This window comes from Pleurodeles waltl, chromosome 4_1, assembly GCF_031143425.1.
Source record: "Pleurodeles waltl isolate 20211129_DDA chromosome 4_1, aPleWal1.hap1.20221129, whole genome shotgun sequence".
Taxonomy (NCBI): Eukaryota; Metazoa; Chordata; class Amphibia; order Caudata; family Salamandridae; genus Pleurodeles; species Pleurodeles waltl.
In genome coordinates this window covers 492540258-492612346 of record NC_090442.1, presented here as the reverse complement: position 1 = coordinate 492612346, position 72089 = coordinate 492540258, and positions in this window count along the sequence as shown.

The window sequence follows — 72089 nt, the reverse complement described above, 5'->3', positions numbered from 1 at the left end:
TGACCTGGGTCTGGAAGTGATGATGGCTACAGATTCTGGGGAAAGGGCCCTTGCCTTCACTTCAGAGGAGTTGGAGAAGTTAGTGGATGGGGTCCTCCCCCAGTACACGCTACTCTACGGTCCTCCAGACAAACAGGTGAGTACACTGTGAGCATGCTGCATGGGCAATGCCTGTTTGGAGTGGTGTGGATGGTAGATACATGGGGGGACTGACACCTGCATGAGCGCACGGTGAGTGTATGTGTGTCAGGGCAAGGGACGGAACGTGGGCCAATGAGTATGATGCTCCAGACAGGTAAAGATTATCCTTTTCCCCTGTACTATTCCTCTAGGTCAGCGCCCACCAGAAGAAGGATATTTGGCGTGCCATCGCCAAGGACGTCCGGCCCCTGGGGGTCCACCACAGACGGAGCACCCACTGCCGGAAAAGATGGGAGGACATTCGCCGCTGGAGCAAGAAGACGGCGGAGGCCCGGCTGGGAATGGTCTCCCAACGTGAGAGGGGTGCCCGTCGCACTCTGACCCCCCTGATGTTCCGGATCCTGGTGGTGGCGTATCCAGAGTTGGATGGGCACTTGAGGGCATCACAGCAGCCACAAGGGTGTGAGTACAGTCACAATCATCTGACTCTGCGCGCATTACGAGGTATCTGGGTAGGGGAGGTGGGCAGTGGGTTCCCCTAGGCCAGGGCGAGCTTGGTAGGCAAGGTCCCTTGTGAGGAAGGCTCAGTGGCACCCCAACCCCACTAGTGGTTAGTGCCATCTACACCTAGTCAGGCTCCTGTGACTTCCATGTGCGCAGCAAATCAGGCATAGGCCTTGTACCCCATGGCCCTATGAATAATCTAGGAACTATAAGTGCATGGTGTAGTGCAGAGGTCTGCTGTGTCTGTAGTGTCCGCCAACGGTAGTGGTGTTGCATGCACTGAACATGTCTTTCTTCTGACTCCCCCCCCTTTTTGTGGTCTCTCTGTCCTTGTGTGCAATAGCATCATCAGGTGGAGGAGCAGTGGCACCGGAGCAGTAGGGAGCTGCATCCCACTTGGCCCTGGAGGGCGAAACCACTAGTGGGATGGAGGGCGAGGGGAGCTCCAAGGCGGGGACAGGAGCAGAGACCAGCGACAGTGCCTCCTCCTCTGATGGGAGCTCCCTTGCGGTGGCTGGCCCCGCTGTTCCCCCCGCATCAACAGGTACAGCCACTACCCCCCATACCAGCACCACCCTCCCAGCAGCCCCTCAGCGTGTATCCCGTGCCCGCTCACCCAAGAGGGTGGGCAACTCCTTAGCCCCAGGCACCTCAGGCACTGTCTCAGTCAGCCGTGATGCCCTCAGTGAGGAGGCTATTGACCTCCTGAGATCCCTCACTGTTGGGCAGTCTACCATTGTGAATGCCATCCAGGGTGTTGAGAGGCATTGGAAACAAACAAATGCATACCTGGAGGGCATCCATTCTGGCCAGGCAGCCCAACAGAGAGCATTTCAGGCTCTGGCCTCAGCACTGATGGCAGCCATTGTCCCTGTGTCCAGCCTCCCCCCTCCAACTTCCTCCACCCAGACCCAATCCCCTGTACCTCAGCCTATCCCAAGCACACCATCAGACCAGCATGCACACACATCACCACACAAGGGTGGCTCAGGCAAACATGAGCACCACATATCCCACAGGCACTCACACAAGCATCATACCCATGAAGACATACCAACATCCACTGCCTCCACTGTGTCCCCCTCCTCCACATCTTCCTCCTCCCTCCCAGTCTCGTCTACACTCACACCTGCATGCACTACATCCTCAACCACTACCTCCATCACCAGCACGCCCGTCACCACACACTGCTCACGTGCACTCACCACCCCCACTACCATTCACACATCCCCTGTGTCCTCTACCAATGTGTCTTTGAGCCCTCCTCCCAAACTACAGAAATGCAGGCATACACCCACCCAACAGCCATCCACCTCACAACAGCCTCCAGCCCATGCATCTTCACCCAAATGCGCCAGACGTACACCTCCTACAACCACTACCTCTTCCTCCACTCCCAAACCCCCTCCATCTTCCCGTCCCAGTGTGTCTGAAAAACTTTTCCTGGCTAATATTGACCTCTTCCCTACAAACCCCCCCATCCGTCCCCTAGGGCCAGGCTTTCCAGGTCCCAACCCAGCACCTCAGCCACCACATCCCCAGACACAGGGGTGCCAGCAACTGCGGGCTATTGGAGTGCGCCAACCATCAGGGCTGCCAGTGTGCCACGGAGCAAGGACATTCCGCCACCTGCAAAACTAAAAACGTTGCCCACATCCCTGAGGGAGAAGCAGAAAACACCTTCCACCAAGGGCTCAGGGAAAACGAAAAGTGATGGTGGCAAGACAGCTGTGCCACCATCCAGGGTGGGGAAGGGCCAGAAACTGAAGGGCAGGTTAGGAGAGGGCATGGTGGCACCGACTGAGGGACCAGTGTCACACCTTCTGTCCACGTCAACGGCAATCTGTACGGCGGAGAAGACCGCCACCTGCACTGCCACAGAGCCCGCCGCCAGCACCGCTGTCACTGAGCCCGCCACCAGCACCGCCGCCACAGAGCCCGCCGCCAGCACCACTGTCATTGAGCCCGCCACCAGCACCACCGCCACAGAGCTGCCCGCCAGCACCACTGTTATTGAGCCCGCCTCCAGCACCATCGCCACAGAGCCCGCCGCCAGCACCGCCACCGCAGAGCCCGCCGCCAGCACCGCCGCCACAGAGCCCGCAGCCAGCACCGCCGCCACAGAGCCCGCAGCCAGCACCGCTGCCACAGAGCCCGCAGCTAGCACCGCTGCCACAGAGCCCACAGCCACCACCACACAGCCCGCCGCAGACATGGCTGCCATCCCCAGTGGTCATTCGTCCGATGAAGCACTCTGGGCACAAAGCCCCCTCCAGAAGCAGTGGAGAAAGGCATCCACTACCTCAGTCCTTGACAGGATGAAGCACTCTGGGCACAAAGCCCACTCCAGAACCAGTGGAGAAAGGCATCCACTACCTCAGTCCTTGGCAGGATGAAGAACTCTGGTCACCAAGCCCCCTCAAGAACCAGTGGAGAAAGGCATCCACTACCTCAATCCTTGGTAGGATGAAGCACTCTGGGCACAAAGCCCCCTCCAGAACCAGTGGAGAGATACATCCACTACCTCAGTCCTTGGCAGGATGAAGCACTCTGGGCACAAAACCCCCTCCGGAACCAGTGGAGAAAGGCATCCACTTGTGATACTGTGGGTTGGCACTCCCCAGGATAAAGCAGTGGGCAACCCACCCACTTGAGACACTTGAGGGACTTTGGCTTAGCACTCCCCAGGATAATATTAATAATATAAATGAAGCATTAGCAGTCAGATTAATGTAGTAAAAATGTGCATAGGCGGTGAGTTATATTTACTACAAATAACTCTAACTGCTGAATTTCAGAAATTCAGAACCCAACTATAACGTCCCTGTATTCTTTGTTTTTTTCAATGAATTTATATATATATATATATATATCGCCAACTCTCTGTCCCTAGTAGGCAGTTATAGTGAGGCCCATGTATACTTAGGAAAAGCATGTTTTGACTAGCCTATATCTTTGGCACCGTTTGATGAATCTTCAAAAAGAATTTCAAACAAAATATTCAAGTGATTCTTGTTTCACATAGAAAGTTTTGGGGTGATCCGTCAACCGGCGTCTGAGAAAAAGGGGGTTTCAAAAAAGTTGTGTTTCCCATGTTTATTCCCTTAGGACCTTTGAACAAGACTATAGCCTCATCCACTAGTTTTTGAGAAATTGAAAGGAAATTACATTTATATATCACTGATCGCGGTGGCTTTGTGCGCAGGGAAAATGGAGAACACTGATTGGCAACTTCAACCAGGAAGTGTGGGCTTCATCCAAGTCCCAACAAAAAAAACAAAGAAAATAGAGGGGACAGGGTAGAGACACCCTGACCCCTTAGCTCTTTTTCTGGGTTCTCAGAGGGATCCCACCAGATCAAAAAGCCACTTTTTTACGTACATTATTACCGTAAATTCATGGTAATAACGCAAACTCACTGTAATCATTTTTTTTTAAACACAAGTCTCCTGCACTTGTTATTTATTAAGCCCCCGGGTGGGTCAGGTCCCAGGGGCATGGGAAATATGAGGATTGGGGCTCAGAGGCCTCCATTTAGGGCTTATATTTGCCTCGGGGACCGCCACATCTCGGGGAATTAGAACATAGTGCATGCGGTAGGGCCTCACAAACCCCCTGCACCCTGGGCACCATCACCTCCCTGAGGCAAAATGCCTTAACTAATATATGGGGGGGTCTTGTCTACCCCATGGGCCCATCAACTGCCACATCCCTGGGGCTTTTTTGAGTTTATGTGATCCGCAGCCCCGGGTACTACCACCTCTCCAGGGTTTTATTGTAATTCAGTGCGGGGCTGTGTGGTCCCCACAGACCCAGGGAACAGCACCTACCCAGGGCAAAATGCCTTAACTAATGTATGGGGGTATTGCATACCCTTGGGCCTTGGGGACTGCCACATCCCTGGGGCTTTTTTTTTTAGTATATGTGGTCCACAGCCCCAGGGACTGCCACCTCCCCAGAGCTTGATTGTAACTCAGTGTGGATGGCCACGCAGCACCTTAGCAGCCCCATGGATTGCCTCCTCCTCAGGGCCTTAATGTCATTTGATGGGCGCCCATGTCAGCACTTTGCAGCCCTGGGGACCGCCACCTCCCTGGGGCTTCAATTAAAAAATGAGGTTTGCCCATTTCAGACCCCCAGGGAATCACCACCTCGCCAGGGCTAGATTACATTGGAGGAGGCATTGATGGCCCTGGGGACCACCACCCCACAGGGTCAGCTCCTTCTATGTCCTGAGGTGCCCACCCATGGGTCATAGCTGTTTGCTTTTGAATGGTGGGAGCTTTCACAATTCCCACCAAGCAAAAACAAACAAAGTCCACTTTGTCCACTTTCTGAAAGCAGGAGCTGTTTGACAGCTTCCTCTGGTAAAAAGCTGATTTTTCATCTGTTTCCCTGTATGCAAATATGAGTGCAGGGAAACAGATAAAAACATTGCTTCCAGAAGTAGCTCTCTGCTTATGGGAGCAATGCTGGCTCCCGCAGGGCATGGGGATCTGGCTAGGACCGTGGGGACCTGCAGGCTCCTCCCACTGGTCTGTCTCTCTCTCTCTCTATCTCTCTCTATCTCTCTCTCTCTCTCTCTCTCTCTCTTTCTCTCTCCATCCCATAATGAGATGGAAGAGAGAGAGACTTTCATAGCAATGTTCTCTCCATGAGATGACTTCACACAGTTAGAGTAGCAAAATGTTTCTTATGAATGTCATAGTTATATTTGGGTGCAGATCATAACATTGTCACTTCTGGCCTAATTGTCAGGGTCTTGTGCTATCACTCAGTAGGCTGAAGGTTCAAATCCTAGTATCGCTTAACAGTGTGTTTGTTTATTTATTAGTGTTTTGACTGTTAAACCTTGCCATTGATGGAACATTCACGTTTATTTCCAACCACATGCGTGGGTTGACTGTCATAGGTATGTCCATAAGCATAATAGTAAGGAGTCACCTATGGCCTAAGGGTAAAGTTTCACACTGAAAGTTGAGGATTCTACTCCAGGTATGCCTGCTGTCATTTTCCTTCTTTAATTTCTTTTCAACTTCAAATGTTTAAGGTTCACACTGAAAGGTAATCACACTCATTTTAATTGACAAATACATTTTTCTTTTCAATTTGTCCAGAAATATCTCATTCTAAGTATATCATCCATCAAAGCCTAATAAATGCTCTACCTTTTTTTCCTCTCACTCTCTTTCTCTCTCTCTTTCAATCTCTTTCTCCCACTTGAGCACCCACTCTCATGCCTACTCAGACACTCACTCACCCACTCACAGACCCACTCAGAATCTTGTGCACCCACTCATGGCCAAAGTCAGACCCTCATACACACACTCAGACTCTCACACACCCACTCACAGACCCACTGAAACCCTCATGCATCCACTCACAAACCTACACAGACACTAAACCACCAACTCACAGACCCACTAGGATGCTTCTGCACCCACTATAACACCCAGACACTATCACAACCACTCTCATACCCAGATACACCCTGTCACACCTATTCTCCCACCCAGAGAGACAGGCTATGGCCAACTCCCGCTGTGCAAAGCCAAAGCAAAGGGCTTCATCATTTCACTATATCTACTTCTTGAAGAAGTACGATAAGTAAGAGTTTTCATCTACATTTTGATTCTGTTTCAAATGAAGGTGAACAATTCTATTTTGTTCTTGAGCATAGTGCCTGTTGATTGGTGGTATGCATGCAAGGTGTAAATGTAGCTCAGCAAGCAACAAATCATAATGCAGAACGGTAATGCTACATAATTTACAGTCATTTATATTTGAGCCCCTGTGCTGACATTTAAAAGGTAGCTATTGAAAGTGCAAGAAAGCATAGCTTAACTCATAAACACAGAGCTCACAAGATACTCTTTGACATTCCACTGAAAGGCAGCCGCTGTGATTGATTAGGTCCGCCAAAAACAGAAGCTTAAATTGTTTTCCATAATTTCTTCTTTAAATTGAACATCCAATCATTCTATGAAAAACTGTACTGAATGTTCCAACCTTTAGTTGTTGTAGTAATGAGTTGTGCACGGTGTAATGAAAGGCTACTTTGCTATTTTGACTTTGAATGATCAGAAAATCTATTAACAAGAAGAGATTTGGATGTAATGAGGAATTAAAAACCTCTGCTGCACATCAGGGAATTTAGCAGGTTTTGCCAGGATTTGTACTGTCTGTAAAATGCAGTAGGCTAGGAAAGAAAATTCAGTTAGTTATGAAGCTGACAAAGGCCATCAACTGTCTCTGCGTTTAACTTTATGCGCATTATTTGATGCTTGCATTGCAAACCAACCGGCCTTCTGTGAATGGAATAAGAAAGGCCTGTGAAACAATAGATGTTATATGCTTTAGCATGTTCTAAGCATTGAGCCCCTAAAACATTATTCTATAATTAAGCCCAAAACAACCTGCTGTGAACTTACATGTTAAAGATGCATAGTCGAAAAGGAAATAGGTAAACTCTTCTACAGCTGGCAAAATAGTACATACTCTTGACAGATAACAAATATCTGAAACTTCAGAATCACAACCTAAATAACAGAGCTCATGTACTATTTGAGGGGTGTCTGGATAAATAGTGTGAAAGAAGTCTTTCTTTACTAGGGCATGAAAAAAAGGGAACTCCGAACAACAGCAGTGTTGTGGCCATCTTGACATGGTGATGTGGGAAAGTGTGAGAAGTATTTGAAAGTAAGTGCATATACAAATATACAAAGGCAAGTACATTAATTAAGCTAATCAGATTACAGATTAAAAAATACCAGTAAAATCAGTGTTGAATAAATATATTTATGTTAATTATTGTATTAAAATACAAAATTCTGTTTCTGGATCTTCACTCAGCTTTTTGTTTCAGTCAAGTATTAATGGGCTGTTTGCAAAGAATATTAGGTATGTTTTTATGCATATTTAATTATTATTTTCTTTACTCACAAGAAAATGTTTTTTTTTTTTAATGTTCATGACTCTCCTTTTGATGAATTGTGAGGGCTGGGCAAATTTTAGGCTGCTTACAGAAAGCCCTGTGCTTGTTCTGGCGTCCTTTAAGGGGGCATGTGTTTCAAACCAGGCAAAACAGCAAGTGCGAAGAAGCAACAGCAAACGTGGACTACATGCCAGCACTCATTTTCCAAGGTATCGCCATCATCTCCTATGCCGATCACACCTAACTCATCCTCTCCCTGAAGGAAAAGACTACCACCACAAGAACCAACTTCTCCAACTGCATGAACATGGTAGTGGATTGGATGAGAACCTACTGCTTGAAGTTCAGTTATAACAAGCTGGAAATACTGGTCTTCAGAAACAAGGCCTCCCTCTGGGACTCCACCTAGTGCGCATCAGAGCTAGGACCAACAACCACTGTCTACACAAGTACTCTGGGGATCATCCTAGATGACAACCTTATGACGGCACAAGTCAACACATTGAGCACCTCCGGTTTCCATATCCTATGTATGCTGCAAAAGATATTCAAGTGGCTGGCACAGAACACAAGAAGGACTGTTATGCAAGCACTCATCAGAAGCAGGCTCCACTGCAGCAACACACTCTATTCTAGAATCTCCAAGCAACTCCTACAAAGACTCCATAACATCCAGAACCCCTCAGAAAGACTAATACTCAACCTCCCGCTGACTTCCAATTCAAAAGCACAGCCAATTCAAACTTCTCACACAAACATGCAAAGCCTTAAACAACACTAGACCAGCATACCTGAACAGTCGAATACACTTTCACGAACCTGTCAGACACCTACATTCTGCCTCACTCTCACCTGTCCACGACCCTAGCATTCACAAAAGCAGAGCAGAAAGTCACCTGTTCTACAGTGTGACCAAAACATGGTATGAGTTCCCTCAACACATCAGGGCCTCAGTGGCAGCCAGTAATTTTAGGAGGGAAGGGGGTGGATGTAACACACATGGATACATACACACCCACACCCATGTTTTCACATAGGCGAACAAACACACATCCATTCACAAAACTCACTCCCAAATATTCATTCATACACACAAACATACACACACCAAACATTTAAAAACAATTACATTTATCTACCGCAGCTCTGATTCGCGGTCTTAGGAAGGTTGGGACGGCTGTCTCTTTTCATTTTCTGACCTTAAGTCAGGCAAAGATAATAGGCAGCAGTTCCTCACTCATCACAGAGTTGGGATGGGGTCATTGAGAGGTGCTGATCCCACCCTACTCTCTGACTAGGTGCCATTGATTGACATTTGGCCCTGGGCACTCCAGGGCTTAAGACTGAAGGGCCAGGGTCTGAGGCAATCAGTGACAGTCTGCCTCATCATGGAGGGAAGGCCCACCAAGCACTTTTGCTGACAGACTGAGGAGGCCATGCTCACAGGAGGATCTTCAGCCTGGTAAAGTTCAACTCAGGTGGCCAGGAGCCTGCATATTTATCACATGTCTCTCCTTGCTGCCTTACATGAAAATAAATAGTGTCTGTGAGTCTAACTTTTGCTCTATTTTGGATAGGCAAAAGGTGAGTGGGCATGGCCCCACCACCCATTAGGGTGGGCCATGGCTGCAGTGCCTCCTCCTCACTTCTTGAGTTGTGTAAGAAGCTGAAGACCTGGCTCTTCGAATAACTCCTCAGGGGCCACACTCCCACACACCTGCTCATTTTATTTAACATCTCGCAGAATGTAATTTCACCCTTGATTAAATACCTACACACTTTTTTTATAATACAGTTGCTTTTAAAATGAGTTCTCTATGTTTTGTATAAATGTGTTTTTCAGACCTTTCCTATCTATGCCTCAATTTAAGCATCAAATCCATGTTTTTCAAAATGCATGTTACCCTTTTCTTTCTCCTTTACATTTCACTGTTTGATATTTCTGCATTACGCAGTCAAGCAGAATTATATTTGTTTATTTCCATTGTCATTCTTTATGATGTTCTTCATGAATCTTCCCTGGCTCAGTCACAAAACTGCAGCTATTACTTCAATGTCTTTCTGATTGCTAACTGTACCCTGTTCATTCATATTTTTATTATTGTTCAGGTTTCTGCAGTGTTCTACTATCATTGAATGGCATTAGCATAGAGTGAGGAGAATATTTATTCATGTGTGTGATAGTGCTTAGATGTTAAGGCATAATGACATTTAACGCTCTAATTCCCTCAGAAAGTAGCATATTTGATTATACCATGAAGATTCAGCAGTATTACTAATTACATATGCAGAAATAATTTGTGCAGGGAGCCAGAGCTTTCCAGAGAATTTCCTATGATACTAGGGATGCTTTCCATTTCTCTCTTGATTTTTCTGCCCACTAGGGATTTTGTGAGGCATTTTCTATGAACCTTTGTAATGAATCCCTTGAACTATTCTGCAGATCTTGAACTCAGTTATAAAGTGGACCCTTTTGCTCAATTGACTGTGCCCATACAGTGATGTCTAAAAAAAGTAATCTGGAAGCTAACAACTAAGAATATGATTGATAGGATACAGCCTGTCTTAACATTTGAAAACAAATCAGGTTTAGGCAAGCAGGACAGGGGACACAACTGTACATCATGAAGGGGAAATTTGTGTTTCTACATAATAGGATTCCACTAATCACATTGCAGTTAATGCAGTTAGAATTGTCCATAAGTAGTATTATTGATTTGACAGTTTTTCAGTGGGAAAACAAGTCTTCTTCTGTTACCCCCATCAGAAAACAAGATGTTATGTCGGTGGCAAGGACCCATCAAGGTGATAGAAGTGGTATCTCTTGGTACGTAGCAGGGAAAAAAAGAAACCCAAATCTATCACATAAACATGCTAACAAAATGGGAAGGCCCTCTTCCCGTGTTAACCACTACAACAACAGAGCAACTCCTCCCTACACGGACCTGTCTTGATCCTGACTTAGACTTCGTCCAAAAACTGGAATTGGAAAAGGAATTGAAAACCCTATCTAGGTATCTTTTCCACTATGCCTAGGAGGACTGATATAATAAAACACGCCATCCACCCTAACCCAGCAGAAAAAGTAAGGCTGAAACCCTAGGTGGTTCCCCAAGCCCGACAAACTGCTATTGAAAATGAGGTACAAAATATGTTGCACATAGGAGTCATAGAACCGTCACAAAGTGAATCAAACTACCCTATCGTCTTGATCAGAAAACCCATTTTGTATTGACTTTAGGTAGGTGAATAAAATATCCAAATTTGACTCCTATCCCATCCTAAGGATTGACGATATGATCGGAAAATTTGGAGGTGCACAATGCATGAGTACCCTTGATTTATTCTAGGGATACTGGCAGGCTACTCTCAAGCCCCAGGATAAAGATAAGACTGTCTTTTCTACCTGGCGGTTTAAACCAACTTACAGTCCTTACCTTTGGTTTGCATGGGGCCCTGGCCACCTTCGAACACATGATGAATATAGTGCTAAAACTACATAAACTTATTCAGCTGCCTATATTGATGACATTATCATATACAGCCCCACATGGGAGAGCAATATCCGGCAGGTATGTACATTCCTGAAATCCCCAGAGTCTGTTGGTCTCAAGGTAAACCCAGAAAAGAGTGACCTAGCTGCCAGGAAGGTAAAAAACCTAGGGTATTTGCTAGGGAAAGGAGATACAACCCCATAAGGAGAAAATAGAAGCCATTCTCAGGGTCCCCTTTCCCAGAACAAATATACACCTTAGGACATCTTGGGGTTGGAAGACTATTTGTTCTGTGCGAGCCACTCACCAGAATCCTAGGTGTTCGTAGGGGGTGATGACAATTCCCCAATCCCAGTGAGGAATAATGTGACCGCGATAAAGAGTACATTGCCCTCTTGTAAGTCCTCAAGGGGAAGGGGGCTTTGGGAAAAGAAAAAGAGAAGAATACCAGCTTCTGTTTTGTGAACTGCAGAACCAGAGTGCTATAACCTGGACTGTGTGTTGTGTTGGTAGTCAGGACTTATGATTTCCCAAAATATTGGGTTCTTTGGTTTTAGGAGTTTGGCCTGCAAAAGAATTACTTCATTAATACATTGAACTTACATAAACTATAGAAAAATTATAAATTGTTGACACATTGTGCATACATTTCTAAATGGCTGAGCAAGTCTCTTTTTGCAATGCTTTCAGAGTCTCTGAAGCAATGTCCAAACTCAAAAACAATCAAATTGACTCAAGGGCTTCTTTATGTTATGGTGTTATCTCTTGCCAGTAATAGTTTTGATAAAGTTGCTCTATTTCCAATCTCCTAATACTCAGGGGAGTGCTTGTTACAGGAAATACGTCTTTCCTTCATGTCTTTTTAGCAGTATCTTGGATTCCTACCCAAATGATAAATCACGTAGGGCCAGATGTAGCAAAAGAAAATTTTGCGAGTTGCAAATTGCGAGTCAGACCGACTCGCAATTTGCAACTCACAAAATTGTATGCAGAAAGGTGTCTCAGACACCTTCTGCAACTCGCTATGGGGTCGCAAAGACCCACCTCATGAATATTAATGAGGTGGGTCGCATTTTGCGACCCCATAGCGAGTCCATGCATTTACAGGGATGGTGGCCTGCTGAAGACAGCAGACCTTCATGTCTGTGACTGCTTTTTTTAATAAAGCAGTTTTTTATTTTTTTTGAAATGCAGCCCGTTTTCCTTAAAGGAAAACGAGTTGCAATACAAAAAAATAATGAAACCATTTGGTTTCATTTTTTCAGAGTAGGCAGTGGTCCATTGGACCACTGCCTGCTCTGAAAAATTATTTTTAGCGACATTCACAAACGGGAAGGGGTCCCCTGGGGACCCCTTCCCGTTTGAGAATGAGTTACCACCCACTTCAAGTGGGTGTTAACTGCGAATTGCTTTGCAACCGCTTTCGCGGTCACAAAGCAATTCTGCATCGCGGTGCGAGTCGCAAATAGGAAGGGAACACCCCTTCCTATTTGCGAGTCAGATTCACATTTTGTGAGTCGGTACCGACTCGCAAAATGTAAATCAGCATTGCGATGGCCGTTTTGCATGGCGCAAACTGCGTTTTTCGCAGTTTGCGACATGCAAACTGGTTCCTACATCTGGCCCGTAGTTCTTTTTGTCATAAATAAAGCTCTGTTTTATTTTATTTGAGCGATTAATCTTTCTTTACCTTGAAATGATGTTACTTGCTTGAAAATCTCAGAAGAACCCAAACTGGGTTTTTTCACCTTTCTTATTTTCTCTCTTTTACAGGAAATACAAGATCTTCGACAGAAGATGGAAGAGGAGAGCCAGAACTCCTCAGGAAACCAATCGGAGGGCGAGACTTGCTGGAACTCAACTGGAGGCTGTCCAGAGGATGATGAACACTGGAACTCGACTGGAGGCAGGCTTGAGAACAAGGAACTTGACATGCGCTGGAACTTGCCTGGAGGCAGGCTGGGTGACAAGGAACTTGATTTGACTGGAAACAGGTGAGCAGAGCAATAGGTATGAAGCCAAGCAGGGCCTCAGACTCACAAGCATCCGTGAATTATAAAATGTGCACATGAGCCTTTTGGCAGTTGATTGCTTGTTAAGGAAATGAGCAATTATCCTCCTGATTGTGGCAATACAGATCACATTGTGAAGAGCACGTGTTTTGGCAGTTACAGTTAGAACCGGTGGAAAGGCAGTTGGTTTCTTGTTAAGGAAATGAGCAATTGTCCTTCAAATTATGGCACATGTTCAATACAGATCACATTGTGAAGATCAGATTTTTTGGCAGTTACAGTTAGAGCACATGGCATACAATGTGCATAATCAAGAAGCATTGGCTATACTAAATGTGACATTTATCAAGCATTAATTATTGCAAACATTATATATGAAAGGTTGTAATTAATATACCCAAATAAGTCTGAATGTTGCAAGCAACAGCATCTTACTGTAATCAAGCTCTTGGATGTGCTGGTGTACCTACGAAATGTGGGGACTCACTGCCGTGGCCACAGCTCTCTTGAGCAGTGGCTTGATTCACCAGCATCTCTGGCGTAGCCCAGCACTCTGCCTTAAACCACTCCTCTCTGGGTTCTTCAGTCACAACGGGGTCCCTTTTATCAGTGTCCTGTACTCTGGTGTCTTTGTCTACCTCCTTTTTGACGTCTTCCTACTCCTTTCTGGAGCCTTCTTTCTCCTGCTGCTCTCCGATGTTCTCTTCCAGCTCTCTCTCCTTCTCTTCTCCCACTTTGTCACCCTTCCCGGTTGTCTTTCCTTCCTTTTTATGTTGTTCTTCTGAGCTTCTGGTTATTGGTGCTTCTACTTCCGGGTTGCGTGTTTCTTCCTTCTCTGTCATCCCCCTGATTGCTTTTCCAGGTAGGTTGCCACCACATTTTTCTCCCTGTTAAGACACAACCTTAGTTATTGTGGTTATTTCTGTGTGTCAAGATCTAATCTCCTTGTTTCCGTCCTGCAGGAGCTGTTGCTTACCCCTGGATGGCGGACACCACTTCCCTGATTCAGGTAAGGAGTCAGGTAGGGTGAGTATATTTTCATACTCCTGTTCTGAAGTCTCAGGGTCATCAAAGACTTCACCAAAGAGAAGAAAAACCAGTGAGTTGGAAAATCAACGCAATGCCTTCAAAATTTGATGCAGCGCCTGCCGGATTGAGGCAGCGCCTACCGCGTTGCTGAAGAAATGCCTCATCGCATGCAGGATCGATGTAGCACCTGTAGCCTCTTCACAGAGCCTTCTTTATTTTCCATGCGTTGTCTCTGGGTGGCAAAATATTCCTGCACCGCAGTGATGAACCAAGGATACAATCCCAGGAATCTCCTTGCCCCGTTCAAAAAAACAACGCATCACCTTCACACCACCAATGCAGCTCGTCCTCTGCAGCCCTCTGCGTAGTTATTTTCGACACATTCCAGAAACTGTGTGTTAAAAGGATACAATCACTAATTCTTAAGGATTCAGACTCAGCTAAATCTTTAAAAAGTTAAATTTTGACTTGTGCATATTGGATTTTTTTCGTTTGGTGTTATTTAATTCAGATAAATATTATCTATTTTCCTAAACTGGTGTGAAGTACATTTTGTAGTATTTTCATGTGTTACTCCGTGAGTTATTGCACAAATACTTACACATTGCCTTCTAAGTTAAGCCTACCTGCTCTGTGCCGAGGGTAAGCACAGGATATTTTAAATTTGGTTGTGACTTACCCTGACTAGGATTGTTATCCTTACTTCAACAGGGGGCATATCTCTGTCAGCTAGAGACCCAGTTTCTAACGGGAACTAATAGGCAAACTGAAATGGGGGGCCCACATTGTCCTGTGAGGAAGAGACTTTGGCAAAGTAGCTAATCCCCAATTCATTAATCATAACCAGCTTGAAAGAAAATTGACAAATTTGGTAAACATTTGTGCTTAATTCCAACAAGAACCACTTATGGCAGATGCCATGCGCATCCAACCAGGAGGTCAAACTATTTATTGATACCTTAAAAAAGAAATTTGAGCACTGCTAGCCAATACATGGTGTGGCAAGAACTGGTCTCCTTCATGATGATAGTGTCTGTTTTTAAACTCTTCCCTATGGCCTACCTCTTTGGCCTGATAAGTAATCTAACCTGGGGTTGTCCTTGGGGCAGATAATATGGTGGTAGTGCAGGCATGAAACACGCAATCCACCTCTTGCTCTATAGGCTTCAGGCTGTAGAAAAAATTGATACCATGCTCTCTACTGGTGAACAAAGAAACCAGGGCATATCTTGAGGGTGTAAAAACAGTGTGGTTGATTCTTGTTTTCATTCCCAGATAGTTCAACTCATCAAGGAGACACCCAGCTCAGAAATTACCCTTTGCCGGTCCAGAGTTTATGAACATTGTATGCTGTATTAGGAACTCATAGGCATGGATAAAATGAAACACAAAAATAGGTAGGATCCAAGTGTATTCAATTTCACTTTGTCCACGGATGAAAGGAACTTACAACTAGTACACAGAAGTATTTCTGTAACCACAGTGAAAAAGAGAAACATTTGGGGGAGTCAAAGGAAAGGAAAATGAGTTTGCATGATTCTCACCAATTGTTTGGGTGGGGCTTTTTGTAACAGATGTGGCTCAATCATAGGATCAAATAAAAACTGAGCAAAAGGAAGAAGAGTGAAAATGTGCAAAATAACGCTGAACTAGGATGCAGACGCAAGTGACAACCAGTGGCTGAGATTAATTAAAGCATTCCATCCATCACTTTTGTGTATTCTGTAGTGTGTCGCTCTAAGTGGGTGGATTTGCCCTGCCATACGTCGTGAGCACACCCTGTCACTGGAAGTAAGCTATACCTGACTGATACACCCCAACAAGTGTGAAACCAGTCTCTGGTTGCCTGAGTTCCGGTTCAGGGAAGGCCTGGCCAAGCAGTTTGAGCTGGGTTGTTATTATACAAATCTGAAACCAAATTAAACAACAAGTCTACAGTTAAATAAATAAAATGGACTGAAAATGACAAAACTCCAACACATGTTTTAAATACAAATAGCACCAAAAAATCTTTAAATGCCAACCAGGTTAACTTATCACAATAGACATTAAGAGTGATCGGGATGGAGCACATGTGGAATACAATGACCTTGTTCGACTCGATCAGAGGTTTTACCTTGGCACTTAGGGCCTGATTTAGCTATTGACGGATGAGTTACTCCGTCACAACGGTGACGGATATCCCATCCGCTGAAATCTAAATCACATTATATCTAATGGGCTATAGAATATAGAAATAAAATAGAAGTCTAACATCTTCAGCAAGGCAAGGCAACAGGCTGTAGCTGAATAAAGGGTTACTAAGGTCAGATAGCTGTTAGATGCAGTCCGAGTGAAGCTGTTAGTTTTGGTTTGAAAGTTCAGAGCAGAAGAAAGCTGGCACACTAGCATGATAATTTCAGGCACATTTACCCAGTCAAGAATTCTTTGTTCAAACATTAGTCACTGTTTTAGAGATTTGGTTATTTCAGAGGGTTATGGCTGCAAGCTGTTGCCACAGAGGGTTCCACTAGGCTGGACACTGTATTCCCAAAGGTCAGCTGCAGAGGATCTGATGTATGCTAAAACTGTGAGTGAGGGGCACATGCACATTCAGCCAAGCAGTAATACCGCTTTGACATGGCAGGTTTGTCCTAGCCCTCTGGAGGTCTTTAGAGGCAAAATGTTTCTAAGTCCCAGGTTTTCAGAGGTGGTCAGAGAAGTCTGGACAGACACAGCCAATGGTTCCAGGACCACAATAACAGCACTTGGGGTTTGCACAACTGCAGGGTCTAGGACAGGTCCAGTTGCAGCATGTCAGTTGAGCAGCTGCAAGAAAACCTTATTGTAGCATGCTATATCCCTGGAGCTTAAACAGGAAATCATCCCTATGATCCTTGACGTCCATTCCTTGGCCTACTTCGTGGGTACAAGAGGGGGAAGGTTCAGTCTTTTAGAGCTCCTCTCAGGCCACAAGCAGCAAGTATAGTCTTCTTATGTTCCTTCACAGGTCCACATAGTGTTTTCTGAAGAGGGTGTGAGAGGTTGCAACATTTATGCCTGGCTATAGCCTGTGGGTGGGGAGTGACTCCTGGCTCCTCCTTACTCAACGAGATAAAAGTTCCCAAGTGTAAATCAATGGGATAAAAGTTCCCAAGTGCAAAGCAGACAGTGAACATTGTGACGGTGCTGGCCAGGGGAGCTCTTGCCAAGTGCATGGAGAGTGCAGGAGCCCCCCTGGGACCCCTCTGCACCCGTTCTCTGCCAGCCTCACTAGCAGAGAACAAAGTTGTAATCCCCAGGGCAGAGTTGCCCTGGTGGAGCAGAACCGCCAAAACCACATAGACGACTAATCCCGGCAGTGCTGGTGGTCTGATCGCGTCACAACCACCACGGTCATAATGTGGCATTCGGACCATCACATTTGGCGTCGGTCCGTACACCACCGTGAGTCTGGCGATCAAGAGACTACCAGACTCATAATGAGGCCCTAAGTCGGAAGATAAACTTTTGACTGAGGCCTCCCACTTGCTGTAGCCGAGCAGGGCTCCATCACGGTCCATCAGGGTGTGACCAGATGACCAGATTGGCACTTTTAGTTACTATGCGCTAGGAAACATTAATTATTTAAAAAATCATATCTACTGTTCCCCTTATCTGATCTTAAACATTTTAGTGTCAATTTAAAGATAAAAGTATACTCCATTTTTATAAAATGGTGTTGGAGTTTTATTGTGTTTTACGTATTTACTGTTTTGTGATTTTTAAATGCTTTAAACACTTGCCTCCTAAGTTAAGCCTTTGCCAAGCTACCATGGTTGAGCTGGGTTTAATTTACTGAGACCTAACTGAATCTAAGTGGAGGTTAGTGGCATATTGCTAAGTGTAGGTGCTTAGTTTTAAGTGAAATAAGTTTAAAATCCTCTAAATTAACCTAGAGTAAAAGTATTTTTATTTTTCCAAATTTTTAATAATTTGTTATTTACTTCATTTTTGATTTTTCCAAATTGTTTTGATCAATTGGTGCCAACGTTTTTAAGTGACACAAAACTCAAAGTAGACCATGGAGCTTGATCTGGCCAGCCTACCAATACTCACTGCAGCTGAGCTTAGGGTGGTGTGCAGCAAGAGGGGATTGCCTGCAGCTATCAACCTTAGGAAGACTGTGATGATCAAGTCCCTTGAAGCCTAGGTAGTGCAGATGGAGGAAGAGAGAGCTTCAGAGGTAGGAAGGGAGGGGGAAGAAGTGCTCTTCAACCTCCAGGAGGAGGAGGATGATTGCCACACTGTACTTTTAGCTGCTAGGGCCCCATCTAGAGCTAGTGGGAGTGGAGGATCTGTGGCATCAGACCAAAAAGAAGCATAACCGGACCTCAGGTAGAGGGACCTTGAGGCCCAGGTAGCCCTCATATCTTTGGAGGCAAAGATTAAACAAAGAGATGGTGGCAGCGACAGAGAAGTGAAGGTGTCTATGGGTGGGAGGTTCTGCCTTAGGCTACCCAAGTCGGTTGTTCTTGCTTATGTAGAGGGGGATGGCACAGACAAATGGTTGGAGGCCTCTTCAGATGAGAAGGGTTAAGCTCCAATACCAGGGTTTACTCCTATGGGAGTTGGTCCAATATCTGGAAGGGATATGCTCCTGACCCTGGGGAGGAGGAAGCAGATTCCTATCCCAGTATGAAGTGGTGTTTAACCAAGTAGTTTGGTCTGACCCCAGAGCAATACAGAATGGGGTTCAGGGATACCCAGAAGGTCAATACTCTGTCTTGGGTTGACTTTGTAGCCACCTCACTAAAGCCACTAGAGGGGTGGGTACATGGTAACAAAGTAAATACTTATGAGGGGTTATACAATTTGACCATGAGTAAGCACATCTTGTCCAATTGTATCCAAGAGAGGTTACAACAACACCTAGTGGACTGCAAGCTGACCAGTTTCAGAGAGCTGGGGGAGGCAGGTGATGAGTGGTTGAGAACCAGGGTGGTTATCAAGTCCTGTGGGGGAGACTCCAAGAAAGGGGGCTCAGGTCCCCAAAAACCTAAAGAGGAAGGTGGTAAGCCCACCACAGAGACTCCCTCTGAACCCCAGAACTCTAAGACGGTGGGGAGTAAATCCCAATCCGACTCTGACCAGCAGAGGCAGGGAGACCCAGTATTAAAGCTCTTGGACAATAAGGCCTGCTTTGACTGTCAGCAGACAGGTCACTTCAGAGGAGATGCAGCCTGTCCAAAGAAGGTAGGCTGTCCAATTTAGCCATGGAGGAGGACTCCTCAGATGTTGATGTCCGCATTGTATTGGGATGAGAGACAAGATAAGATGGTCAGCTGGTGGTCCTTGAGGGTGGGAGTAGGCACTTTCACCCCATTCAGGTGAATTGGATCCCTACCACTGGCCTGAGAGACACCTGTGCCAGTCACAGTACAGTGAGTGATCAGTTGGTGACAACAGACATGCATGTTCCAGGGGAGACCAGGAAAGCCAGGATAGGCACAGGTGCGGTTACCACCATATCTGTAGCCATAGCCCCCTAGAAAGTGAGGGTATCCTTGACTAGTTTAGGGTGGTGGTCAGTGCTGACCTACCCCTAGATTGTATCCCGGGCAATGGCCTCCCAGATGTGAGTCTGGTCCCAGAGGGGGTGGTTGCCCAGGGCACACCTCCAACTCAGAGTCCTGGGGAGCCAGAACCTATAGTTAGGAGTCAGGGGTCCCCAAGAAAAGGGAAGAAGAAAAGGAATGGCAGGCCACTCTTAAAGAGAGTTCCAGTGGGCCCAAGGCTTTCTGCCCCAGTCAAGGGGAGGGGCAGAATTGGCACTGGTGAGACCTCGCCTGACCCGCAGGAAGTCCTGAGTAGTCAGGGAGCTGTCCAGCTACAGGGTCTTGTCCCTGCACCAACAGAAGGAAGAGTGGAAGGAAGGGGATCTGCCACAGGCTGTGGTAGCCTCCCACTCTTAACAGCAAGAGGACCCCATAGTTTCCCCTAAAGCAACCTCTAAAGCAGCCCACTCCCCACCTGTACGTGGACAGTGTAGGGTGTGGTTCTGGGTGCTGACAGCTGTCAGTAGCCTCTGCTGTGTGCCGGTCTTCTTGGCAGCATTGCACTTGGCCTGAGAGGCAGACCACAGGGCCAAAGGCAAACCTGACCTTGATGGTCATGGTGGGGTTGCTCAAGTGTTGGGTCACCTCTTTGGGGAAGCTAGGTATTGCCCTAGCAAAGTAGGGATGGGGAGGTGGGCACCTCACCACCAAATTTGGCAGAGAGAGAGAGGAGGAAGAACCCAAGAGGAAAGTTTCAGTTTAAGATAGGTCCTTTCACTGTTGGAATGGGTTCACTACCCAGAGGGAATGACCATGACAGGAGGATGTAAGGCAGAATAGGCCATGCAAAGGGACAGACCGTTTTTTCACTGTCTTCCTCTCCTGACAAGCCAGGAAGACTCTCCCAGGGTTGGGCTTAGACTCCTGGGTGTGTAAGCTGAGAGGGGGCATGTGTGAGAAAACAGGGTTAATTGCTGAGGCCATTTAACTTTTTGCCCCCATTTTCACTTTTTGCTGGTGTTTTCCTTAATCTGATGGTGCCCTGTGTAATGCTAACCAGTCTCAGGGCTTGTGCTCTGTGCAAAATGTGTATGCAAATTAGGATAATTATAATTGGCTATGTCAACCTACCTATAAGTCCCTATCTATGCTAGGGCATGTAGGGTTAGGGACCCCAGCATAGGTCATGCACCCACAGGTGCACTATTGAGGTCATTTTAAAGGCAGGCCTGCTTTGCTGTCTCTTTTGAACTAAAGTTATATGCAAAATCAACTTTGGAATTAAAAGTACTTCCAAAGTCTTAACCTACCTTATTGTTACATATATGTCATCCCTAAGGTGTGCCCTAAGCACCTCCAGGGTTGGGTGCAGTGTAACTATAAGCATGGATCTTATAAAATATGTTTTATAAGCCCCGGTGAGGAAAAATGGGCGAATTCGTTTTCCCTCATTGTAGCAAATAGACTCCCTGGGCTAAAATGGGGACATTTTATTTTAATAAAGTCTCCAAAGAAGCTGGATGTGGCAAGTTTGGTCTCAAACTGATTTTTATACTAAATGCAACAACCTGCCATTGTTGGCGTTAATATAACGAGTTTAGGGAAAGAGTTTTAGAACTCTTCCTAAAAGTTATCACTTTCAGTTCTGTAATGCCCTTCTCTGATTGGCCAGCCTCTGGCGGCCTAGCCAGGCTGCCTTTATGAGGTGTGAATTGGCCTTGGCTGAACACAAAGCAAAGGAAGTGCCTGGGGAAGGAGATCTGCATCAGCAGACAGTGAAACAGGATGGGAGGAGAACAGCCAAACTGGTCTTGAAAGGAGGGAAGGACATTGGGAGCAGCACAGGACCTCCCTCATTTCCTGCAAACCCAGACAACCAGATGCCCTCATGATTAGATTAGGAGAGGTCAAAAGAGGGGTATGTCAAGGATCTTTTGCCAAACCAGTGGATCGGCTCATTCAGACCTGAACTCCAAAATCCAGTTTCTGCCATTTTGGATTTTAAAGAAATGTTGCTCCCTGGGATTGAGTTTTCACACACTTCCTAGGAAGTGGTCATCCAAGAGGGTAGTGGCCTGCCTGTGATTAGAACAGGGATACATTTGGCAGAGCTGCACCCATACCTCAGATCCCTACAAGGAACAACATCAGAAGTAGAAGGACTGCTCTGCTGGACCCATGCCTTTCACCTGGACATTACACTCTGAAGGACTTCACCAGCTGTACACTACCCCTAAAAAGACTATGCCTGTCTTCAACTGGTTCAAGAAGGAACTACCTGCTTCCTAAAAGTAAAAAATAGCTAACAAGAGTCTCCTGCATCAAAACGTGAAGAAACTGACCAGCTGACCTTTGGCTGGTGGCCTTTTTGGACTAGAACCAGGTGCATTCTGAAGGTTGGAGTCCTAACCATCAAGAAGCAACTCAGAGCTTCTAGAACCTTGGGGTGAGATGTTTTGGAGAAAAGTTCCATAAAGGGACCGACCGGCTGTGGTGAGTCAAGCCGGCTTACTTCAATCGCAATGCGGGCTGACTTGCAGATTCGTCCTGCTGAAAAGCTCTAGAGCCCTAGACTTCCAGGATTTCACTGGGGGCTCCTGGAAAGGTGACCCAATGACTTTCCTTTGAAATTGGCTTGCTGAGGATGGTTGACCCCCATCAGAAGAAAAAAGCTCCAAAAAAGTGAGAAAGCCTGAACGTAAAACGTTAACAGGGACTTCCCACTCAGCGTATCCGAGTAGGGCTCCAGGGACATTGGATCCAGATTCAGTTTTAGCCTGGACAAAGATTTCCATCCTGAAAAATTATCTAAGTCCGAAGGAAGAATTCTTCACTGAGGTCTCCTGCGATGTGTAGTCAAAGAGGGCTCCAGAGAGGTCGGATCAGATTGGTCCTGCTGAGGAAAATCTTCAAGAAAAAAACTATGTCCGAAGGTAAACTTTTGACCGAGGCCTCCCGCTTGCTGTAGCTGAGCAGGACTTCATCACGGTCATCCTCAAACTTTAACTTTACCACGGTCTAGTGCGACCAGAAGACCAGATTGTCGCTTTGGTTTCTATGCGCTAGAAAACATTGATTCATTAAAAATTCATATCTCCAGTTCCCCTTATCTGATTTTGATCGTTTTGGTGTCAATTCAACGACAAAAATATACTCTATATTTATAAAATGGTGATAGATTTTTATTGTGTTTTGTGTTTTACTTATTTACTGTTTTGTGATTTTGAAATGCTTTACACACTTGTCTTCTGAGCTGAGCCTTGTTGCTCATTTCCAAGCTACCAAAGGTTGATTTATTGAGACCTAACTAAACCTAAGTGGGGTTTAGTGGCCTATTGCTAAGTGTAGGTTCTTACATGCCCTTACCAATATTCCACTTTCCAACAAGTAATATTCACAAATCCAACTTCACCATTAAATTGGGCTTCTGATGAATATTAAAAAGGAGTTGTTGAGTCATATTTCTAGCTGGTACCTACTGTCAGATAGCAGAATTGATATTTAATGTTGCTTCCGGTAATCCTCTATGTGCCAGCCAGCATTCCTAATGTGAAAGTAGCTTTTGGGTGTCAGTCGCTATAAGGACATGGAGGCTACAAGTCCTACTTAGGGGTGACATTAATATTTTAAAGGAATCTTCAGACCTGTAAAAAGAGTTTATTTTGACAGAATTCCAGTTTTCAAACTACTCCAGTCAGGCTGCAATGGTAGGCCTAAAACCGTGTTTGCACTGCCACTATAGTAATGGCATAATAGATGCAGCAGAATGCTAGAGGCATACAACATCCAGGCCCTGTGTACACTCTGCACCATATACTAGGGACGTATAGATAAGTTGAAAATGCCAATTACCATTATGCTAATTCACCCATGTTGAAAGGGGGAAAATAGACACTTTACTTCTCGTTATGAGGGACAAAATGCATAGAATTCACAGGGCTCTACAACAAGCAAAAACTGAGAGGGCACAACTATGGGGTATCCCACACAAAAGATGGTAATTGCCTATAGGCAGAAAGACAATAATGGAATTTATTCCACCTACCGGAAGCAGTGGCATTATTTAGATAATTCTTTCTTATTTTGTAATTCATTGAAGTTTCAGGAATATTCATTTATCACAGAAGGAAAAGGCTTAATTCTGAAATAACTTTATTGTGTATCTCAATATCTCTTTTTAAACATTTGTATCTGTTCCTAATCACTACCCCCTATGCTCAAGGCTTACCCCTTTTCCATAGGAATTGTTAAACTACAGAGCATTATGAGAAACATGCAGAATTACTAAAGATCTAATTGATTACTAGAGTGTACCCAAAACACATTGTGAGGCAAGCCTGTAAATAAGGGCAATTACAATATCTCTTAAAACCTAAAAATAAGAGTGAAGTGGAAATGTGAATAATTGTTTCCAGTAAGAAGAAAAACACAATGATAAAAAATTGATACCCAGGGGGATGTCTTTAAAACAAGGCAATCCTGGAGGTAATTGAACAGTGATAGTGAGTATTAATTAATCAGTATTAATGAGTTTTAATAATTGATTAACTTAAACAAAAGGAGTTCAAAGAATAAACTTTCTAAATACTTTTCACAGAGTCAGATCCCTGTTAATTTGAAAAAAACTAAATAACAAGGTACAAATGATAAATGTTACCCAGGAGTGTATGAATTTGGATCATTGTTTGGGCAGGGTGACTGACCACTGCAAGGAATAATCACAACTCTTTTTAGAGTGAATCATTAAAGTAGCAATTAACCTAAGTTCAACCTCCTGGTAGATATGGCACGGCGCAGACAGACTTAATTTAGGACAATGTGTAAGGTGTTTATGCATTGCTAAAACAGTATTAAAGTCAAACACCAAGCACTAAGAATTCCAAACTAAAGTCAGACTACACCGCATAAGCATGTAGCCATATTTGCTCCCCCACTGTTGTGGAGTGTGTAATAGGTGTTGCAGTCAACAGGTGAGATATATTTTTCATGGAGGGGTACATTTTCCATACCATAAATTAGGTCTTATAGGAACAGTAATTGTGCCAATCAGGGTTAAGCCAATTTCACCATTAAGTGGGGAGCAAAGGCTCTTTATTGCTGTATAGTAAGGGTAAAATGCACAGAGTTCTAATTCTAGCTAAACAAATAGAACAAAAATGGGGGAGATATTAGGCAACAGATGATAATTTCCTTCAATGAGCAACGAGATGTTTATGTCATTGTGACATGAAAAGCCCAGTAGTCACAGTTGAATTATCATATGTATGTGAGGGAATTGAGCCAGGAACAGAATGTGGTTGTTTATTAAATAATATGTTTGAGATGTTCTTTACCCCAATGAACCACATACATTTTCTTTAGTGATAAAGCACTTGTATAGTTAGCCATATAATTTTGTTTAGGTAGTGTGGCAAAATTAGTTTATGGTGTTTGTTAGTTGTAATACCCCAAGACTTTGGCTATTGAAAGAGAAGACTTAGGCCCTCATTACGACCCTGGCGGTATAGAACCGCCAGGGCCGCGGCACGCAGGAGCACCGCCGACAGGCCGGCGGTGCCCCGCGGGGCATTCTGACCGCGGCGGCTTAGCCGCGGTCAGAGAAGGGAAACCGGCGGTCTCCCGCCGGTTTCCCGCTGCCCCCAAGGAATCCTCCAAGCCGGCGCAGCTTGCTGCACCGGCTTGGGGATTCCGACTCCCCCTCCCGCCATCCAGTTCCTGGCGGTTCTCCCGCCGGGAACCGGATGGCGGGAGGGGGAGTCGCGGGGCCCCTGGGGGCCCCTGTAGTGCCCATGCCAACGGCATGGGCACTGCAGGGGCCCCCGTAAGAGGGCCCCAAACTGTATTTCACTGTCTGCATAGCAGACAGTGAAATACGCGACGGGTGCAGTAGCACCCGTCGCACCTTCCCACTCCGCCGGCTCGATTACGAGCCGGCTTCATGGTGGGAAGGTCGTTTTCCCCTGGGCTGGCGGGCGGCCTTTCGGCGGCCGCCCGCCAGCCCAGCGGAAAACTCTGAATACCCGCTGCGGTCTTCCGACCGCGGTGCGGTATTCACGACGCGCAACTTTGGCGGGCGGCCTCCGCCGCCCGCCGCCCGCCAAAGTTGTAATGAGGGCCTTAGTTATTCAAAAATAAATAATTAACAACTTTGGGTTAAAATACTTTGTGAATTATTATTTATCTGTTGACAAATAATGAACTATTACAAAAGATTCACTGACATTATTATTGTATTTTCAGACACACCTTTACTTATGTGAGGGATACTTTGACAATCAGTATATGGTGTGTTAGGCTGATAAAGATTAAGATTCAAAAACTGAAACTATGTTTACATATTCAACAAATATGGAATGATAGAGCCTGATTTAGAGTACATAGGACAGGTTTTACTCCATCGGGGGGTCAAAGAAAAATACCCTGTCACCCTCATGGAGTATCTATTTGCCACATTTAGAAATACCTAATGCCCCTCTGGACATCTCTTGACATTGGTAGAAACCACAATCACAACAGTTCCTGTCAATGTGTTAAATGTTTGACAGAGAGATCCACCAAACAACATGGCCACTCATTAAACTTTTAACTTATTTTTGTGTTCTTCGAAAACAAAATTCCAAAAAGGGATTTTGTGTTAGAAAAAAGCAAAAACCAAGGACCCCCAAACCATTTCATTGGAGTTGTTTGCTGTTGTCTGAGAGGGAAAAGAGAAGTAAATGTTTTCACTGTCATTTACCAACAGGTTTTTAATGGAGATAAGCTAAGTATAAGTGAAAACTGGCCAGTCAAGCACTTACTCTAAATTGGGTGGGCAATCAGATGGCCAAAAAGCCAACAACTCATACTTCAAGTGGCCATTGGGTAAGTATGTCAGTGACAGAGCTGTTGTAGGTCATACTTAAGGTCTGCCCGACTGTACATCAGGGTAGCCCTTCCCAATGGTGGAGTTCCCTCTCAGGCAAACACTCTCACAGGCTGATAGACTGTGAGAAGAGGATCTTTATGATGAGAGCACATATTGGAAATAAATCAAAAGCAAAATAAGTTGCATTTGGCTTAATGTTTTAGAATTATCACTTCACTAAGTGTAAATATTAGTGAATGAATGGTTAGTATGCTTGGATAGGGTGTTTAATATATTTTAACACTGGATGTGTCAGGTAATTGAATGGGAAGATTCTTGATATTGTATTTTTGAAAATAAAAATAAATCTGAATTGTGATTTGTAAAAACAATAATGAAAAGCAAAAGTGATCAATGGAAGGATTACGTTGGAAATTTGGGTATCAACTTTATTCTTAAGATTGAACTTACATACTGATTAAGGGTACCCTACTTCTTTCACTTCTCCCATTCCTGAATGCAGAAAACACAGACTTACGTTTGGACTAGAATTTGTGGTTTTCAAACATATTATGCAATTCATCCTGAAAGGCCTCCACTATGTAATGTTATGGGATTACATCATAGTCCTGTTATCTGGGCATGCTCCCAGTGCTCCCCTGAGGGAAGTCTTGAAAAGATTGAGAAAGGGAGGTTTGAAAATCAAAAGTGAGAAGTGCCAATCTGGAGTGGGGATCAGTTTATTATCTGTAACATGCCTTATTGATAGCTAGCACTGCGCTTAAAATTGACCTACTAGAAGCATTGAAGAATGCATCTCCACCATCCAATTAAGATAAACTCCATTGATGCTTTGGGTGAGCATAATGCTATTCACAATGTGTTAAACATTTTCCTGATCTTGCTGAACCTACCAGCGACCAGCTTTTTTGTAAAAAATATTGTCAAGACGTATTTTGATGCATGAAATATACCATCACAATTGCTCCTTCATTGGGATTTGTGGATACTAATAAAAATTATCTAGGTGCTACCCTGACACAAGTGGCCTAGGATGAGCTTCTTGGTCACACAGTGCATAATTGTGCAAATTACAATCTAGCAACAAAGAGAAAATAATCACCACACTCACTTATAGTGGTTATGAGATAAACCATGGACTAAAAAAGTTTTAGCTTCAAAGGTCCTATTAACAAATCCAACCTTCACAGCAGTTTTATTTGGTACTGGTAAACAATCATTCACAATTGATTGACACAAAGATTATGCACATATTTACACTATTGCCCCAGATAATTTCATAATTCTTTAGTGGCAACTGTCACAGACAACAGAGTACAGTTTGCCTCTGGGGAGATTTAAAAATTTCTGCAGCAAATGTCAGTTCCCATCTTGGAATGGCATCTGTCTAAGAGTAAAAGGATTAGTTGAAATGATGAGCTGGATGATAAAGACAGTTGTCGAAATTAAGTGTATCTCAGGTGGGTAAGTTAAAGCAGCCATTCAGAATACATTCTGGTTATATTCCATCACCTACAGCATTAACAAGGATATCTCCATTCATCACCAACCTGGAACAACCTGTATAATTGAATGGTGGTAAGCTGGAGTTGGTTTGAGAGGGATGAGGTGCTTCATATAATTGATTCTCATTAAACTGCCTACAAGAAATGTTATAATTTACTTAAGGGTGCAAAAATCATATATATAGCAAGAAGGTGATTCAATTCAAGTGGAGAGACCAAGGCTGGGGCATGGCTTAGTCACGCGCTTAATGGTTGCCTAGCTGTGCCACTTTCCACCCAATGAAACATGCAGAGAAGAAATCTGCGGTTTTGAACTTTGGTTCAGATCAGGTTGGCAGGCATGGGTGGCTGAGCAGCCAAAAAGGAGCAGCGAGGTGAGTTTTCTTGGAGACCCTTCAATTAATGAGATAATTTCACCTACTTTCATGCTGCTCCTCATTCTGGTTCATTGTGCTTATGGAAAGTGACACACTCTCCTACTTACTGTTGTTCGCTTTATATGATGGGATACCACAATTGCAAGCCAGTATTTCCAAGAAGAATATATTGCAGTCTAATGCAGCTTTTACTGAGGAGGCACAGCTAAAGTTATTATAAATTTCCAAGACTACATCAGCCATCTTCTGTCATATATAAAAAATAACATTGGTTTAGCTTCTGGTTGGCAGGACAAGATAGTAGAACAGCTGAGGAGCACCAAAGTGAGTTTTCTTGGAGAACATACAATTACTGATATATTTTCACCCCTCTTCATGCTCTCCTCATGCTGGTTCATCGTGTCTGCCATTTTGTGCTTGTGGAGCATAATGTGCACTCCTATTTTTGTTTCATACTCTCTATGTGAGGAAATGCTGTAATTGCAATGCAGTATTTCCAGAAATAAAATATTGCAGTATAATGCAGCTTTTACTGTGGATGTGCTACTGAAGTCATTATATATTTTCAAGACTACACCAGTCATCTTCTATACAACATAAAAAAATAACTTTAATAATTCAATTAATCATGTTCTACTTCAGGGTGAAAAACATGGAAGTAACCCTAATTTCTACATATTGCTTTTAGAGATCAAAGTCTGTGTAATATTGCTTCTGTGGCTACATATGAAGCAACTTATTAACACTGACTAGATAGTTGGAGCACTTGTTACTTTCTCAATGAAACCCTAATCTACAACTAAGACTTTTGCTTATTAATCTGGGATTCACATTCAGTGAATTACAACAATGTTGGTCTACCTATATGGAACTGTTGCTCTATGACTTTCCTGATTCTTTTAAGATTGGGCTTTCCACCTATTGCATTTAACGTGAATATTATGTATTACTAACAAATTAATTGGTTGCAACACATACTGTATGTTCTACTTTGTTTAATAACTCTCAATTGATGGAAAGGCTTAAAACTAGTAAACATTTTATTAAAAGATTTATTTCCCTCTTTTTTATGAACATAGAGGCAAGTGCTTCATTTTTGGTGTAAAAGTGATCATTGCATTAAGATTACCTCTCAAATTAGATAGCCAACAATCTACAATTCCCAGACCTATTGTTTTTTCTACCCTATTGGCTGTGAGTAAATATTAGGGAACAGAAAAAAGAGATTGAAAAAGTCTAAAGACATCGCCTAAAAAATTTAATCTCTTCGGATTTTGGATAATTTGATAGAAGAGATCAAAAACATGAAGCCATTCATAATGGAAACCAATACCAATTTTCAATGGATAGAAAGAAAATGATCTAATCTTGAACCTAGGGTCTCTGAGAAAGAGCAAATAATTAGTGATGCCTACGATGCAGTTGTCAAAGTTGGTGCATTGACCAAGAAAATATTCTCTCTGAGGAAGCATACAGAAGATTTGGAATATTGAAACGGATGAAATAATCTGAAAATATATGGCATACCCAAAACTGTTGAAAGATATGGCATGCTCTCCTTCTAGAAATCTTTGGTCCTCAAAATTGCGTGCTCAATACACACTTCTGCTCTCAATGTTCAAAGAGTTTGCCACATACGCCCTAAAACAACTTTGCTAATCAGTTTGTCTAAACCTAAAGGTATCATAATTCTGTTTCTGCAGTTAACTAATCTAATAGAATTCCTTTCAGCAGCTACCCAATGCTATCAAGTACTCTAGTCTGGCCATAAGGTCTTCTTTTCTCACAATGCATCGAGGGCAAAGACAAATGGAAGTAAGGAATTTTTAGACCTGCACCTATTGTAAAGATCTATGAATGCAAGATATGGTTTGATCCATCCATTTCTTTTCAAGGTCATGTATAATGACAAAACTACTACCTTTGAATCTCTGGAAATGTCTCAAGAGTTTATTTATCTTCATAAAGGACAGGAGATGGAATTTGCTAAAACCTAATATATAATGTCATGGTAAAGAATGTTAACCATCCAATCATTTATCTGTCTGCTGCTTTGGTGTTACTGCATGGTAAATTCCTTTTTTTGCAAAATTGTTCATATTTTGCAATCTTTTCCTTTATATACAGGTTATTGGATGTAATCTGAAGTTTCATGGCAGTGTTACTGGTGTCTTATCCTTATTTGCCCTTTTCTCTTTACAGAATTGATAGCTTTAACACCCATGTTGTGTCAAGGTAAGTTTTCGCTACATTTATTTTGGTGAATTTTGAATAATGCAGTTTTTCTTGATTTCTTATTCTGCTGGGAATGGGTGGCGCATGGCTTACCAATATGTTTGGCGCTTTACCACTTCTCATTTTCACTGCATTCTTTTCATCCTAATAACACTACTATGGATGAAGTTGGCTTGGCTTTATACTATATTTTTTTCCTTTGTTGTTTGGGATCCTCAAATCATTCCATTCTTCCACTTACTGCAGTCTTTTCTCAGTTCCTGTTTACAATATTGCCTTCTTTATTTTTATGATGCTTATTGTTTCAATTTATTGTTTTAATATGCATCGCCTTCCTTTTCCTCTTTGTGTCTTGCTATTTCTTGTGATATTTCTTCTTATCTTCCCTGTTGCATTCTTACGTGTTGTGGCTTTTCTGTTTCTTTTTTTCAAAATGTACTGGAGTCAGAAATAATTGTTCTGCAATGACTAATCTTCATTTTATTTTATGGAATATTCAGAAAATGTGTAATCTAATTAACAGAAAAGGTGTTCTTTCAGCTTTACCTAACAACAGTATCATGTTGCAATGCTACAGCAAACACAATTTTCAGTCAAAGATATCTATTTTCTGAAAAAGAGTTGGGGTCTCCAGTTTCATCACTGCCCTGATGTAGGCAAAAAAAAAATATCTCTTTTGTCCTTTTTTAAGAAGAATCTTTTGTTAAATAGGGAAACTGTAGAATTAGACGGTGAGGGAAGATGGCTAAGTCTTGATACAAAACAGTCTTTTTATAAAAATAAATAAAGTTGTGGTGTCAATCTTTAATGTTTATGGACCTAATAGGGTACATGTAGAACTTTGATTCTTTTTTTAAGTCAAACTATTGTCACAAGTGAATACTGGTCATGTTGTAGGTTTTGGTTGTAAACAATCATTGGGTCCTGTATTCAAGTTTAAAATATATTCACAACAAAATGTAGAAAGTCTTTAAAAACACTATTATTTACAGGTTTGATTGATGCTTGAAGATTATGTGACCCAGAAATAATTAAATATACCTTTTATCCACCATCTCATCATTCAAAATAGAGAACTGATTTATATGTTTGGACAAATACCTCAATAAATACTTAGTTAATGTTTGAAGAGGCTCTATTTTATTTTCAGATTATACCTCTGTTATAATTGACTTAGATATGCAGTTTACTAAAACACAGTCCGATAGATTGAGATATGACATTAGTTTATTAGAAAAGAGAAACTTTTCTAGAACATTCAGACTCTTGCTATGTATTTTTTGACACTTACATACCTTAAGTGCTAATTTTATCTCAGTGGCTTTAAAGCAACAGCATGGGACTATGTTATTTATCATGTAGCAAATTAGAAAAATTGAAGCATGGAATAATATCTTCTAATTTATTACAACATATTAAAAATTAGAAAATTAATATTTTGTTCTAATCGTGAATCACATTGCCCACCTTACTAAGGCTAAGTGACACTTTAACTTCAAATCTATTGGTGAAGTCATTGTTACTCTGTTAAGATTAAATACAAAATATTTTGGAGGTAGCAATAAAGCTGGAAAATTACTGGTAAACTTTCTCAAATTCAAAAAAACAAATGTCGCAGACAGATTCCATCACAGATTTGCATAGAAATGAACTTTATACAAACTCTGACATTTTAAATTAGTTTGAAAGCAATAATCTAGGTTACACACATTAGAACATGTACCAAGTGCTGATGATTTAGTCTATTTTTAATTCAATCCCTAAAGCTTTTGATAGCCTACTAGAGCTATCAACCTTGGAAAAGTATATCATACTCAATGCAATATATAATAATGCCATCTCTGAGCTTATGAAGGAAAAAGCTACAGGTCTAGATGGATTCTCTGTAGAATTTGTTTCCAAATTTTCAAAAATCCTTGTACCAAATGTAATGCACTTTTTCAATATTTTCTTTTAAAAGAAAGGGTTTAAGGTACCGTTTCTTAAGCCATGTAATGCTTTCTACATAAAGGATATGCCAATCTCCTTCATCAATATTGACAGTACATTTTTTTGCAAATGTTTTAGCTTCACACATTAACAAATATATTTCAGATATATTCAGGTTGGACCAATCTGTATTTGTCACAGTTAAATATGTTATAGACAATGCTAGATCCTTAAACATCATTCACTGTGCTTCCCATATGGTTGACTCCTGACCACCATTTAATGAGGTCTGTGGCTTCCATGTTGCCGGGCAGCATGGACCAAATCTCCCTTGCACCCACTTTGCAACCAACAGGTTAGAGCATACACAATGGTGCCAGACTGAGTACAAAGGGCAGGGGTCTGGAAAAAGCAATAAACTAAAACAAGTAATTAAAATAATAAGCTAAAACAACTAAAATACTAGAGCAAGTGGAGGAACCCCCTGGTTATTCTCCAGAGAGAATTTAGCCTCTGCCTCAGGGAGGGAAATCTAGCACACTAGGGCCCTTATTTTGACTTCAGCGTTTTTTTTACCAGACTGCCAAACCCAACCCTGCCAGCAGACCGCTAGTGCTGGCGGTCTGCAGACTGCTATATCACGAGTGCTGGCAGGCGTCTGCCATGTTACTGGTGGAAAGTCGCTAGCAGTCATCCTGGCGGTTGGTGGTGCAGAGACAGGTGCATCGCCAGCACCGCCACACCAGCAGGACTCCGTCCGCCGTATTACGAGCCTTAATACTGCTTAGGGGAGGCCTGCTGGCGTGGTGGTGCTCGCAGTGAAAGAACGTCAGGATCCATCCCCTCCTGGATGTCCTCCTCAACGGGGAAGGTAAGTGGGCATCCAAAAAGGGGGGAGGCTGCCTGTGTGTGTGGTTGCATGTGCACAGAGTGGGGAGTTTGCAATGAATGCATGCGTGGAGGGGTAGGGGTGTGAATGACTGCGGATGAGTGGGGTGTCTGTATGTGAGTGCGTGAATGTGGAGGGGGTGGTGAATGCCTGCATGTATGTATTTGAATGTGAATGTTAGTGTGCATGTCAGGAAAACTATTGCCAGTGTTGTTAAGTTCTTCCTTCAGCAAAAATGATTCCCCTTTTCCTTGTACCCACATTGGTTGCAGCGGCGACCTTACTCCCTGTGGCTCTTGCGGAGGCTGTTCTTAGAACTAGCTTCTTCAGGTTTAACAGCCACTCAAGATGGTGGCCGCAAATCCTTGGGACGTCAGCGCTCTAGTGTTTCTACCTTAGTCTCATGCTGAAGCTTCCCTCCAGCTGTTCCTCTCTGGGAACTGTGCACTTCAACTGTCAGCCTGAGAATGAGCAGTGTACCTGAGGTGCTTCGTTTTATAGATAATTCATCTAGTTTTGAGTAATTCATTCTTTTTCTTGTAATGGTGTGCACACCATCTACTTTTTCCCTTCTGGAGAAGCTGAATTTCTTCCTTCTTCCAACACCTGGCTATCGGCTTTCTGAGGAGAATTCATTTTGGCTTAACAGAACTTCAAGCAACTGCAGCAAGGAATCCTTTTGTATGATTTCCAGACTTGCCAATATATATATATACATATACATATATATATATATATATATGTACATATATATTCAAAAACTCTTTGTCTTGCAGACTTGCCAATCTTAGAGACCACCCTCAGTGCTCAGACTAATTCCTAGAGACTGTGATTGAGAAAACTGAACCTTGAGAGTTTTCGTTTCCTGTAAAAGACATTAGTAGATTGTATATTTGTGAACCTTTGAACTGTTCTCCAGAGAATCTTGGATATCTCTGACTCCTGGAGAAAAGAAGATATTAAGTTAACATTGTTCTCTAAGAGAGAGGCTAGTCTCTCAAAAGACCCAGGTTAGGAGAATGATAGAATTGGGTGAATGTGAATGGCTGAACAATTGAATGAGCAGTAGGAATATACTTATCTATGCTTTTATCACCCGACAGTAGGTCCTTCCTTTAAAGAAATCCCAATAAGAAGAAAGGTGCAGGTTACAGAAGCGCACACTGAATGTCCTATCTTCAAGTGGGAAACACAGGCTGGAACTGGATCTGGAGGGGGTCTCTCTTTTTCTATTCCCATTCCCCCTAGTGGATGCAGGGTTCAGATAACGAGTAAAGTCTGAGCACGCATCTTTTGGAGGGAGTTGGGTGAAAGGCTTCCTGTGGAAGTTTGAATTAATGGGTAATCTCCTGACAGTGCGTGTATGTGAGTGTGAATGGGGGGTGTCTGCATGTCTGCGAGTGGGTGGTGGTGTCTGTGTGGATGAATGTGGGTGAGTGGGGGTGTCTGAGTGCATGTATGCATCTGTTGAATGGGTGTGTATGTGAATGCATGTGTGCATGAAGGGGTGAGTGTGAGTGTGTGGACGAGTGGGGGGGGGGAGTGTGCACATGTTTATGTGTGTGCCGGGTACGTGAATGCCAGGGTTTTCATGGTGGGTGAAGCAGCCTAGTAATCTGGACGGCAGGCTGAGGCCTGTCGCCTGGTTGGAGGTGCTCATCACTGGCCGCGGCAGTGCAACCGCACCAGAGGGCCAGGCGGACTTGTGGAGACTTGGTGCCTGCCAAGCCTCAAAACTCGCAGTGTGTCAGTCCTTACTGCCGGCTCAGCAGGCCCAGGTCCTTAGCCTATCTCAGAGAAACCTGGAATGATAGGTAGCATAATTCTTAAATCACATATGCCAGCAACATAACACAATTCAATCTGATACTGTTGCTTTTGCTATCTTACTATGACTCCCAAGTGACTTCTAAAACATAGACAGAACCAGTTTACAGCACCTGGAATAAATGACGTACATGTGATATTACATTGCACAGCTTTAGGCCACACAGTACACATCTTCACACCACTAGGTCTTCACAGAATAACATCATTCAATACCCTATCCGCCAACATCTAAATCAGGCCCAAAGTCTGTTGATTGATTCAAATAGGAAGACAAGACCTTTTAATCAATAATTCCCAAGAAAATAACTATCTGCAGCAGTACTTATCATATTTGTTGGCTAGGAGAAGACATAATGAAAAATCTGGGACAGTTACACCATGTCAATCCTCTTCCTCAGGTTCCCTGATGCAAAGCATTAAGAGTTCTGGAATTGTAGTCTTTTCTAGCCATGGGATCTAAGATGGCTGCATGGATTTTGTAGTCCCACATGATTTGGAAACAACAGTTTGGCTTTTTTCAGTCAAACGTGTGTCGGCAATCCCTTGCACCGGAGGTGGACCCTGCAGTCTGGGGTTTGTGAGTTAAGTGATGTTATTCTACAGTTGAGGCCAAAAATAATAATAAAACTGCCACAGCGTGCTTTTCATTCTGCTTAACTGTATTTGAGATTTCATAATTAACTTCCCTGCGTCCATAATCACATTTTAGAGTGTGTACCATAGTAATCATCATCCCTCCTATCATGCAAGGGAAAAGCTGTGTTTATCAGACCTAATTGGACAACAATATGGGCAATAAACATACCAGGGTGTGAAGTGTAGAGCCTATATTGCATTGTTTTGTCTCCAAAGGAGGCACCGTGAAAAGTGGTGACCAGGCAGTGAGGGCCACCAAACATTTCCTGTCATAGACAGCAGATAGGCCACTTGCAGACTCCTGACTTTAGGAAATTATCCAGGCTTTTGGTCTAAACATATTATATTATATTACCATTCTTTATTCCACCCCTTGCATTTTAATTTTTGTTGATGGTATATAATCCTCTTACTTAAACATGGCAGTAGGCAGAGATACCCTCTTTCTCCATTGCTTTTTACATTATTCTTAGAACTCTTTCTGGAAAATAATTGGTCTTCTTTGGAAAATGAACATAAAGACATTAGAATAAAGTTCATTGTGTATTCTGGTTATATACTAGTTCATGTGGTCCATCTGGTCCAATCTATTCGTGCATTTTCTGAGACGTAGACATCACTTTTTGCCATCTATGGATACAAATTAAATATTGCTAAATCAAAATAACAAAGCTTAATAAATAATGCTATAAAGAAATCTTTAAGGGTGCTAGTTTTGTTTGGAATGCAATTAAAATTTAATGTTTAGGACTTACTTGGTCTATTTCAATTAGGGATATCAGTATGCTCAGCTTTGGTAAAAGTAAAAGCCAAACTTTGCTAGTTATCAAAAAAATGGTTACCACTTTTTTGTCTTCAGGGGGCAACTGGACAGTTTTAAAATTATGATTTTACCTATTACTAATTTAGTTCTGTCCACGTTCCAGTTAAACTCCCTGCAAAACATTTGTCATCTATTGAGTGCCTCGAAATGTTTATGGCTCAAAAAAAGCATGTATATCTTGCCAAAGCTTCAACAATCTAAAAGTAAAGGTTTGCTTTCTAGACTTTCTGAAACATCACTCTTCCTTTGCACTAAAATAAGTTCATTCTTTACTGTATGTGAACCTACCTCAAAGACGGAACATTTGGTAACAACTACAGTTATCAGTAAAGCATCTCTTTACCGTCAAAGATTTTATACATGGGTCACAGAAACTCTAAACGTAATCTTCCCCTGTTATCAATTATTCTAGTTTATTAGTCAAACCTTTCCCTATGTGTTAGACTTGACATCCTTGGCGTCATTTCCCCTAACTTTTTGCCTCTGTTTCCCAGGCTGCTGATGTGTGCTGGACTCTGTTTTTGCTGTGTTGTTACTCTGGGCACTTCATAACTGCTATCCAGTGCTAAAGTGCAAGTGCTCCTATATAAAATGTGTATTTATTTGGATTTCCATGATTGGCATATTTGATTCACTGGTGAGTCCCTAGTACACTGCACTAGAGGTGCCCAGGGCCTGTAAATCAAATGCTACTAGTGGGCCTGCAGCACTGGTTATGCCACCCAGATTAGTAGATCTGTCAACATGGCTCAGACCTGCCACTGCAGTGTCTGTGTGTGCAGTTTTAAACTGCCAAATTGAGTTGGCAAGTGTACCCACTTGCCAGGCCTAAACCTTCCCTTTTCTTACATGTAAGATACACCTAAGGTATGCCCTAGGTAGCCCCATGGGCAGGGTGCAGTGTATGCTTAAGGCAGGACATATACTAATGTGTTTTATATACCCTAACAGTCAAATACTGTTAAATTCAGTTTTCACTGTTGCAAGGCCTATCCCTCTCATAGATTAACATGGGGGCTGCCCTTAAATATGATTAGAGTGTAGATTCCCTTTGGGAGCAGATAGACTTGTAGTTTGGGGTCTCTGAGCTCACAATTTAAAAATACATCTTTTAGTAAAGTTGATTTTAAGATTGTGTGTTTGAAAATGCCACTTTTAGAAAGTGAGCATTTTCTTGCATAAACCATTGTGTGACTCTGCCTGTTTGTGGATTCCCTGTCTGGACCAGTTTGACAGTTGGGCTGTTTGCACCTCTCTCTAGACAGTGACACAAAGGGAGCTGGGGTGTAGCCTGCATATCCTGACAAGCCATTTGTGCTTGGAGGGAGGGGAAGAGTGGTCACTCACACCTGAAAGGGCTGTGTCTGCTCTCACTCAATGCAGTCTCCAACCCCCTGGTGTGTGTCTAGGGCCTGGCCTGGGCAAGGCAGGATTTCACAAACCAGATAGACTTTCTTTTGAACTAAGCCTACTTCAAAGGCCAAAATGGGTATAAGAAGGGCACCCAAAACCACAGACTTTAGATCACTTCTGGAAATCAAGAGGAACCTCTCCCTGAAGAAGAGCTGAAGAGCTGAGCAGAAGTGCTGCCCTGCCTGTGACTGTGCTTTGTTGAGCTATCCTGCAGTTGCTGCTTCTGCCTGGTGAAAGGGGACAAAGACTGGACTTTGCTGTGCATTCCTGCTTGTGAAGAAATCTCCAAGGGCTTGTCCTGAGCTTGCCTCCTGTAGTGGAAGTTTCACGGCCATCAAAGACTTCCCCTGTCAGCACCTGGACTCCGTGCTCAGACTCCTGCCCTGCCAAGTCGGGCCCTATTCAGTTCCTGGGGCCATGACTGCTGAAGCTGGCAGACCAAGATTGAAAATCCACGCACAGACCGCTGTGCAGGGAAATTCCCGACGCAACCTGTGAGACGTGGCTGAAGAAACAACGCAGTGCCGGCTTTGTGCCTGAAATCCCTGCTCTGCCTGCAGCACGGCTAGAAGATCGACAAACGCGGCTGGAGAAACCACTACCGGAGGCTGGTAACATCGCAACCCACACAGCGTGGTTTTGCTACTACCGCGCAGCAGGATTTCAATGCAAACCTTGATGGGTGCGCAAAAATGACGCAATGCCTTCCAGGACCCAAGCGCTTGCCCGGATCGAAGCATCGCTCTCCTGCAGAGAGGAAAAATCATGCACGGTGACCCGACCGGAGAAGGAGAAACGACGCACGGTCTCGCTTACGGGTGAGAAATCAACGCATTGCTAACCTTTTTCGACGCACACTCTCCTGTGCGTGTTATTTTGATGCTACCCAGATACTTTCAACGCTAACAGTGTTTTTACTGTTTACAAAAGGATTTAAGACTCATTTGCTTTTAAAATTAATAACTTGACTTGTGTATCTCGGATGTTTGTCATTTTGGTCTTGTTTTGTTTAGATAAACATTTCCTATTTTTCTAAGCCTGTATTGTGTCATTTTGTAGTGTTTCCACTTAGTAACTGTGTGTGTGTTGGTACAAATACTTTACATCTAGACTCTGAAGTTAAGCCTGCCTGCTCGTGCCAAGCTACCAAGGGGGTGAACAGGGGTTAGCTGAGGTTGATTCTCCTCTACCCTGACTAGAGTGAGGATCCTTGCTTGGACAGGGGGTAACCTGACTGCCAACCAAAGACCTCATTCCTAACATTATGCATAATTATTTGGATGTTCTAATTTTTGTTTTATATCATTTTTGGTTGAAATCCATTGTTAACCCTGCTCACCATCTCTTATATTGTAAAGACTGGGTAAACAAAGCTGTTAAATACATTTGCACAGTTACTCCTAAACAATAGTTTTACGTCTCATGAGGTCAGAAATAAATTTGATGTTCCTGATCATTTTGAGTATCAATAAGACAAATTATTGCCAGATGAATTTGAAACAATGTTACAAAATAAAATTACTAATATCCAAGCTTAGAATGTTAAGGCTCAAATTGCAGCTTCTACATACACAAAAAGAAAATTAATTTATGGAGTGGTAGGCTTAAAACTAGGGTGGAATTCTTATGAGACAATTACATTAGGAGGACTTTGCCCACTTCTATATGCGACAGATGTGGTGAAAGATTGATTTTAATTCTCATGCTGCAAATACCACACAAACTTTACGTTACTTTTATAGTTCAAATTATCACAAAATTAAGATAATTAATGACAACAAATGTTAGTATTATCATGTTGACAATAGTGGCATTATACTTATGTTTTTCAGGTGCCCACAAATTACATTGTTTTTGTGACATCTTTGAGATTAAATTTTGGATAACTGTTTACATAGACACCATTTGATGCAATGCATATTTTCTTTGGTGGTCTTTCAACTATTGGGGCAACAGCACATTCTACTACACAATTGCAGATTTTTTATTACTAGTACTTTCCAGTGGATTACATCCAACTGGAAAGATATTAATAGTTTCACTTTTCTCAAGTGGTAGAATATGATTTGTTACAATCATATATTGGATGTAACCTTTACACAGGTGACTATTGAATGAGACAAGCTATGGACACCACTGACTTTCTGTTTATCAAAGAATTTTGATAATCAGAATATTGTTAGTGAAGTGCGAAAACATCCTTGAGTAATTTAATTTTCCTAATCTTGTACTATGCTTGTATACTGATTTACAGAATTCATGGAGATAATTCACTTTTGATATACAACATTAAAATATCTTTACACTTCACTCTTCAATGCACTAATATTTTAATTTATCTTTGCTTGCTCCTTTTTTCTCCTTCCTTCCTTCTTTCTTCTCTTTCTTTCAAAAGAAAACTATGTAACTTGCTCATTTATTTTGTCTAACATAGCAACTGGATGCCATGTTGCTTCTTTGACACATGGTAATATTGTTACACTGTTGTATTATTTATGGAAGCTCCTATTTAATAACTGTTTTATGTAACTAATCTTTTTTTCTTATGAATTGCCATAAGGCTTCTTAAACAGAAGAGAAGAGCCTAAGACCAATGGCAGAAACCTGTATAATTAATTCTTCAATGAGGATCGCATGAGTCTAACAAAATGTTGTTGAACTGAAGGATCGACAAACATGGAACATGGATAGGCTACCCAAGCTTCCCAAGGATATCAGAGAGATAGAACGTTATCCCGTCCTGCTGCATAAATGAGTGACAATCAAATATCACCCACATCATAATAAGGGAGAAGGATGTTTTTTTCATATTCCTAGTGAACATTTTTCATCCAATTTCTATCCTTGGAATTTAGTGATGAAGACAATAAAGGAGTTTCCTCTGGTTAGAGTAAGCAGTGGCATTGTTTACTTTACAACAATTCTGTCTCTTTTCTGTAGTGTACAAAAGATAATAGCTTACAGTGTACAGGCAGCTGTTGCCATGATGTGTCCCTATTGTGGATGCAGTGGTGGCTGCCATGATTACATAAGTGTAACATAGAGCATGGTTGGAGGCTCTCTACACTAAACATTAACATTTTGTCAGACCGTTTCACTTGAATCGCATTGCATCTAGCAGTCTCCCTTACAACCAAATGCCCGTTAAAATGCACAGGCTGTAGCAAAACCTGAACAAGCTGTGTGCCTTTATGCGGTGCTGCCCTTCTGCTTAGGGTTAGGCTATGCTCAATGTAGATGATTGCAATGTTCTTTTTTGATTGCCAGAATAATCGCTTTAATTAAAGTTGTTTGGTAAAACTCAATGATGACACGTTTCTGTTTCCCTAATGGTCAGAGTTCTAAAAGTTACTAAATGTTTAGTTACTTGGGCCAACCGATGCAACGTGCCAACGTGCCCTGCCTGTTTGTGCATATATACTCTCCAGAGTGCTCCAGCAATCCCCCTCGGACCACAAGATGCCGCACCTTTCCATCAGACACACTTGCAGTGAGACTTACATATCCGAATGTATGATGGAACGACTGCTAGAACCACGCATGCCTGAACAATGTGGTCGGAACAACTACCGCGTTGTTACCACGAATGCCTTTACCACGATTGCCTTTACAAGGATTGTTCATTGTAAAAGCATGCCTATTAAAGGCATGTGTGTGAACGGCATGCATGGTTCTAGCATGCCACCCCCACCTGCCCTAAGCCCCAGAAGCACCCCACCCCTAATATTAAAACTACTCCAGAAACCTCACACAAACCCGGAGCCCTAAGCCCTTCCCCGACCTCCCCCACCCAGCCTAAAAACAACCGACCCCCTATCCCACCCCCAAAAACCAAACTACACTGTCCCCCAACCCCACCCTAAAAACAAAAGTACCCTGATCCCCCCACCCCACCCCAAAAATCCTAACTATCCCAATCCTCCACCCCCAAAACCAAACTAACCTGATTCCCCACCACCACCCCCAAAAACAAAACCACCGACCCATCCACCCTACCCCTAGAAACAAAACTACCCCAACCCCAAAAACAAAACTACCCCATCCCCCAACCCCTATCCTCAAAAACAAAACAACCCTGACCCCACCCCAAAAACAAAACTACCCTGATCCCCCACCCTTAAAAAACCAAACTACCCTGATACCGACCCATCATCCCAAAAACCAACCTAATCTGATCCCCCACCCCCAAAAACCAAACTACCCCGATCCCCCACCCCAAAAACCTAAATAACCCACCCCTCCACCCAACCCCAAAAACCAAACTACCCCGATCCCCCACCCCAAAAACCAAACTACCCCGATTGCCCCCATTCTACCCCCAAAAACCTAACTACCCCTCCCCACCCCCAAAATAAAAAGTACCCAACCTCTCACCCCAAAACAAAACTTCTCTGACCGCCCACACCCCACCCCTAAAAACAGAACTACCCTGATCCCCCACCCCTAAAAACCAGAACTACCCTGATCCCCTGCCCCCAAAAACAAACTACCCCACCCAAAAAAACAAAACTACCCTGACCCCCACACCCCACCCTCAAAAACAAAACAACCCTGACCCCACCCACAAAAACAAAAGTAACCCGATCCCCCAACCCAACCCCAAAAACCAAACTACCCTGATCCCCACCCCAAAAACCAAAGTACTCCAATCCCCCTCCCCACTCCCAAAAACAAAACTACCCACCCCTACTCCCAAAACAAAAATACCCCAACCCCCTCACCCCTGCCCCTAGAAACAAAACTACCAAAAACAAAACTACCCCGGATACCTCCTACCCACCCTGAGCCCTAAACCCTTCCCCAACCTCCCCACCTGCCCTAAAAACAACCAACCCCCTACCCCACCCCTAAAAACAAAACTACCCCGATCTCCCACCCCCAAAAATCAAACTAGCTGCCCCACCCCCAAAAACAAAAATACCCCAACTCCCCCACCCCGACTCTAAAAACAAAACTGTCCTAGCCCTCCAGCCCAAAAAGAAAACTACCCCAACCCCCACCCCCCAAAAAAATACCCCAACTCCCCTGCCCCCAAAAACCTAACTACCCCAATCCCCCACCCCAAAAAACAAACTACCCCATCCCACCCCAAAAACAAAAGTACCTGACCCCCAACCCAAAACAAAACTACTATGACCCCCCTACCCCGTGCCTAAAAACAGAACTACCCCGATACCCCACCCCTAAAAAACTGAACTACCCCGATCCCCCACCCCCAAAAACAAAATACCCCGCCCCACCACAAAAACAAAATTACCCCGACTCCCACAGCCTGCCCTCAAAAACAAAATAACCCTGACCCCACCTCCAAAAACCAAACTACCCTGATCCCCCACCCTTAAAAACAAAAGTACCCCGAACCCCCCACCCCAACCCCAAAAACCAAACTACCCTGATCCCCCACCTCAAAAAACAAACTACTCCAATCCCCCACCCCCACTCCCAAAAACAAAACTATCCACCCCTACTCCCAAAAACAAAAGTACCCCAACCCCTGTTCCTAGAAACAAAACTACCCCTATCCCCAATCCCCAAAAACAAAACTATCCCGGATACCTCCCACCTACCCTGAGCCCTAAACCCTTCAACCGACCTCCTCCATCCACCCTAAAAACAACCAAACCCTACCCCACCCCTAAAAGCAAAAGTACCCAAATCCCCTAACACCCACCCCCCAAAAAAAAACTACTCCAATCCCCCACCCCAAAAATCAAAATATCGACCCCACCCCCAAAAGCAAAAGTACCCCAACCCCCATCCCCTCCTCTAGAAACAAAACTACCCGATCCCTCCACCCCAAAAGCAAAACTAGCCCGAACCCCACCCCCAAAAACCAAACTATCCCGATCCCTCATGCCCACCCCCAAAAACCAAACTACAAAGACCCCCACCCCCAAAAACCAAACTTCCCCACACCCAAACCAAAAGTACCCCGACCACCCACCCCCAAAACAAAACTACCCCGATCCCCCCACCCCATAAACAGAACTACCCTGAGCCCCCCGCCCAGCACCTAAAAAACCTAACTACCCAGACCCCCCACCCCACCCAACCCCCAAATCCCACACCCCTAAAAACAACCCCCCAACCCTGCCCCAAACCCCTCTTACCTGACCACTTCCTCTACACCTTGCCTTTTTCTCTCCCTTAACCACACATATGCATTGTTCAGCACATGCATGGTTAAGGCAGAGAAAAAGACAGTCGTTTTTTCGACAAGCATGATTAGGCTTGCGTTGCTCGTGTAATCGTTGTTCCGGAGTCGTCGTTCTGGACGTTTCCCTTGCTATCCACACGAAGGCTACTTTGAAAAATACCTCAACCATGTTGCTCCCTAACGGGTTTCAGTAATTCAGCCACTGATGTTTGTCATCCCTTTAAGGTTTCACTTTCGTTTACAGAAATAGTGAGTTACTTTACAGTCACGCAATGTGTAGATGTTCCTTATGCTACATTGCAAACAAGCAGTGATCTAGCCAGGCGTGGGGTGACCCGTGCTGCAGATACTACTATTCTCATTCGGGACTTGTCCAGGAGATCCGCATGTTGGCTTGAGCCTATCGCCATTGCTGCCATTAAGATCACTGGATTGTTTCACTAGGCTATTTTATTATCTCATCCAAAATGTGAATGCCATGTCCAGCAAGCAAAGGCTGACGGGTGTGACCCAAACTCCTTTCAATGTGCTAATCTTAATTGTATGTATTATTTACATTACAGAACTTCTGGGAGACAACTAACACTGTCTCAGATTTCTAACAAACATTTACAAAACCAATGTTGCTGTCTTTCTTGTGCTAATGCTTTCCAATACAGACAGGCTCTCACAAATACGTACATTTATGCGGTGTCTGTGAGCAAACCACCCGTATTTAATTTTGTGGTATTTTATTCCCAGCGTTGGCTATGTTGCATGTGGCCAGCAGCTCATGTTAAGGGAATTAAAAACATGTTGAAAGGACATTTGGAAGCGGGCATGGAAGTACATAACGACGTCCTGGATATCCTGGGCTGATGGAAGAGCTCAGTTAAAACTGAAATCTTCCATCTAGTGGAAGAGGGAACCCTATCCCAGTTCCAAGCGCACGCTGGGAGTAAAGAAGTGTACACCCTACCTGTGTTGTCTGTTGCTGTCTCTTCACCCCAGACATTTAAGAGGCATTCAGGTTGCCCTAATGGGCCAAACAAAAGGTCAAAAAGGAAATAATTACAAACCAGTAGATTCTATATTTGCTCCCACCAGCAGCACAAACATGCACACTTTTCTTGCAGAGCAACTAAAATGCACTTTACAAACAGCCTGTATTCGTGAATGTTCCAATCAAACTCTCCTCGTTCATTGCGGTTTCAATCAAGCAACCGGTATTCAGCGTCTTGGTCAATCAGGGAATATGAATTTAACATTTCACACAATCACAGGTTGTCGATGCAAACTCACTAAAGGAAATCAAATATCAAATAATTAAACCATCAATTTAGACCATACTTCAGTTTACAACAAAATTCAAAAACTAAGAGTCTGTGAAAGTGCTGCTTTCTATCAGTGACAAGTTCAACAGAAGGACCCATAGGGGGGGGGTATAAAATGGGTAGCATGCATTTGTCTACCAAATTTATTAACCACCATTTTCAGTAAATAGTTGCCTAAATGGACAAAATGACAAAATTCAAAATGTACACTACAACCATTTCCCCTTGCTACACATGCACATTAATTCTAACATGGCGCTAATTTAATATCTTGCTCTGAATTGTGATATCTTGTTATGTGAAGTACACAATTTATTTACGATTTATTGAGAAATAATAATTACAGCTGTAAAATATTGGAGTATTGGATGAGGTGGGGGGAAGTCCCACTCAGGCAACAATCACAGCCCTTGTCTGGGTGAACCACAAAAGTCATAACATTAATCTGTGCTTAACCGTCCAATAGTTTAGCACAAACACAGTCATCCCTCACTTAGAGGCAATGCGTAAAGTACTTCCACAGCAAACAAAAGAAAGTAAAAACACATAATAAAAATCTCAAGCCAATTTAGAAAAATGCATTACATTTTAATAAATGATATAACACCAAAATATATAAAATTCGACCAGTAGAATTGATGATATTGATTTTTAAAGTTTTTATTGAAAATAGGGCCAAGTAACGGAGGGGACCACTTGTGGTTATCTGATAACGCTACACTGGGTAAAAGTCACAAGTTCAAGCCGACTGCCATGGAGCACAGGCTGGATACAGAGACCAGGTAAGTCCAGCTGAGTCATTACCTTCTCATGTCCGGAGCAGAGTTCCATTTGCGTTGGAGTCAGCTGAAAGGAGAAGGGGTTCAGCGCAAAGAGCAGGGTGAGCGCCGTGGACAGTCATGCCTGTAGTGCAAAGATGCAGCTGGCATTAGAGCTTTGTGTTGGTGGTCATTATGGGAGCTAGTTGCTGTATCACAAACTGCAGGTCTTGAGTTGCTGGTCCTTGTGGATGGTCGCTGTTGGCGGAAGAGCTGGTCTCAGCAGAGCTTCAGGTTGCTGACGCTGTGGGCGGAAGTGTTTCGGTGCGAACTGGCCTGTTCACGGATGGGAAGAGCCCAAACTTTTTCAACTCTGCTTTCAGAAGGAACTCTCACTGATGCCAGCCAAGGATTCAGAGCCTTTTGGGGAAGGGCACCTCTTGGAGATCAGGATTCGCTCCAAAAGTAGATGGCAGTAGGAGTCAGGCAGGTCCAGTTGCAGCTGGCCAGTAGGGCAGTTGCGGGGAGGCCACTAGAAGTGGGTTCTGTCCCTTTAGCTCATACTGGAGGTCAGCCAACTGACCCTTGGAGTCACTTTGGGTAGCCTGGGATCAAGGCAAACAGGTCAAAACATATTTCTTATCATTGAAAGGCAGTCCTTCAAGTAGCAGGGCAGTCCTTCTGGCAGAAGTGCAGTAATTCTTCTGAATCATCCACAAGTCCAGGAATCTTCTCTAAAATGGTTCTGAAGGTTTCCTTATTATACCTGGTGCCAGGCTTTGCAAAAGGGAATTCCCTAACCTTCCCTGAAATCTAGTATTGGTCAGTTCTTCCTCTTCCCCTGATCCAGGCTCCAAATTGTCTAGGCTGGGTGACAAAAGGCAGGGGCAGGCCTTGTGTCAGGTTCCTTTTTATGTGCTGTAGGCAAAACACTTTGAAGTGTACGTCAGGCTGGGTACAGTCCCTCCCCAGCCATCCTGTCCACACCTAAGTCCCCTTTGTCTCACTACCTGGAAGCACTATCCAAGCCCCAACAGCAGAGCCATTCAACACCATGTCACCCAGGACATTGGCAGTTGGCTTGGGCAAGAAAATGCAAATTTTCTAAAACTGAAATTTTCAAAATTGTAACTCAAAATCTGACTTCACCATTAAAGAGGATTTCAAATTACAACTCATTTGTGTGCAAATAGCATACCTTTATCTGCATCAGGCTGGTTAGTACTTATTAAGGCCCTCATTATGACATTGGCAGTAAGTACCGCTTACTGCCATGCTGACTGCCGCCAACACACCGCCGCCGCAGCGGATTACCGCAACCCATATTATGACCCACACATAGCAATCCGTCACTATACAGCCACACACACAAGTCTGCCAGCCCAAAGTTCAGTGATAAACTAGCGGTAGCAAAACCCACACCGTTACGCAAACAGAACTACAACCCATGAATCACCACAGCAGACATTCAATGGCGCTAAACCATTGGCGGTACATACTGCTGCGCTCAAAATACACACAACCTAACAAAACAACACCACATTGGACAATTTGAAAAACACACACCTGACACACATACACACACCACACCCACACTCCCACACCACTATATAACACACACCCATATTACCCACAACCCTTTACGATAAAAAACAATTGCCACAAGAGAGATAGCAAGACCACAGGCAATACCACAGCCACACACCACCATCACCTATATACCATCCACGCACCTTACATCACACACCCCAACACATCACCCCATACACCCTCACACACACCACTCACACTACACCCATGGCACAACAACAACACCCCAGGTTCTCAGAGGAGGAGCTAAGGGTCATGGTGGAGGAAATCATCCGGGTAGAACCACAGCTATTCGGATCACAGGTGCAGTAGGCATCCATTGCAAGGAAGATGGAGCTATGGCCGAGAATCTTGGACAGGGTCAACGCCGTGGGCCAGCACCCCAGAACAAGGGATGACATCAGGAAGAGGTGGAACAACCTACGGGAGAAGGTGTGTTCCACAGCAGCAGGACACCAAATAGCTGTACAGAGGACTGGCTGTGAACCCCCGCCTCCTCCCCCACAACTAACAACATGGGAGGAGCAAGTCTTGGCAATCATGCACCCTGAGGGCCTGGCAGGAGTAGGAGGAGTACTGGACTCTGGTAAGTCAAATCTCTATTGTTATCACCCCCTACCTGCATGCCAATACAAACCCCCACCCTTACCCTTACTCCCATCACTCTACCACCTCAAACATCCCACCATCATAACCCACCCCTCTAAATACCAAGCCCTACATGTAACACCAATGCAAGGACACCACTCACAGACCTCCATGGACACCTATCACCACTGCATGCACAATAGAGAGAATCACCTAGACCACAAAATAACTACTAACACAAGGCAAAGCTGACAGGGCAATAACAACCATAGAGGTCAACACACCCATGCACAAGATGGCACACACAGAAACAATAACACTGCATTTACACCCCCACAGTTCCCACACCCAACGTCACTGGAGAGGAGGTGCCAGCAACATCGAGTCCCCCCCAGAAGAGGCCCACAGTGATGACAGCAGCTCTGGACGCCTGGATCTGGATGACCAACCTGGCCCATCAGGGATGTCCGGACATTCGGTTACCCAGGCACAGTCCCATACCACCACAGAGCCTCCCCCCTCAGGATGTGCCAGGGGACTGAGGCACAGGACAACAGGGAAGCTGGGAGGACTGCTGTGCGACAGGTGGAGGACAGGCCCACGGAACCGACTCTCCAGGAGGCACTCACCAACATCCTGGGAGCATACCACCATTCCCATTCGATGCTGGGCCAGATACTGGACAAGTTGCAGGAGACCCAGAGGCTGCAGGAGGGACAGTACCTGGGGATCAAGGAGTACTTGAAGGTCATAAACACCACCCTGGTCACCATTGCAGGGGTGCTGGCAAACATGGCCAACACCATTGGGGAGGCAGTGGCACACCAGCAGGCCCCTGAAATTAGCCAAACCGATGAACAGCCTTCCACCTCCACTGCCGTTAGTGGACAGGAGGCCCCACCACAGGAACAAAAGGCCACCAGCACCCCACCCCATGCAGAAGGAGAACCACCCCACAAACAGTCCCTGCAATCCAAGCAGAAGCCAGGGAACATTGCCAAGACCCCCGCCAGGAAATAAGACTCTCCTGATTGTCACCCTTGTGTCCCACTCTGTCACCCTGGCCACCTTGAACTGCCATTGCTCCACTTCCTATGCCCCTTTGGGCAATGCACCTGTGATACAAATAGACTGGACTCTTACCAGGACATTCCTCTACCATCACCCCAGCCCATTGCACATCCCCCTTTACTTATTATCACTTAAATAAACACCATTTGAATAAATACAAGTATGGAGTCTGTCAAATGATTGAATTATCTGTTTGTTTAACAAGCTTTAAACACTGCAATACAACTGTACAGTAATGTATACATAGGAATGACCTGTAGTTGGCTGCAGTCAACACACCAGGAGCGATAGTGGGGCACAAATGTCTGAACATAGAGATGCCAAAGAGTACAGTAAGTGGTCATAGAAGTGGGAAAATCAGCCTGCCAGTGACAATATCAAACACAAAACTGTCAATGTAAAGTGAAATTACAGTGACTTGACTGCTGCACGCCTCATCCTCCTGCAGAAAAGGCACCAGGTGACGTAAGGCAAGGTGTGCAACATACAGCACACCACGGTGATCTAGCACACCTTCTCGGGTGAGTGGTACAGGGATCCACCTGTTAGATGGAGGCAACAAAACCTGGCCTTCAGCAGGCTGAATGTCCTTTCTATCATTCTTCGAATTCGCTTATGTGCCTCATTGTAATGTTCCTCTGCCCTTGTCCTGGGATTCCTCACAGGGGTCAGTAGCCATGAGAGGTTGGGGTAACCAGAGTCACCTGCAAATATCGGGGGACAACTGTTAGACACACACTAACCCGGAGGACCCACACCATACCCATACAACAACACCTACTGGGTGGGAACCAGGGCTCACCTATTAGCCACACCCTGTACCTCTGGAGGTGAGCCATCACATATGGGATGCTGCTATTCCTCAGGATAAAGGCATCATGCACAGACCCAGGATGCTTTGCATTGAAATGGGAGATGTACTGGTCCGCCAGGCACACTATCTGCACATTCATGGAGTCAGAGCTCTTTCGATTTCTGAACACCTGTTCATTTCTCCAGGGGGGACAAATGCAATATGTGTACCATCTATTGCCCCAATAATGTTGGGGATATGTCCCATTGCATAGAAATCTGCTTTCACTGTGGCCAAATCCTCCATCTGGGGGAAAACGATGTAGCTGCGCATGTGTTTCATCAGCGCAGACATCACTCTGGTCAGCACTATTGAGACATTCCTGCTTCCAAGACCACTGTCACTTGGGTGGAAGGAGCCAGTTGCCAGGAAATGGAGCACTGATATCACTTGCACAAGAGGGGAGATCCCGGTGGGCTGATGGATAGCAGATATCAGGTCAGGTTCTAATTGGGCACACAGCTCTGTGATTGTGGCACTGTCCAGTCTATAGGTGAGGATAATGTGCCTGTCCTCCATTGTTGCCAAGTCCACCAGGGACCTGTACACGGGGGGATGTCTCCATTTCCTATTCATCCACAGTGGTTGCAATCTAGGGGGCAAACGGTGAGCAACTGGTCAGTATTCCATATTTCTAAACACTACACATCATTGCATGTTGTGACTGTAACAGTATATAGTTCGATAGGCCCAAATGGTGCCTATGTGTACTGTGACGCAGTTAGGTGCCATGGCCTGCCCCCCCCCGAAATGGCATCCACCTGTACTGTATGGAGGGACAGGTGGAAATGAGGTAATTCCGCTGACGTTGTGCGCCGTTGCGGTAGGCGGTCGAGAACCGCCGTGCAACTCCTCATTGGATACCATTGGGCCCTATGGGTTACAGTGGGCAATGGTGAAGTACACCGGCGGTGACGTTATGCACCGCTGCGGACGTGACCACCATCTTGTGTCTGTTCACTCACTTGCTACCTGACCTTCAACAGGAGAGGACCTACACTGCAAGTGCTGCTTTGACCTGTGCCTGGAAGCAACCATGACTCGTGTCACTGGGGAAAGGGCCCCTGCCTTCACTTTGGAGGAGTTGGAGAGACTGGTGGATGGGGTTCTACCCCAGTACCGAATGCTGTATGGGCCTCCAGACCAACAGGTGAGTACATTGTGAGTACGGTGCATGGGGCATGAATGCATGGAGTGCTGTGTGTGAGGGCCTTGTGTGGGGGGGGCTGGAGGAAGGGCCCTGGGCAGAGTGCTGCATGAATGGTGATCAATGACTGTGCATAAGGGGATGTGAGGGCTATGGTGGTCCATGAGTGTAACAGGCAGGATGGACTGAATTATATATTTTCCTATGTGTATTTCTCTGCAGGTCAGCACCCAACAAAAAAAGGGCACATGGCCTGCCATCGCCAAGGACATGTGGACCCTGGGGCTCTACAGCAGGTGGAGCACCCACTGTCAGAAACGGTGGGAGGACCTGAGACACTGTGCATGGAAGACAGCAGAGGCCCAGCTGGGAATGGCCTCGCAATGAGGAAGGGGTGCCCATTGAACCCTGCCCCCTCTGTTGGCCCGCATACTGGTGGTGGCCTATCTGGAGCTGGATGGGCACTTGGGAGCATCACAGCAGCCACAAGGGGGTGAGTACACTGCCCCAATATACTACTTGCAAGTGGTAGGGTGGCATCCGGGTGAGGGATGTGGGCCTGTGGGTGTCCCAAGGCCAGGCCGGCCATTGTAGGGTATGTCTGATGTTCAGGAGGGTCTGCTATACACCTCCTCCAACCATATTAGGCATCCACTACTGGGCAGGGGTCTGTGGGTCTGAGGTATGCTGCAATTGGTGTTAGGTATATCTGTCCATGGGCTGGTGACTAGCATTGTGTCTGTTAGTGCATTGCCTAGTGCGTAGGGCTGTTCCCTGTGTTTGTGTGTCGTGTACGCCAATGGTGGTGTTGTTGCCGCCATTGACCAAGGGTATCCTTTGTGTCTCCTCCTCTTTTTGTTTTGTCACCCTGTCCTTATGTGCATTAGCATAATCTGAGGAGAAGCAGAGGCACTGGCGACGGGGAGAGCTGCATCCCACAGGGCACAGGAGGCCGAATCCACCGACAGTGAGGGGACCAGTGGGACAGAGGGTGAGGGGAGCACCACAGCAGGGACTGGAGGGGACAGTTCTGACAGTGATACCTCCTCCGATGGAAGCTCCCTGGTGGTGGCGGACACCTCTGTGCCCAGACCAACTACAGGTACAACCGCCACCCTGTACCAGCACCGCGCTCCCTGCACCCCCTCAGCAGGTTTTCCGTGCCTGCTCACCCAGGAGGGTGGGCATCTCCCCAGGCACCCCAGGCCCTGCCCCAGTTAGCCCTGCTGCCCTGAGTGAGGAGGCTATTGACCTCCTGCGATCCATCTCTGTTTGGCAGTCAACCATTGTGAATGCCATCCAGGGGCTAATGCATTCCTGAAGAGCATTCACTCTAGCATGACGGCTCAACAGAGATCAATCCAAGCTCTGGCTTCCTTCCTGATGGTAGCCATTGTCTCTGTTTCTAGCCTCCCCCCTTCGACTTCCTCTACCCAATCCCATTCCACTCAATCCCAACCTACCTCAAGCACACAGCTAGACCAGCATACAAACAGGACACCACACAGGAGTGGTTCAGGCAAACACAAGCACCACACATCATCCCACAGGCGTTCACACAAACTCCATCCAGATGCAGACATACCAACATCCACTGCCTCCACAGTGTCCCCTCCTCCTCCTTGTCCACCTCCCTCCCAGTAGCGTCCACACTCACACCTGCATGCACTACATCCTCATCCACTACCACCATCACGCCTATCACCACACACCCCTCACTGGCAGACACCACCCCCACATGCATGCACACATCCCCTGTGTCCTCTCCCACTGTGTCTGTGCCCCCTCCTCCCAAGGTACCCAAACACAAGCACTCAGGCACCCAACAGCCATATACTAGCCTTTAAATAGAAAGTCTAAGCCAGCACTTCCAGTCATGACCTTGAAAATGCCTTTCGATCATTTTGAATTGGAAAGTTTTGGTACACAAACCAATTTCTCATGACCATACCAAAAGCACTCCAATGGACTTTGGTGCTCCCCAAGTGGACACATCCTCTTTTGTATATAAGCTCAAATCAATAAACCAGAACAGTAAAATTCTCGATAAGTACGACAGACATGGTTAGAAATTTTAAGGAGTTTTTTAAATGAATTATAAAGCGAATTACATCAAATATGCTATTGAAAAGTAAACAGCAAGGCATGCAAAAGCATAAGTACGAAAGACCTCAGTAAAGGTTTATGGAAGATCCGGCACAGATTTGCCTTGGAAATGTGGAAAATGGGGTCTCGTTACAGAGGAAAAGTACATCATTTTGTAGGACTTTAAACAAAGGATTTTATAAATTACTGCACAAGTACATTGTTTTCAGGATATGAACCAATGAGAAACAAGCAAGAAGGAACATATTTCTGTGGAATGCATTTGAAGATTCTCTCATAATACTATTGTATTGAATTCAGTTTCTCTCAGAGTGAATTAAAGCACTGTAATTGACCTCTTGTATAAAAGATTGTCTGAGACAATTATGAGGTTAGCATGGTAAGATGCCTCTGGGAATGCTCACCGTCTCAGTGTGAAGTTCACATTTCTTTATTTAGAGCTGGAATCAACAACAACAATGATAACATGGTGTGCTGTGACATTGGTTCAAGATGGAAAACATAAACCTGGCTCATGTTAGCACAAGTTCAATTTCAAATACATTTAAAACTGGAATATTTATTATAGTACAGAATTCATCAACTTTGCATTCTGTTTATTGGATTCTCCCAGGCCCTTCATGGTATCATAGAAATCGCTTTACATCTCTTCAAACTTTCTATCAATTCTCTTTCTTTTTTTTCCTCTCACTGCTGACAGAATGGCAACACCATTGCCTGGCTATTGTTCCTGTTGATGCTTTGCTGTGAGTGAGTGTGAGCCCTCAGACTTGTCTTCCTCTTCTTCGGAGATCTTGGAAATTTCAAACCTAGGGTGACTCCAGGAATTTCTGGATGTTTTCTCTTCTTTCTCTGCTCATCTTTCTCTCTTTGTATGTGGTGCATGTATTCATTTCAGGAAATCAGCACACTTGACAGCAATGTAGGTGACTAGGACCATTCAGTACGGGCCAACACTCCTCCAAACAAGATTTGCAGATGTGCTTCTTCATGTGAACCAAATTGAAGGGGTTCAGATCATGCCCTTGTCACTCTCAGACAGCTAGACAAGCAGCATAAACCTAATGGGGGATAGAAAGAACCAATTCAGCCAATCCCTTGTTGAACTCAAGAACCAGACCATCTGTGATATTTACAAGAGCAGCTGCTGCAACACAATGAATTTCCATGGCTCTTCTCATTAAGGAAGTGCATTGGGCCATTCAAGAGATGTAGAGCTGCAGGCCTTGGCCAATTTAACTATGATCCTCCATTTCAGTCTATCCACACTGCCTGACGCTTCAGGTCGATAAGTACAATGAAACCTCTGCTCCATCTGTAGCACTGAGTATAGTAACTTCATTACCTCATTACCTCATTCTTAAAGTGACTTCCTTGATCTGATTCAAGATGATCTGCATCCCAATTGCAGTATCAGCTCCCGCAACAGTAGTTTGGTGACTGACAGACTGTCACATCTCTTGTCACGTTGCTGCCTCAAACATACAATCGCAAGGATGTACCTCAATTACTTACATTGGGTCATTGCTACAAAATTGATCTGCAGGTGGTTGAAGGGACCATCTGACTTCCCTATGTGGCTGACTTCCCTACAACCGTTTTACCCATATTTTGTTTTTGGCAAGTAGCAGAACACTGCCACAGGCTCTCTGCCATTGATCAAAAATGGGGAAATAACCAATATCATTGGAAGGTGGACACACTCCTGTCTCTGCCCACATGGGTTGGACCATGGATATGTCATATCATGGAAGGTAACATGGAGTCCAGGATCACTGGCTTCCCATCACTGGACACCCAAATGCCGCTGGCAATTCTCTTTCTTTTTTTTCCTCTCACTGCTGACAGAATGGCAACACCATTGCCTGGCTATTGTTCCTGTTGATGCTTTGCTGTGAGTGAGTGTGAGCCCTCAGACTTGTCTTCCTCTTCTTCGGAGATCTTGGAAATTTCAAACCTAGGGTGACTCCAGGAATTTCTGGATGTTTTCTCTTCTTTCTCTGCTCATCTTTCTCTCTTTGTATGTGGTGCATGTATTCATTTCAGGAAATCAACACACTTGACAGCAATGTAGGTGACTAGGACCATTCAGTACGGGCCAACACTCCTCCAAACAAGATTTGCAGATGTGCTTCTTCATGTGAACCAAATTGAAGGGGTTCAGATCATGCCCTTGTCACTCTCAGACAGCTAGACAAGCAGCATAAACCTAATGGGGGATAGAAAGAACCAATTCAGCCAATCCCTTGTTGAACTCAAGAACCAGACCATCTGTGATATTTACAAGAGAAGCTGCTGCAACAGAATGAATTTCCATGGCTCTTCTCATTAAGGAAGTGCATCAGGCCATTCAAGAGATGTAGAGCTGCAGGCCTTGGCCAATTTAACTATGATCCTCCATTTCAGTCTATCCACACTGCCTGACGCTTCAGGTCGATAAGTACAATGAAACCTCTGCTCCATCTGTAGCACTGAGTATAGTAACTTCATTACCTCATTACCTCATTCTTAAAGTGACTTCCTTGATCTGATTCAAGATGATCTGCATCCCAATTGCAGTATCAGCTCCCGCAACAGTAGTTTGGTGACTGACAGACTGTCACATCTCTTGTCACGTTGCTGCCTCAAACATACAATCGCAAGGATGTACCTCAATTACTTACATTGGGTCATTGCTACAAAATTGATCTGCAGGTGGTTGAAGGGACCATCTGACTTCCCTATGTGGCTGACTTCCCTACAACCGTTTTACCCATATTTTGTTTTTGGCAAGTAGCAGAACACTGCCACAGGCTCTCTGCCATTGATCAAAAATGGGGAAAGGACCAATATCATTGGAAGGTGGACACACTCCTGTCTCTGCCCACATGGGTTGGACCATGCATATGTCATATCATGGAAGGTAACATGGAGTCCAGGATCACTGGCTTCCCATCACTGGACACCCAAATGCCGCTGGCATGCCTTACACATTCCAGATTTTTCCATTTTGCCTGGGGCAGTGTGCTGTGATTCTCTCAGTTCATTGAGAGTGTGTACAGTGTATAACAGCACATTTGACACTGGTTCTCCTTCTGCATTGCATGGCTCATCCATGTAAAAGGTGCTAGACACAAGAGCACAATGCAGGCAATCTTGTCTGTGTAGCGGATGCCTCTGGTCACACAATCATTGCCACTCTTGTGCGCAGCACACTTCACTGCTGTAAATTATTTTGGCAATTATGGGGATTTCTAAAGATTAGAAATGTATATATATATATATATATATCCCATTTCTGATGAGGGACCTAACAGAGGTCATCAATCCCCTCTGTGAACACAACTGCCCAAAGTCATGTACAAACCTGAACCCATACTGGCTGGAAGTATAATTGGTAACTTGTGAGTAAGGGTGGATAGCAAACTCTGCTCCCCTGGTGGCGTTGACGGAGTATTTGCTACACAGCGCTCTGCTTGGAGCATGAAGTTCGGCAAAAAACTCTGCCTACCATCAGCAGAACAGAGTTTACTGGTGCCCTAGTTAGAATATATAGGCCCTCATTTTAACCCCGGTGGTCTTTTGACCACCAGGGTTAATGTGGCGGTAGTGCCACCAACATGCTGGCGGTACATACTGGCACATTATGAGTGTGGTGTGTTGGCTGCAGCCAACCTGCCATTTCACCACTCATACCACCATGGCGGTATGAGCCGCCAGGCTGGAGATGTCAATCTCCGGACCGGCGGCCTACTGAGTACTAGTGGCAGCATTATGAGCGGGCCTATTGCCACGATTTCTGTGGCGTTAGCAACGCAATGAAAGCCATGAAATTCCTTCCCTGTCACCGGTAGGTGGCTCCCTACACCCCTCCATCCAAACATCCCCCCAATCTCCCCTGATTCGAATACCCAACACCCCCTCTGATACACACATTCAACCCCCACCCCCATAAATGCACACACATGCAAACATCAACCCTCTTCCCCCACCCCAACTAAAGTCACAGCGCCCCTCACTTCCCTTCCCAGTCCCCACATACAAGCATACATACACCCACATGCACCACTCATACACCCATTCACTCATTCATTGGCATACACGCATTCACTCATTCACTGGCATATATGCATTCACTCATTCACTGGCATACACGCATTCACATACGGATTCGTCCAGACATACTCACAGACATTCTTACACATCCATACTGACATGAAGACATGCACTCCCTTCACCATTCTTACACAAGTTCACTCACACACATACAACACAACACACAGACGCATTTGCACATGCACTCACGCACTCAGACACACACACAACACCCTCCTCCACTGTCGGATGCCCCACTTACCTTGGGCGAGGAGGTTGTCCAGCAGGGAACAGGAAGGGACACTGCTACCGCCAGCAGCACCCCACCAGCAGAACACCGCCAGGCCGTATTGCAGCTCAAAATATGTCTTGTGGTGTTCTACTGGCAGGCACATCTGTCAAGGTATTTGAGTGGTAAGGCATTGGAATGAAGTTGAGTTTGTGACATACATTCGTATTTTTATGCACAAGGGAGTTACCCCCAACCTTTCAAGCCTACTTTTGCTTCCCTTTTGTCTGTCTGCCATGCGTCGTTGCCAGGGGAGCATGTGCAGTTGCCTGGACGGTGGCTGACGTGCATTGCATTGTGATGGGGTGACTCACCCTGACAGATGCAGCAGGCAGAGATGGTGCTCCACGGCCATGGCAGCTACATCAGTAGTATCTCCTCCAGGATGCCTTCCCTCTCGGCCAGTCCTAGAGAGTGTAAAGGGGCAGCCTTTCGATGTGGGGCACCAGTATACTGACTTGAACTACATCGGTGAAGGAAGTTATGGCATGGTGTGGTGAGTGACACAGGGTTGAGGACAGTAGCAGGTTTCACAAGGGATTGGCACCGGGGAGATTTGTTATTGGGTGAAAGGGCAATGGTGGCATAGGTGTGGTGACTTCTCACTGCCGACTGCAGGGAGGTGATTATCCAGATCACCTTGCCGTACTCCATGAACTTCTGGCAAGAGGGGCTGCCGCGTAAACATTAAAGTGAGAAGTGCACCACGGAGGGAGCAAGCGCTCTCTCCGAAGAACACCGCTGACCTGTTTAAATCACACCTATTCTGCACCGCACCCATTCCCCATATTACACTGGGAGTCCCAAATCTGGCAAATGGACCCAAACCTCTGTCACTCTTAAAAGCCAACTCATGGAATGATGGTGACAATATGGTCAATCATGTGATAGTACCAATGAAGTGTTTGTGGTCAGATATGTGATATTTGCAAAGTTCAATTAGAGGGCTGAAATCGGTCCGTGAAGGCAATGAGGCAGAAAAATGGACTAAAAAGAAAACCAAGAACGAATGCAGACCAAACTGAGCCTTTTTCATGTTTGTAGAATTATATGGTTGGTATTTACTAGGGTGTTGAGTACTCCGCCTGAAAGCGGAACTCCATGGTATCCTACTGAGTTTCCCGACGACTTAGTGGATTTCCGCAGAGTGAAACTCAGTATGCTCTGTCCAGCCTTACTCGTGAGTCCGATGTACAAAAGGCTACAGCAAGGGCAATCAATTCAGCCACTTGTGCAGATGTTATATGGCACAAGCAGGATGATTCCACAACCCCACGTAGGCTGCACACAGAATAGGCAGCTCTTAGAATGCCACGTCAGTCACTCAGACAAGACCTATCAACGAAAAGGTTATGATCAGATTTAAGAAGGAGTTTATCCAGGTTGTCAGATCTTGGCTTTGTGCATAACTCTGTAACACTCAAGTTTCCCTCCTCATCTCCCTCTGGAGTTGCCAATAGAGAAGCAGGATTTAGGGTGTTACTTCTTCTGACAGATCAAATCTCTGCAACAAGAAAGATTCTTTCGTAGTGGGTTAAGTGAATACTTGTCATATTCTGACTTTGTGTGCAAGTCATGACAATTTCATTCAAAGGGAGACCACTGCAAATAGTTGATTACCCATTACTAGCCCGTCTGTTTGCATAATGCTTAGGCTTACCTCTAAAACTGCTTTAAGACAACCAGATAATGCTGCAGCTACTGGATCAAGAGTTGCTGAAAAATACCTGATGGGGCTGCAAGAGAGAATTCATTCTTTAGTGTTGCCTAGCGGGTGTGCTGCAAAGTACATTTTTGAGCTCTTGGAAGGCTTCTATACTTTCATCATCCTTTGGTATCGGGTCATTGACATCAGTATGTGTCAGCTCTAGTAAAGGCTTTCCCACAGAGGAAAAGCTTTGGATCCATTGCCAGCAATAGTTAAGAATGTCCAACAATGTATTTGTATAGACCCCGATATATGATCAGAACCAAATTGCATGCTCTGACCCAAGTACTACAAATGGCCAACATGTTCCATGGCCAGGAAAGCTTTGGCAATTTAGTCAGGGCTAGAGGGCCAAAACAACACTGAATTGGGCACCCCACCTAAAACAAACATAGAGAGGAAACATAAACATAAACGGTGGTCAAAAAGTTAACCCCTTCGCTGCCAGGCCTTTTCCCCCTCAGGTGTCAGGCCTTCATTTGGCTATTTGGGGCAGTTTGCGCTTAGGCCCTCAAAACTTTTTGTCTACCTAAGCTACCCACGCAAAATTTGCATCCATTTTTTCAAACATCCTAGGGATTCTAGAGGTACCCAGAGTTTGTGGGTTTCCCCTGAAGGATACCAATAAATTAGCCAAAATACAAAATAATTATTTTTTTTTTAATAGGAAAAAAGGGCTCCAGAAGAAGGCTTCTGATTTTTTCTCTGAAAATAGCATCAACAAGGGGTTTGTGGTGCTAAAATCACCATCTTCCCAAGCTTCAGAAACAGGCAGACTTGAATCTGAAAACCACATTTTTGCAACACAATATTGGCATTTTACTGGAACATGCCCCATTTTTACTATTTTTTGAGCTTTCAGCCTCCTTCCACTTAGTGACAGAAATGGGTGTGAAACCAATGCTGGATCCCAAAAAGGTAAACATTTATGAAAAGTAGACAAAATTGTAAATTGAGCAAGGGGTCATTTGTGTAGATCCTACAAGGTTTTCCTACAGAAAATAACAGCTGAAATAAAGAAATATTGAAATTGAGGTGAAAAAAACGCCATTTTTCAAAACGTTTTACTCTATATCTTTTTTATGCAATGTCAGATTGTTTAAAGCAATATACCATTACGTTTGCTGGAATCTTCTGGATGTGGGGATATATGGTGCTTGTAGGTTCATCAAGAACCCTTGGTACCCAGAGCCAATAAATGAGCTGCACCTTGCAATGGGTTTTCATTGCATATTGGGTATACAGCAATTCATTTGCTGAAATATAAAGAGTGAAAAATACATATAAGGAAACCTTTCTAATTCCAAAATGGGCACAAGATTCGGTGTTGAGAAGCAGTGGTAATTTGCACAAAATTAATTACAGGGCATTTCTCAAAAAGATGTCTTTTTTACACAGTCTTAAATTTGGAAGGAAAAAATGTAGAGAAAGACAAGAGGCAATAACACTTGTTTTGCTATTCTGTGTTCCCCCAAGTCTTTCGATAAAAATGGTACCTCACTTGCATGGGTAGGCCTAATGCCCACGACAGGAAACAAAACATGGATACATCACATTTTTACATTGAAAACTGACATGTTTTTGGAAAGTGCCTAGCTGTGGATTTTGATCTCTAGCTCAGCCGGCACCTATGAAAACTTACCAAACCTGTGCATTTTTTTAAACTAGACACCTACAGGAATCCAGGATGGGGTGACTTGTGGGGCTCTCACCAGGTTCTATTACCCAGAATCCTTTGCAAATCTCAAAATGTGGCCAAAAAAAACACTTTTTCCTTACAGTTCGGTGACAGAAAGTTCTGGAATCTGAGAGGAACCACAAATTTCCTTCCACCCAGCATTCCCCTGAGTCTCCCGATAAAAAATGGTACCTCAATTGTGTGGGTAGACCTAGTGCCTGCAAAAGGAAATGCCCCAAAACACAATGTAGACGCATCACATTTTCCCAAAGAAAACAGAGCTGTTTTTTGCAAAGTGCCTAGCTGTGGATTTTGGCCTCTAGCTCAGCCGGCACCTAGGGAAACCTACCAAACCTGTGCATTTTTTTAAACTAGACACCAATGGGAATCCAAGATGGGCTTACTTGTGGGGCTCTCACAAGGTTCTGTTACCCAGAATCCTTTGCAAACCTCACAATTTGGCCCAAAAAAATACTTTTTTCTCATATTTCGGTGACAGAAATGTCTGGAATCTGAGAGGAGCCACAAATTTCTATCCACCCAGAACTCCCCCAAGACTCCCGATAAAAATGGCACTTCACTTGTGTGGGTAGGTCTAGTGTACGCGAAAGGAAGTGCACCAAAACACTATCTGGACACATCAAAATGATCAAATATAAAACTACCTGTTCTTGCGGAGGGGGGCACCTGCATTTTTGGTCCTGGGCTCAGCAGCTATATGGGGGAACCTACCAAACCTAAACATTTCTGAAAAAATAGACACCCGAGAGAGTCCAGGGAGTGTTTTCTTACCTAGAATCCTCAGCACAGCTCCAATTTAGAAAAAATATCAAATTTTCCCACATTTCTGGGTGGGATCACTGTACCGGGAACAATTTCGTACCACCCAATGTTCCCCTCTGTCTCCCAGTAAAAATTGTACCTTACTTGTGTAGGTGGCCCAAGTGCCTGTGACAGGGAAGAGCCAAAAACATGTTGAAATTGAGGGGGAACCAAAGTGGATCCAAAAGTGCAGTTTGAAAAAATATATTTTTAGGCTGACAAGTGGGGTAGAATTTTTATCGGTATAGATGTGACAATGCTGGGTGGTAGGAGTTTTGGGGATTCCTGCAGATTCCTGAAGGTTCCATCAGAAAAAATTTGGGAAAAAATATGTGATTTCCAGCAAAATTTAAGGTTTGCAGGGCATTGTGGGTAAGAAAATGGTGCGGGGTGGATGTGAAGTACACAACGCTGGACTCACTCAGATGTTTAGTTTTCAGATGTGTCTAGGTCTTGTGGATTTTTCTACATGGCAGAATCCCAAAGTACAAAAAGTGCAGCCCTCACCATTCCAAGTGAGATGATTTTGAGAGTTAGCCAAGCTCTCATGGCCCAAATATGAAAACAAAACCCAAAATAATCAAATGTACTCTTGCTTGCCATGGGATAAAATATTTTAGTGTGCAGGGGAGAGCTGAAAGACTGTTACCCCCTTCAGTTGGGGTGGGGGCATAACCATGCCCATACTGGTTGGTAGCCACCAGCCCACAATTTGTTAAAATTCTCTGACATCTAGAATGCTTTCTGCCCTCCCCGGGGAGTGTATCGGGGTAATTGCCCCATATGCCCACTGGTGGGAAGAACAACTTTGTCCCCATGTATTTGGGGTGGGGTTATGGCCATGCCCCCACCCTCCTTTTTTGAAAAAAAAGCTTCCCTGGTGACTGGTGGGTTTCTGCCCCAATGGGGGGCAGATGAGCCATACAAAAATAGGCTGATCAGCCCCCAAAGGGAGCAGAAATGGCTGAAAATAAATCCCCCCCAGGGGAGCAACCCTTGCCTAAGGGGACACTCCCCTTGCCTGAAATTGGCGCAGAAAACAAAAATCCCTTGGCTCAAGAAAAATAGGCAGATCTGCTCCCAAGGTGGGCAGAAATGGCCTAAAATAAATTAACCCCCCAGGGGAATGACCCTTGCCTAAGTGGGTCGCTCTCCATCTGTAAAAAAAAAAAAAACCCGGGTGCTAGTGGTATCAGCCCCAGATCGGCCTAATTGAAATTAAAATAGGGGGCAGAAATGGCCTAAAATAACTTTGCCCCCCCCCCAGGGGAGAGACCCCTGCCTAAGAGGTTGCTCCCCTTATCTATGTCAACAAATTAAAAAAAATCCCTGGTGTCTAGTGGCTTCTGCTTCCTTGGGAGCAGATCGGCCTCATCAATATAGGCCAATCTGCCCCCAGGGAGGCAAAAAAGGCCTAATAAAACTGCGACCCTTGCCTAAGGGGTCGCTCTCCGTATGCCAATTTCATTTAAAAAAAAATCTGTGGTGTCTAGTGACTTCTGCCCCCCCCCCCTTCCCGGGGGCAGATCAGCAAAATCAATGTAGACCGATCTGCCCCCAGGGGAGGCAGAATAGATCTCATAACATTATTGCCCCCTGGGGACCGACCTTTGCCTAAGGGGTCCCTCCCCTTATGATACAACACACACAAAAAAAAACAATCCCTGGTTTCTAGTAGATTCTGCCCCCGTGGGGGGCAGATCGGCCTAATCAATGTAGGCCGATCTTCCCCCAGTGGGGCAGAAAAGGCCTAAAAAGAATTTCCCCCCATGGGGAGCGGCCCTTGCCCAAAACAAAAAAAAATCCCTGGTGCCTAGTGGGTATTTCTGCAGCCTGTTCGCATCGTGATTGGGCAGCAGAAATGCTCAGAATGACATTAAAAGAAAGGAAAAGCCTTTCCTTTCTTTTGATGTCTCTGCCTGCCCCCTACTGCCAACATGCTGTTAGTATGTACCGCCAAATTATGACCATGGCGGTGATAACTCCCATAGACAGCCAATGTAAAACACTTACTGCCACGGTGGAAACAACAGCCACCACTGCAGTAGTTGCCAAGAGCCAGGCGGGAGACAAAGTACCACCCAGCATATCATGACACTGCAATCCAACACCTTTTCCAGGGCAGTACCAACGGCAACAAAAGCCCGGCAGGAACAGGGCTCGGAAGTGAAAGGAATAACCATTGGAGACACAGGGAACAACGACGCCGCCATGGAACCCGAACTGCAAGTTTTCCCGATGATCTTCTATGTTATGCTCCACCTGGAACACCAACGTCGACGAAGACGACGATGGTGATTACAGCCGCCTAGCACACAAGGGAGGAAGGGAGGAAAACAAGAGTGACACACACGTACATCACACACCCAACACACACACACACCATACACACAACCAGCTGCGCACATAAACCAATCGCACAAGACACACAGCAGAATAATACACAGACCGTAATGCTGGAGTATCAACCATGTATTAGCATTGCAAAATCCACCCCACAAACCAAATATATACAAATGTCCATACAGGGCCAATGCCCAGTCCAAAGTCATGAGGGCACAGAAGGCCACAGGGCACATTTCAAGGCCCAACATGTTCCCTGATACAGCCGGAGAGGCATAATTTTGCAAGTGGGAAGGCACCTCAGGGGAGGGGTGGCTCCTCAGCTAAATACAGGAACGTGCCCACTGGCTCTGGATGGGGCTACATGCCTATTACTTTGTCCTGGGGAGTGCAAGGCCACAGTCTCTGAAGTGGGTGACTTGCCCACTGGTTCTGGAGGGGGCAATATCCCCATTGCTTTGTCCTGGGGAGTGCAAGGCCACAGTCTCTGAAGTGGGTGATTTGCCCACTGGTTCTGGACGGGGCAACATGCCCATTGCTATGTCCTGAGGAGTGCAAGGCCACAGTCTCTGAATTGGGTGACTTGCCCACTGGTTCTGGAGAGCGAAACTTGCCCATTGCTATGTCCTGGGAGTGCAAGGCCACAGTCTCTGAATTGGGTGATTTGCCCACTGGTTCTGGAGGGGGCAACATGCCCATTGCTTTGTCCTGTGGAGTGCAAGACCACAGTCTCTGAAGTGGGTGACTTGCCCACTGGTTCTGAGGGGGCAGCCCGCACAATAGCCCCTGGAGGGTGGACTACATGGCGTCCACCGGCGGTGATGGTTGCACTGTGGTGGTGGTTGGAGGAGTCTCCTGGGCAGCCCCTGCACTCACTGATGGCTGCATTGTGGTGGTGGTTAGAGGAGGCTCCTGGGTAGCCCCTGCACTCACTGATGGCTGCACATCCACAGCTGGCGGTGAGGGCCCCGTGCAAGCTGGTGGTGGTGGCGGTGTTAGCCTGACAGCTTCTGCTGGTGTGGAATACCTCGTCTCCGCCTGTCCATGGGTCAGTGGTCCCTTACCCTTCCTGGCAGGGGTGGATGAGCTCTTCCCTTCTCTGCCTGGTGGTGCTGGCTCCTTCCCCTTCTTCACAGCTGGTGCACACTCCTTCCCCTTCACCGCTAAAGCATACTCTTTCCCCTTCTTCACAGCTGGTGCAAGCTCCATCCCTTTCTCCACAGCTGGTGGAGGCTCCTTCTCCTTCTTCACAGCTGGTGCAGGCTCCTTCCCCTTCTTCACAGCTTGTGCAGGATTCTTCCCTTTATTCCCTGCTTGTGCTGGCTCCTTCCCCTTCAGTGTTGTAGGTCTTGTATCCTTACCACCATGAGTAGGTGGTGCTACCACTGTCCCCGTGGACTGTTTGGCTGAGGTGCTGGGCTGTGTCCTTGGTACCCTGCCCATACATGCAAGACGGGGGGTGTAGGGAAGAGGTCCATTTGGGAAAGGAAAAGCTTTGTAGGGACGTTGGGGCGGGAGGAGGGAGAAGTAAAGGGAGTGGAGGATGAGGGAGTGTTTGTTGTAGGTGTATGTTTGCTGGATTTGGGTGAAGGTGCATGGGCTGTATGCTGATGTGAGTTGGATGGCTGTTGGGTGTGTGAGTATATTTGTGTCCTTTAGGAGGGGGAGACAGACACGGTGGGAGAGGACACCGGGGACGCGTGCATGGCTGTTGTGAAGGTGTCTGCCAGTGAGGTGTGTGTTCTGCTTGGTGTGGTGATGCTGATAGGAGATGTAGATGTAATGCATGCAGGTGTGGGTGTGAACATGACTGGGAGGGAGGTGGAGGAGGGGGAGGCAGTGGAGGCTGTGGATGTTGTTGTGACTGCAACAGTATGGTGCTTGTGTTTGTCTGTGCAACTCGTGTGTTGCATTGTGTGCATGCTCCTCTGTATGTGTGCTTGGAATGGGTTGGGGTGGAGGAGAATGGGACTGGGAATTTGAAGTTGGGGGGGCGGTAGAAACAGGGACAATGGCTGACATCATAGAGGAGGCCAGAGCCTGAATTGATCTCTGTTGGGCCGCCAAACCACCATGAATGCCCTCCAGGAATGCAGTGCTGCATTTTCAATGCCAGCCCCTGGATGGCATTCACAATGGTTGACTGCCCTACAGAGATGGATCTCGGGAGGTCCATAGCCTCCTCACTCAGGGCAGCAGGGCTCACTGGGGGAGGGCCTGAAGTGCCTGGGACGAAAGAGATGCCCACCCTCATGGGTGAGAGGGCACGAGCAACTCACTGAGGTGCTACTGGGAGGGCAGTGCTGGTACGGGGTGGCAGCTGTACCTGCAGCTGGGGTGGTCACACAGGTGTCCACCACCACCTGGGAGTTCGCATAGGAGGAGGTATCAGAGTCTGTGTTGTCCCCTCTAGTCTCTGCCATGGTGCTCCCCTCGCCCTCCGTACCACTTGTTCCCTCTGAGTCGGTGGACTCTGCATCCAGGGTCCTGTGGGATGCAGCTCCCTCTGTCATTGGTCCCTTTGCTCCTCTGCCAGATGATGCTAATGCACACAAGGACAGGATGACAAAACAAGAAAGGGGGGAAAGAGACAAAAGATACACTGGGTCAATGACTGCACCAACACCACCGTTGGCGTACACAGCACACTCACACACAGGGAACAGGCCTATGCACTATGCATTGCACTACCAGTGAAATGGCTAGTCACCAAGGCATGAGGAGGAGCACACACCGCCAACTGCATCACACCTGGGACCCACGCAGTCCTGCCTAGAAGTGACTACTAACAAGCTAGGTTACCTGTATTTGACATGCAACCATTACCCTTCAGAGGACCCACACTGCAATGTCTGGCCTGGCCCTAGGGGCACCCACTAACACACAACCACCACCCAGATACCACCCCACCAGCCATAAGTTGTAATGATACCCACTGTACTCACCCCCTTGGGGTTGCTGTGATTCCCTCAAGCGTCCATCCAGCTCAGGAAAGGCCCCTGCCAGTATGCAGGCCATCAGGGGGGTCAGGGTCGGACGGGCACCCCTTCCTCATTGGGAGGCCATCCCCAGGTGGGCCTCCACGGTCTTCCATGCCCAGCGTTTCAGGTCCTCCCACCGTTTCGGACAGTGGGTGCTCCGTCTGACATAGACTCCCAGGGTCCAAACCTCCTTGGCGATGGCACGCCATATTCCCTTCTTTTGAAGAGCGCTGACCTGCAGAAGCAATAAAGAAAGGAAAACACCATTAAACTAACAGTCCAGGCTGTCACACACATGACCCACCATGCCATTTCCATCTCCATAGCTACACCACCAACAGATAATCCCCCTTACACAATGCCTTCACACACATTCCCATGCATCCATGCCACATGCATTGTGCCCACAGTGTACTCACCTGGTGGTCTGGAGGCCCATATAGCAGTCCATACTGGGGTAGGACCCATCCACCAGTCACTCCAACTCCTCCGAAGTGAAGGCTGGGGCCCTTTCCCCGGTCACACGGGCCATGGCATGTTCCAGATACAGCTCACAGCTACCCTGCAGTGTAGGACTTTTCCTGTGGAAGGTCAGGAAACAAGTGAGGAATGATTAAGAAAATGGCAGTCACATCCACGGCAATGTACACCGTCACCGCCAGCGTACATCCCCACTGGCCACTGTAACCCATAGGGCCAAATATTATCCAATGAGGAATTGCACGGCGGTTCACGACCGCCTACCGCCACGATGCACACCGTTGGCGGAATAACCTCACTTCCACCTGTCCCTTCACACAGGACAGGCGGTCGCCATTTTCGGGGGGGGGGGGTGAACAGGCCTATCGATAGTTTCTGAGTCACAGGATAACTAGGAACATACTTTGAAAATTACACTTTAACAATAAATGATTGCACAATGTGGACTGCTGTTGTGGTATAGTTGTTCAAATTGTGACAGAGTACTCACTCTTGTGCCTCTTAGATACCTACTGCTGCGGATGAATAGGAGATGGAGACATACCCCCGTGTAGAGACCCCTGGTGGACTTAGCTACACTGGAAGATAGGCACATAATACTCATCTATAGACTGGACAGGGCCACAATCACAGAGCTGTGGGCCCAGTTGGAGCCTGACCGAATCTCAGCTATCCGTCATCTGACTCGGATCCCCCCTCTTGTGCAGGGTATATCAGTGCTCCATTGTCTGGCAACAGGTTCTTTCCAAGTGACAGTGGCTTAGCAGCAGGAATGTCACAGCCAATGTTTTCAATCGGACTGGCAAGAGTCTCCTCTGCCCTGGTAAAACACATGTGCTACTACATTGCTTTCCCCCAGGTGGAAGATTTGGTCACAGTGAAGGCCGGATTTTATGTATGGGACATATCCCCAATATTATTGGTGCGATTGATGGAACACATATTGCGTTTGTCCTCCCCCATCGGCAGAATGAATAGGTGTACAGGAACTGTAAGAATTTCCACTCCATGAATGTGAAGATGGTGTGCCTGGCGGACCAGTACATCTCCCACATCAATGCTAAATATCCTGGGTCGGTGCATGATGCTTTTGTTCTAAAGAATAGCAGCATCCCAAATGTGATGGGCCAACTACAGAGGCACAGGGTTCGGCTTATAGGTGACCCTTGGTCCCCACCCAGTGTATGTTAGTGTATGCCTCTGCTGTTCGTCAAATAGGATAGTGTGTGGCTAAATGTTGTCCCTCAATACCTGCAGGTGACTCTGGCTGCCCACACCTATTGTGGCTGCTGACCCCTGTGAGGAATGCCAGGACAAGGGCTGAAGAAAGTTATAATGAGGCACAGGGGTGAACCAGAATGATCATTGAGAGGACCTTCGGCTTCCTGAAGGCCAGGTTCAGGTGCCTCCATCTGACAGGTGGATCCCTGTGCTACTCACCTGAGAAGGTCTGCCAGATAGTAGTGGCATGATGCATGTTGCACAACAGTGGACCCTGAGGACAGTGAAGATGAGGAGGCAGAGGATGAGGATGTGGAGAACAGAACATTAGTGATCCGTCAGAACTTCCAATGACACAAACGTGATACAGTGCAACTTCACATTTCTATGACTATTGTATTCTGTGTGGCAGTGACAAGCTGGCATTACCCACCTTTTACTTCTACTTAATGTCACCTAAGGATTAACATTTTACAGATGTTGGTGATATGAAAACAATGTCCTGATGTGATCACTACAGCTAGCAACAGGTCATTCTTCCTATGCTCTCATTATGTACAGTTCATTTGCAATGGATGTAGCTGTTTCAATCAATTCAAATGTGCTATACATGAAATACTAGTAGTCGAGTTTTATCCAAGGGTATTTATTGTAGTGCTAAGAAATTGAGAGTAAAGTGCAATGGAATGGGGTGATGATAGAGGAAAGTCCAGGGTATTGTTCCACTCTGTTTGTATCACAGGTGCAGTGTCCAAGGGGACATAGGAAGGGGAGCAATGGCAGTTCTAGGTGGACAAGGTGACTGAGTGGGACGCAAGGGGGGCAATCAGGAGAGTCTCATTTCTGTGGCGGCGCCTCCTAGCCACTAGCGGAAGTGGAGGGCTGTTCAGTTGACTGGCTAGTGAAAGGGGCCCACTGGTGTTCTATTGTCTCCCTCATGATGTTGGCCTTGTCTGCCAGCACCCCTGCTATGGAGATCAAGATGTTGATAATGGCCTGCAAGTCCTCCCTGATCCCCTGATACTGTCTCTCCTGCAGCCGCCTGTTCTCCTGCACGTTGTTTAGGATCTGGCCCCTCATATCCTGGGAATGTTGGTAGGCTCCCAGGATCTCAGAGAGTGCCTCCTGGAGAGTCGGTTCCCTTCTCCTGTCCTCCTCCTGGTGCACAGCAGTCCTCCCAGTGTCCCTGTTGGCTTGTGCCTCTGCCCCCTTAAAGGCGTGCTCACTGCCACTGACCCCAAGTCCCTGATTGTCTTGGGGGCGAGGTGTGGCCTGGGGTCCATGTACAGGTGGGCACACTGCTGATTGACGTGTCCTGGGGACAGAGGTGTGGATACTCTGAGTGGGTGCTGTGGTGTTGGTTCCTGATGGGGGAGGCTCTCTGGTGTTCTGTGAGTGGGCTTGGGTAACCAGCTGTCCAGAGGTCCCTGATGGGGCAGGTAGGTCCTCCAGATCCAGAAGTCCAGAGTTACTGTCATCACTGGGGGACTCTTCTGTTGGGGGACTGGATATTGGTGGCACCTCTTCTCCCCTGACATTGGCTGAGGTACCTGTGGGGATGTGAATGATGTATTATGCTTCAAGTGTATGACATTTGTACTTCTCTAGTTTCCTCTCATTGGTTGGTGTTGTTCTCCCAGCTTTTGCTTGTGTATGGTGATGTATTGTGGCTATGTTAGTTTCTCTATGCTGTGCATGCTTTAGTGATGGGTGTCCATGCAGGGCTGGGAGGGGTGTCCGTGCATTGGTGTGGCATTCAGGGCTTGGCATTGGGATTAGTGAGATGTGTAGGTGCAGTGTGTTGGATGGAGTGGAGTGATGGGAGTGATGGGAGTGAGGTTGTGGGTGTGAGATGGCATGTAGGTATTGGGGGGGTGATAGTAAACATTGACTTACCAGTGTTCAGTCCTCCGGCAACTCCAGCGAGTCTCTCAGGATGCAGTATTGCCAGAACCTGCGGGGGAGGAGGTAGGGGTCCACTGCCAGTCCTCTGTATGGCGAGCTGGTGTCTTGCTGCAATGCAACATAGTAGGAAAGTACCATCTTCCTTGGCATGTTACCCCCATATTTACCTGTATGTCAGTATGTTTTTGCCTATCTCACTGGGATCCTGCTGGTTGGGACCCCCGTGCTCATTGTTTATGGCCTAATGTGTGTGTCTGTATAGTGCTTGACTGTGTCACTGAGGTACTGCTAACCAGAACCTCAGTGCATATGCTCTCTCTGCTTTTAAATTTGTCACTTTATGCTAGTGACTTAATTTACCAATTTCAATTGGCACACTGGACCTCCCTTATGAGTCCCTAGTATATGGTGCCTAGGTACCCGGGGCATTGAGGTTGCAGGAGATCCATATGGGCTGCAACATTTCTTTTGCCACACATAGGGAGCACAGACAAACCCTTGCACAGGCCTGCCATTGCAGCCTGTGTGAAATAACACACACGTTATTTCACAGCCATTTTCACTGCACTTAAGTAACTTCAAAGTCACCTATATGTCTAACCTTTACTTGCTGAAGGTTAGGTGCAAAGTTACTAAGTGTGAAGGCACCCTTGCACTAGCAAAGGTGCCCCACATAGTTCAGGGCCATTTTCCGGGACTTTGTGAGTACGGGGACGCCATTAAACGTGTGCACTATATATAGGTCAATACCTATATATGGCTTCACAATGGTAACTCTGAATATGGCCATATAACATGTCTCAGATCATGAAATCATCCTCCCATTCCAAATCTGGTATTGGGGAGCCAATTCCATGCATCCTGGGGGCTCCA